Below are 72,089 nucleotides of genomic sequence, written 5' to 3'. Positions count from 1 at the left end.
CTTGAGAATCCTTTGCCCATAGTTAGCTCAGGAGCCTTGCAAGCTTTGGGAAAGAAGAGAGAAAACTGGAATTCCTCCTTAGAGTAAGTTTTACCACTAGAGTTGAACCTTTTGGAGGTAAAAGAATTGGGGTTTTATGAAGATGTTCAACATCTAGAAATTTTTTTTTCTGTTTGCTAAGGGATTTTGTGTTTTTGTTTTTTTTTTTTACTGGAGATCAGAGTGGGCAAACATCATTGGTATCCATCCATGTATATTTCACATGTGTTCATGTGATTATTCTGGCATGTCAGCAAGACACCTGCATATATACTGAAGACAAAGTAGGGAAGCCACACTGAGGTGCACCTTTTTATAACACATGTATTGAAACAAGAGTGACTTTGAACATGTAGTATATTGACAGAGGCCTCTATATGCTCAAAAAAATAATGTCTGCTCATTACTTTTCTTTCAGCATTCAAGGCACCACAGTTGTTCTCAGTCTTGTAGTTTGGAATAAAATGGAGTCCAACATACATTTCAAGGGTGAGTACATTTTGGATTTAAATCACCTAAGTTAATGGACTGAAGGAGGGTTATATCTCAGCATTGAAATCATGTTCATTTTTTTTTTTGGTCATTTATTCTCATAACAATCTGTGTAGCAGAAATGTTCCAAGCTCACTTTTCTGTTCACATTCAAAAGAAAATTTAGCTAATGAATCATAACAGATTCACATGAAATTCATACTATACATGTTCTATGAAAAAAAATATGTTTTCTCTCTGTTCTATTATGTATGAAAAATGATAGATGATTAAATCATCCCAAACCCCCTGATCTTTTTCTAGAAAGCAATTTTAATTGTTTAAATAAAGCAATATACACTGTTGTGATGTGTTGCCATATTATCAATAGCTATATTGTTCTTTCTACCTAAATATGAAAGAAAACTAAATCTGTTGAAGAACTTTGCAAGTAGACCAAAGAAAGTGAGATGTTAAAAGAACATGTAAATTTTTAAACATTCTGTCTGTGTTTAATTAAAAAAAGCTTATAATTTGCCTATATTTATTTATGGCTATGTCATGCATTTCCTTTTCCTTGTTATCAGAGTGAACTGCTTTGTTCTGCAACTTAAAAATGGATATGGTCATCTCAGTAATATAAATGTATTAATATTTTATTACTGGCCTAAATTACAGTTTTTATTCATACATAGAAGAGAGAGATAATTAATTCATCACTAATAAAACCATTAATAGGTTTCATATCTAGCAATAGCCATATAATTATATTTTTAAAGCTACTAAAATGATAAATTTAGACGTAATAGGCTGATATCAATGAAGATAATGAACTGGAATTTCCTCATATTGTGTGCATATACCACTTGAGCTCATAGTCTGTAAGGAGTTACTAAAGAAGGAAAGAAAACCATAACTAAGCATATTGATTTTACTTTACAAAATACTGTTTATATTTTTCTTTAACATTTAGATAGAAGATAAATGCCTTCCAGACTCACAATTAAAAACATTTCAGAGTCAATTTTGAAACAAGTTGATCATCTAGTTATTAACTTACATGTATTTAGAGATAACTTGCAAAGGAAAGCATGAGTTTGTACTACTTCTATAATTTAGAAATCATGACTAAGAGCTCTACCTGCTCAGAGCCATATTAAAAAAAAAAAAGTAAATACAAATGGAGTTCCTTGCAGCCAGGAGGGAGGACTAAACCATAAGATAAAGTTTTAAAAATTATGAAAAGTGTTTGCTCAAATTATCTCCAAATTTGTATATCTTCTGGAGCCCTAAGTTAGACATGAGTGTAGGTTTAGGATTAATAGTTTGAAAATCCTGGCATTATCTTTGTCATTTTTAATGGATAATTGGTTTATTCTTTTTTTTACACAGAGCCAAAGGAGAAATTACTGCCACACATCATTTAGTAGAGAAAACCTAACTGTCAGAGACATGGACACTGAAAGTTGTGTATCAACATTTGCCTTACCCTTATGATTTTAAACATAGCTCTATTCATTAGGCCACAGAAACATACTACAGGGTAACATGACACCAGCAAGCTCTGAAGAAACGTATAATTTAGGACAGTAAAATGTTCCTTTCTGCTTCTTGATGGTTAATTTATGTAGCAGAGGAAAGCTGGCTGTTGGGAATCTTAGAAACACAATTCTCTACCCTCATGGTATATAGATTTTATGTGGTTAGCTTTGATTTGAGAATTTCACCCCAGAAAGGGGAATTTCACCTCAGGATCTACAAACCAAGTGACCAACCTGTAAAGACACAAATAGATGAGGAAAAGTGTAAAAAAGTAATTAAGGCCATTTAGGTGGCATCTTATTCAGTGATCATGTCTTGAAGGAAACTATAAGAGGCATATAGATTTCATTTCTTTCAGATGCTGCATATGATTTCTTATGCTTGAGTTCCATAATCTGTGGTGATTAAGAATATGTTGTACCAGCTTTTCTAACAAGCCAACATTTGTACCAATTAGTTCTACTAGAACAGAATTCTATTTATGGGTGCACTCAAACATGACATGTATACTGCTTTGATTTTCTGTGACTTAAATGTAGCATAAACAGTCTTAAAATCACATCAGAGCAATATGCTGTGAATTAGTTGTGAAGTCCCCTTTTCAGCTGTGTTAGACTTTGCTAGAGATTGCAAGGAGAAATTATACCCTTGAATGAGAGGAGACTTGCCAATACACAGAATCATAGAATGCTTTGGGTTGGAAGGGACCTTTAGAGGTCATCCCCTGCAGTGAGCAGGGACATCTTCAACTAGATCAGGTTGCTCAGAGCCCCGTCCAACCTGACCTTGAATGTTTCTAGAGATGGAACCTCTACTACCATCCTGGGCAACCTGTTCCAGCACTTCACCACCCTCATTGTAAAATATTTCTCCTTATATCCAGTCTAAATCTACTCTCCTTTAGTCTAAAATCATTACCCGTTGTCCTGTCATAACAGGCCTTGCTAAAGAGGTTGCCCCCATCCTTCCTATAGTCTCCCCTTAAGTACTGGAAGGCCACAATAAGGTCTCCCCGTAGCCTTCTCTTCTCCAGGCTGAACAACCCCAACTCTGTCTCATAGGAGAGGTGATCCAGCCCTCAGATCATTTTTGTGGCCCTTCCTCTGGACCCTCTCCAACAGGTCCATGTCCTTGTGTTGAGGGCCCCAGAGCTGAACACAGCGCTGCAGGTGGGGTCTCACCAGAGCGGAGTAGAGGGGCAGAACCACCTCCTGCACAACTTAGAGGGAGGAGATAGAGAAATCGGGAATGAAGTTGAGCCTGGAAAGAAGGGAGGGGTGGGGGGAAGGTGTTTTAGGGTTTGGTTTTATTTCTCATTACCCTACTCTGATTTGATTGGTAATAAATTAAATTAATTTCCCCAAGTCAAGCCTGTTTTGCCCATGAGGGTAATTGGTGAGTGACCTCATCCTTGTCCGTACATTGACCCATGATCTTTTGAATCATATATTTTCTCCCCTGTCCAGCTGAGGAGGGGAAGTAGATCAAGGCTGGCTTGGTGGGCAGCTGGTGTCCAGCCAGGGTCAACCCACCACACCTTTATAGTTGATGGAGAGAATTAAATACTCCTGAAGGTGATAGAAAAGGTCTATATGATAGAAGCAGCCAATATCTGGGTTGTCACACATCTGTCTGGGAACAGGTCCTTGCATGGTGCTGGGGCAAACACTGTAGTACAAATTCTGTGGATACTAAATGCAGAAGACAGATGAAAATGGGAGGATGTGGCATGAATACAGGATGTTGAGTTGGGCTCCCCAAAAAGGAACAAAGGAGATGTCATGGCACCCTAGTAATTTTGAACATTTCAAATTTTTATCAAGTAATTATTTTACATAAAGTGTGTAAAATTTTCAGAGGTCAGAAATTAATAATTTAATTCACTGCTAAATATTAGGGCTGACAGAGGCTTTCTTTGATCTGTTTTTCATTCAGCAAAAGGAGATGGAAATCACATTTATTTATGAGACCTCATTGTCTACTAGCATGTTTTTGGATAGGGTAGCAAGGTCTATTAGACTAAGGCAGACAGACCTAGAACTAAAGATTTAATTACATGTACAGGCACATGAACTGTGTTGTCACCATGATTGTGATTTAGCTGTTTACAAGTAGATATCTAACATTATTTGAGAAGCAGTGATCATCAGAGATATCTGTTCACAGAATTTCACAACTTCTGGGAGATCTGTATCCTTCTAGAATGGCAGCTAGAGGCCAGATAGGACAACCAAGGGGATTTCACTAGAAACTATATTTAAATAACTGAATTAAGTCCAATGTGTCAGCTCTATTTTGGTGAAAACAATATTTTGATAATTTCGTTAGATTTTAAACAATAGCTGTCAGATAGACTCCTGAAGATTTAAAAGAATGTTCCTGCCTGTGTGAGTCCGAAAAGACAGGCAGGAAGCAGGTAGGGAAGGTACAGCTGTATCAGAAGTCTAACTTAAGTAGCATAGGGACAGATCAGGGAGAGCCTATTGACCTGAGATATCTATGGCAGGAATTAATATTTTTTTAAATTTATGTTTTAAATAGTATTTACCCCAATGCCTTGCATATAGAATAATTTGCCTTTCTGGAGCTGGTAGGCCTGTGGTAAGAAAAGTACTCTATAGAGGCCTTAGCTATTATTTTGCTGAGCCATAGGACTGTCTGAAGTTCTGTCATAAAAGTTCTGTATCTGTGCTGGAAAAGAGAAAAAAAAGGAAGATTAATGACATATCTAAAAATCGAAACAAACAAAAAAACTTATCAAGTGATGTATAAATTACTAGATACAATCCATTGAGAAGCACCTGGAAAAAGTAAAGGGTCCTTAAGAGAGATAAAAGTATTTATCTTTCAGATTCATATAATATTAATAAAGCCACTAACTAATTATACTTCAATTTTCAATTGAATTACATGTAGAAATTCAAAATTACATTTTACATATTAAGTTTATGTAGCTGTGTTTAGTACTTGTCTTCTGGACTTTAGGGACATGTTTACTTAAGGGATATACAAGCTGAAATTTGATCTGTCTGGTAACCAGTTTTACAGGAATTAATGCTCACCTTACAGTATAAGAATTGTAAGAAGCAAATTTTCTGATGGCCTAGCTCTATTTGAAGTCAATGAAGTAATGTCAGGAGAGAAGGTGGCAGTGGTTCCAAGTGTATTTTATTATTTTAACAACAACCATTAGATATTTTACTCAAAATATATTATTTTCTATATCCTCGCTTTCCATATCAACATAATATATTACAAAGAATGGCTTATTTTTCCTGGCTAATTTATGTAGGCCACCTTTAGTATGTCAGACTTACAGTTAGTACATTTATTTTTCCACCAGTAATTACATCCTGCCTAATTTCTGTTACTGCCTTTGCAGTTAAAATGCCCAAAATTTTAAAATAACTTAAAACAAAGAACATTTACCCAGTTACACTGATTCTTCTTCATTAAACAGTGATGTTAACAGATGCATCTATTCTTTCAGAAGCTTTTTAGATCAGTTGTGCCCTGACTGCTTTTCCAGCATCACATTGTTTGTGTGTGTATGTCTGTGTGTGCTCGCGTTACGAGATTTAAAAGTGTCATCTCATTAAAGGTTAATAGTATTGAGTGTTGGTTCCAAACACCATTTAGAGATTATAATCCGATCTGTATACTATATAAATAGCTAATTGTTTAATCTGACATTGATCATCTATATGAAGGAAATGGATAAGAAATCTGATCTTTATTTGCATAATAATTTCATTAGAATGCCCCAAACTTATCATCATCTTCTCACACCAGACATTTACTACTGTTAGGTACTTACATGTTGTAGCAAGGGTGTGAATAACAATATTTGTTACTTTCTAATTATGTTTCAGTGCACAAGATATAAAACCAAAAATGTCTAGTAAGGCTTATAAATCATCAGCCAAGTTTCCAGCATTGTTTTCTAAAAATAATGACACTTCTCTGCAGCCCATTCCAGGAATCATATCTTATCTGTATGATCATTATATATCCTCATGCTAAATTTAAGGTAGTTAAGGCAGCTGAGCCAGCAGACACAGCTGTTTGTGTAGTAGTTCCTGGGCTCTGTTTCGTAATCTAGATTGCCTGGGAACTTCGTCCATGACCACTGCAGGACTCGTGGAAATTCTCTGAGGAACATCAAGGTGCCTGCTGCTAATGGGGAAGGATCACCATGGAAGGCTATAACAGCCAAGCTCTAGAAGCTTCTAATAAGCTCTGTGAGCTGTCCTTGACCAAAGGGGTCAGCTTTTGTCCCACATGACCCCTGGTGAGGGATGGTCAGGCACCTTGCAGCAGGTGCAGGGGAGAGATCCATACAAGGGCTGGTCTTGAGTACAGCTCATGAAGGCAGCTAACACGTAGCCTTTCTGTGCAGAAAGGTCTCAGTCAGGAGCTCTGCTGAGGGTACTGTATGCATACTCAGTGATGGAGATGAGGTGCTGTACAGCATCTACTGGAGCAGCTGTCCCTGTAACATCAGAGGCTTTGACCCAGACCAAGTTCCTGGGGAATAATATGACTACACAGCACTAGAGCTGTAGGGAGTGTCTGTAGCCTCTCACTGGGGCAGGGAGGTAGTCATACTAGTGGACTACCTGTGTTGCCAAAAAAAGTAGCGGGAGGAGATCAGCCAACTGTCTCATCTCTGGTGCTACAGAGATTGACTGGATCTTCTCTAACACCCTGCAGCTTCAAGAGCTTGAGTTCAGAATGCTGAGAGGAAGGAAAAAGGTAAATAGCAAGAACACAGCCCTGGACTTTGAGAGAAGATTTTAGCCTGCTCAGAGACCTGCTTGCAAGTGTTCAACGGGAGATGGTCCCAGAGAGAAGATGGGTCTAGGAGTGCTGGTTGAGGTGTTTTGTTTGGGGTTTTGGGGTTGTGTGTGTGTGTGTGTGTGTGTATGTTTAGATTCACCTTCAAGATCAAGAAGGTGATGACTAGGTTATCAAGCAAAGTGGGCAGGAGGCCTGCATGGAAGAAGAAAGACATCCTCACTAAATTGAAACATAAGGAAAAAAAACAATACTCGGAAGCAGCAAGAAGCGCAGAGACACTAAGCATGTGGAGATGAGAAGTCTAAAGCCTACCTGGTATTTAATCTGGCAGGGGTTGTGAAGGGCGGTGGGAAGGGCTTCAACAGGTACATCAGCAGTAAAAGCAACTTTGGAAAATGTGAGCCCCCTGATGAATGGGGTGGAGGAGGTGGTGACAGAAGAATTGAAGAAACTGAAAATCTTGGCCTGCTCCTTCACATTGATCTTCACTGGTAACACTTGCCTTCAGAAGTCCCAGGCCCCCAAGACACATGGGGAACAAAGACAGGCATGCAGGAGGGTTAGACTAGATAATCTTCAGAGACTTTTCCAACCTCAACCATCATGGAAGTCTGATGTCAAGTTACAAAACAGTAGATTCCACAATGGAGACAGTTTCATTATCACAAATATTCTAATTCTCTACAAAATTATGTTCAAGTAAAAGGAAATAGATAATTTTTGGACTGCAAAATTTTGCTCAAGAAGGACTCCAGATAAAGATACTAAAATACAAAATTGGAATTAAACACTCTTGTGACAATTGAATGCTTTTTCATATGTTATGGTAGTCATATATGACTAGCTTCATGATACACATATTTGCTAACAATTTTTAACTGTCACTTCAAGACACATTACAAGATACTTAAATGCACACTGCAACGTGCAGTGGTGTGTAATGAAAATACATCTAATTTTTTAACATCTGTATTTATCTTTCCAAAAGAAGCTCTATTTAAAGGAATTGAGTAAATGAATTAGTCATGGAAAGCCATTTTCTTGCAAATATGACAGAGGAATCTGTTTATCATGGGAAACATTTCCTTCCTTTTTTTTTCTTTTTTGTCATTAGGAAACATGAAAATTTGAAACAGCCCTGCCAAGTAATTTCTTTCATGAAATATAGTATCTTTAAGACATAAAAACTTACATTACAGGGGTTTTCATAAACCTGTTACAAATATTTCAGTAATTTAATGTCAAGACTTTTTCTGAATGGGGCTGATAATACTTTTTAAAAAAATAATAACATTTGTATAATTCAAAGCCTACTGAAGATTTCAACAGGGCATTATCTGGTGTTTTGACAATGACTGTAACTAGATTTACAAAAAAAACGAAACTATTTATCGTATGCTGCAATGATCCTTGTGGAAAAATAAAGGAAAAAAAAATCTTCCTGTATTTTGGAAAAGCAAAAGTACCTTGTGAAATGTGTAGTCTAAACTTATTATCTTTACAGACAAAGTATATATTTAATAAAGCATTTTTGATGGGAATGAGAACTAAAGGGGAAAGTATTATTGCCTTTAACTTCAATTTCCTAAGGCAATGGTATTTAAGTATTGTTAGAAGATCTATTTACAGATATTATTGCTTAAGTTTTGGTTGCTACATGGATTTTGGATTTTTATATTTCCTGATACTGTTAATTCACCATTTTTTTTTTTTGTTTCTGAGGGAATTAAGTTCCCATAATGAAATCACAGAGTCACAGGTTGGAAGGGACCTCAGGGATCATCTAGTCCAACCTTTCTGGGAAGAGCGCAGTCTAGACAAGATGGCCCAGCACCCTGTCCAGACGAGTCTTAAAAGTGTACAACGTGGCTGAGTCAACCACTTCCTCCAGAAGATTACTCCAATGGTGACTGTCCTCGCTGTGAAAAATTTTCCTCTGGTGTCCAATCAGAATCTCCCTTGTCCTCTCCATGGGACTCTGTGTAAAAAGGGAACCTCCATCTTCTTTGTAGCTACCCCTTAAGTACTGGTACATGGTGATGAGATCCCCTCTGAGCCTCCTTTTCTCAGGGCTGAACAAACCCAGTTCTCCCAGCCTATCCTCATATGGCAGGCTTCCCAGTCCTCTGATCATCTTGGTGGCCCTTCTCTGGACCCCTTCCAGCCTGTCCACATTTTTTTTGTATAGAGGGGACCAGAACTGTACACAGTACTCCAGGTGTGGCCTGACAAGTGCTGAGTAGAGCGGGATGATGACTTCTTTCTCTCTGCTGGCAATGCCCTTGTTGATGCAACCCAGCATCCTGTTGGCCTTCTCGGCTGCAGCAGCACACTGTTTGCTCATGTTGAGCTTCCTGTCCACCAGGACCTCCAGGTCCCATTCCACAGAGCTGCTCTCCAGCCAGGTGGATCCCAGTCTGTGCTGCGCCCCCGGAGTATATTTTCCCAGGTGTAAGACCTTACACTTCTCCTTGTTGAACTTAATATTAAGTTCCTGTTAGCCCTCTCTTCCAGCCTATCCAGATCTTCCTGCAGAGTTATCAAAAGCCGTATCAAAATCCTTGGAGAAGTCCAGGTAGATAATGTCCACTGCTCTTCCCATGTCAACCAAGCAGGTCACTTTGTAATAGATGGCCACCAGATCTGTGAAGCATAATCTGCCCTTAGTGAAGCCATTTTGCCTTTTCCCAATCACATGCTTCACTTGACTTGTGATGGCCCCCAGGAGGATTCATTGCATAACTTTCCTGGGGGATTGGAGTAAGACTGATGGGCATGAAATCACCCAGATCCTTCCTCAAGCCCTTCTTGTAGATAGGGTAACATTTGCCTTCCTCCAGTCCTCTGGGACATCCCCTGTTCTCCACGACCTCTTGAAGATTATGGAGAGTGTCCTCAAAGTGACGTCAGCCAGCTCTCTCAGCACTCTTGGGTGGATGGCATTATGGCCCATCGATTTGTAGGGAAACGTATATTAAAAAACAAGTGGAGAAAATGTTCACTGGGTTTACAGAAAAAGATAATGAAATGGCGCACATTTCTTTCCAACTGATTTTATTCTTCTGTAGAATCTGCCCATACATCTAAATTTTCTATTTTGCTACTTGCTTTTCAACCATAACCTTAAGGAAGAAATTTTGAGATTTTTACCCTTAGGGATATAGGAGGGCTTGGAAAGTTTATGGGCACACATTGACATGTAGACTCTGATAATTTAATTTTAAAATGAACTTTATTTAGTGAGATATTTATAAAAATTAATATTGAAATTTAAAAAATTATTTCATTATTATTAATTTCACTTTTTAAGGAAGGCTAGAACATGAAGCACTGGGTATTAAATCTTTATACTATCTGCAGCCCTGATTCAGCTGAAAAACAGGCTTTAGGTTTGACACAAATCTAAGATTGAATCCTGATACATATCTGCCAAGAAGCCTGAAGGCACCTGAATTCCTTTATTTGGCAAGCATCGATATTTCTGCCCTTGCACATTCTGAGAGGCATTAGTCTCTCACTGAAGGATGGCATTGTGTGAGATCATGCTCTCAACACCTTCTGCACTGGCCTTATTTAACTCATTATTAGCAGTCTTCCACCTGGCATTAACGACTATACATATGACATCCCCAGGTACTACAGTTTGCATTTTTTATCTCAGAAATGTGTGTGAAAAGGGTAAAACTCATTTCATTAAGCAGATCCCTTTTGGCTAGTCCTCTAAAGAGGTTCAAGAATATAAATTATTCTTTTTAAAGTAACTTGGAATTTGTACTCACAATATTGCCTCCATATATACCTTTTCAAACAGTAGGGGAAAAGAAGAAGAAAAAACAAACCCAGTCAGAATCCAGACTATGCTAATTTGGGGCATCAGGTTTCATCACTTTTAAATGGGATCTACCACTAAATGAAGACCTTAATGTAGAAAACCATGCTTCCTTTAGTCTGATCAACAGTCATTTTAAGTTTAGTGGTGACCATCAGTGATTCACGAGCTTAACTTGTTCCAAATGTTTAAATTATATAGTGGAGAACTAAAGGCAGAATTACCCGCAGAGGATGACACTTTAGGAGTCTCTCTCTCTCAGTTGTAGCAAAGTGATTCATAGTTTAAATTAAGAACTTCTAGAACCCTGCAGAGTGAAGCTACTTCATTGGCTTCTGTGATACTCAGAAGTAATTCTTCTTTCTCTCAGACTGTGCTGTAAAATCCATGGCAGACATTAGATTTCATAGAGGACCTTGAGAAAAAAACCCTAAGTTTGGACAGCTTTGAGAATAAAACCTGGGGGCGGGGGGAAACAATCATTATTAGAGTCACTTTTGTAAACTATGTAGAAATATTCAGGATAATTTGCATATATTTTCCTCTTGTTGATTGATTAGCATATTTATTCTTACTATTCCTCTGCTGCCTATATTCTACCCACAATTACAATAACGTGTTCATTTACCTTGTTGGCAACACTGTGTACATGAGGACTGATGTACTACATAAATACCCCAACAGTATCGTTGGAGAGCAATGGAAAATATATCTTTCAGTGCCATGCTTTGTTATAGTCTCCAAACGAAAGGAAGTGTGGCAATTATAGCTGTTGCACTGTATAGGAATTGTATAATGTTATTTACAAAATTTGGACTGAGGCAACATCAGAAGTGTACTCGCAGTGAAGAAAAAATTTGCACAATACTGGAAAAACCTGCTTCCTTCCACTCTCCCATCATCCCACCCCCCATCTTTGTTTTTTTCACTTCTCTGTTACTGTGCAGATCATCCCTTCTTAACTTCATTTTGCACAGATGATAATCATATGGCCTTACTGAAATGGGGTGAGGTTCGATGAGACCTTTTTCGATTATTTTTGGTAAGCAAATCATCAGACATTCATTTCAGACAAACTTTCAACCTGAAGTGTTCAAAAACCTTGTACAAAATCTCAGAAAATTATGACTCTAAAAGAGAAATCTAACCATTTTTAAAGCAAATATTCTTTGCATTTGACATCTGATATTGAAATTTTTTTACTGATTTGAAGCCTGAATTTCAACTGTTCTGCATAAAGGTCTTCCTATGAGAGGAAATTTTGATTTTAAGAAAGGTAAATGGAGGTAAAGATGGCATCATGGAACTGCAGAAACTGAGACTTGAGGGGAAAAAAAGAAGGATGTAATTCTAACACATATTTGTCAGCACCACCAGTTCATAGTGGACTTGTATTTTGTTCTTTTCCTTTTCTACATGCTTCTCCTTCACTATCTCCTGACTCAGTATTTTTGTCTACACCATCCATCTCACACGATAACCTTCTGCTACTTTTGGTTTCTGTTTACTTCTGTCTTCTAATGTGACATTAAAATGTTTTTAACATACCTCTGCTTTCTGTTGATACCATATGATCTTTCTCTTTAATTCCACAAAAGGTCTCTCTCTTTCTGTGTTTCCCTTGTGCCTACCTGGGCACAAGCCAGCATAGTGGCTTGACATTAAGTTTCTGCATTTCAGTGTGAGAAATTCAGTTTCTGTTTTTATCTGAAAAGAAAATCAGGTTGAAGGAACAGTGGTTGACAGTTCTGAGTGCTTTTGAATAGGAATAATTGTTGAAAAGAGTAATGATCATTTCTCCCATTGTCAGTGTTGCAGCTATATGAAGTAACTTTCAACAAATAATATGTATTGCAATTTATGTTGCTGATTACGGAGCTATTAGTACTCACTGCTTTCCACTTCTTATGGATCCACAAGGAAATTATTTTCTGACTACATTCTTCCTGGTACATAAGATGTGTTTATGTTTTTTAGCTAAGTTTGCAGTGAAAACTGAAGAAACATTAATTCTCTAGTAATCTGTCCATTGGTTTTGGTTTTTTTTTCTTGGAAATTTGAAGGAAATTGTCTGTTATACTAGATGCTGCCTTCCTTTCAACGAAAAATCACAGTTTGTGATAAACAAAATAATTGGTCTTTTAAGCACTGTATAAAAAGCATATGCAGAGAATGACAGAAGACATGATGGTCAACATTTGGTAGTGTCAGGTTAACAGCTGGACCCTATGATCCTAAGAGTCTTTTCCAATCTAAATGAGTCTATATTTACTACTTGTTATGCATTTAGGCCTAAATTCTGTCAAGCTTTCATCTTTGTAACTTGTAGAAACTGCTTTTGAAATATTAATGTTATTTCTACGTTACTGTTGTTATTGTTACAACCTTGAACTACACCATTGTGCTAAGGAAACAGCCACCACTCCTTTTGCAGTTTGCATCACAGATATTGATTGGGAAATTAGCAAAATAGTTTTCCTATGGGAAAGGTAAGATACTTCTGTACCTGTATGCCTTGTATCTGCATAATAAATCACCTTAAGCCTTTTCTTTTAATGGCTGTATGCAGTTTAAGACATTATAGGATGCAATGCGAGCAAATTCCAATAGGGGATCTCCCTCCACATAGTGGTATTTTGAAAGAGTGCCATCATGTGATATGCTAAACTGTACTATATCTGAGTTGCTCAGAAGAAGCAGAGTAAAGATTTGGAAAAAAGTTGTGAATTACCTTTTTTTTTTTACCCACATTCTGATTTCCAATACATTGCTATCTAAAAACATTCAATGTTAGACTTTTTTTCTTCACAGACCTATTTAACTCTCAGAGAAATATTTAATTTCATGTACTAGCTATTAATAAAAAGTAGACCAGCAAAAATGAAATTATCTGCCTTTAAAGAAATGGTAGCGATAGACTGAACCATTACCATCTTACAATATGAGAAGAATTATGTTCCTGATAAATAGAATATTTTAAAGAGTTTCAAAACAAAGCTGTGAAAGCTGTGGGGTATCATAGAATGTTTTCCTTGTAGCTATTCTTACAAAAGACAGTAAATAATACCTTATTTTTTTACTTATTCGAGGCCTGGATCATCAGTGAGAATGTTTTGCTTCAAGCTCTGACTCTTGGTTTGTAAGCTTACATTATGACCTTGTTATTATGTTAATTAATTTCCATATCCCTGTGTAAAACAAATGTCATTCATTATCTCTTAACAAGTTTTCTTGAAACACACAAAAAATTTGAAAAAATAGTAGTCAAAACCAAAAGCATGGATTTTTTGCCCAAAATATGTCTATAAAAGATTGCTCATTAGGATATAGTGTAGTATATGTTTATGAAAAGACACAAAGAGAAATAATGGAACAAATTACATTACATTCTTAGTATCTCCTTTGAAGAAATGCAGTTGTCCACAGGGGTTAATCTACTAGTATGACAAAAAGACTTGCTTGGTAACAAACTGTGCTTCCCTAAAGTACATTTGGGACACTGGAAAAGCCATAATCAGGAAAAATCTGAGAACAATTTCATCCTTACTAACAATGACTCATGACTATTTGGGATAAAAATATTGCTGAGATTATTTCAGATATGTTGAGACACCAGCTGTCAGCATATGATAATCTCTATACAATAATGTGGGGACTTTAATGAAAAATTAAAAGAATAAACCAACGAAATTTACAAATTATACTTGCTAAAACAGAAGTTGCGAGCTCTTGCAAAGTTTATTCTGGTGGAAATATGCCTTCTCAGCCTTGTCTTAACCCTTAAAATGACCTTAAAACATTTTCTTAGCACTCTTCGTTCAATAATTAAATATAAGGCAGCATCTTCCAAGGTTGCTCTATTGACTTATTCTTATCTGAGAACAGAGATCTGACAATGTTTGGTAAATCATCAAGGGATTGTGGCACGATTATCGCAGCACTTTTGGGAAGGGAAGCCTTATCTTCTAATTCTCTGTGCATAACCATTGATACTGATACAGGAGAGTGAAAGCTGTGTATAACAGGCTACTTCATCTTTCATCCATTTCCTATAATATTTTCACTGGAACAATACCTGGCCTTCCTGATATCAAGAGTGATTGCACAAAATGGAGGGCAGTGGAAAGGTTCTCAGAAACACATAAGTATACATATAACTCATGGAAAGAAGATCAGTCAACAGGAGCAAAAACCAGGACTCCTACTCACTATTGCCTAGGAAATAGGTAAACAAATAGCTAAGCATAAGGCGGAACTGGCTGGGAGTTTGCAGTACAAGGCTGTACCACAATAACTGTCTGTGACTGTGCTTCAACACCTCATAGCAGAGGCAACTTATTCCACATTCCTTAATGTCAAGCTTCCTTTCTTGTTACGGTGTTTGCTGAAAGTAGATTATTTGAAATAAGGTACATTGTTTACAAATGTAAATTAATGGTCTTAAACTTATCATAGAATAGCAACTTGCAGGGACTTATGGGAAGATCCCATTTCTAAAGGATGATAATCATTAGAAGCATTTAAATGTCTTTTTGTGTTTATATATTGGCAAAGAATGTATGTACTTTACCCTAATTCCTTCTACCTGAGGATATTAAAGCTCTTTACAAACCCAAGTCTCACTCCTCACTGTCCTATGTGAGGTAAATAAATATAATTATCGTCATTTTACTGACAGAGAAATTGAGACTTTAGGAAGACTGACTTGAACTAACATAGTGGTGGTGATATAAGAGGCTATATCATACTTAGTAAAGTCCATCTTACTAAAGTTATATCACTGTTATTTGTTGAATATTTAATGCTGAAATTTGAAGCAGGAATGTTGAAGTTTAATAGTTGATATAAAAATGTGTTCTAAGTGTTCAAAATATCCAGAAATGAACTATAGCAAAATCCATCAAGATTTGCAAGAACAGTATTAGTTCATAACGATAACCAGATAATAATGTATTATCAAAAAAAGACAGGAAAGCTGCCCAGGGTGATTTAAACTTCAGATGTGAGTAAACTGGATGTCTTCAGTTTGAAAGAAGCAAATTGAGGCATCTTGAAGAGCCCCTGCTTTTCAGAAAGATGTTGCTTACTTCAGTGCCCTTAAGGGTATGAGACACTTAAACAGTGAAGCACCCTTAATTCATAGATTTTTCTTTTTATTTAATCTTTAAGGTCTTTGGACCTGTTTAATATAGTATTTACACAGTGCCTGCCTCAGTGGAATAGCTACAGTGAAATAAGTAATATGTAATTTAAGAAAATTTGCCATTAATCAGTATGTCCGATCTGTTAAAATCAGATTCTTTCAACATATTTAGTATTTCCTCTTACTGTATTAAGCAAAATAAAGATAAAATAATTATAAACAGATCAATAATAAATATAATGAGAATATTGTACCATATAATTGGCAATATTAATACACAGTAACATTTGTAATTCCCAGTTCTAATAATAATATTTATAATCAGAAGCTTCTGGCAAAAAGAAGGCATAACACTTTATTTTGTAGGGCTTTTTTTAAAATTTGCCTATATAATTCTCTCCTATTCTACTTTGTTTTTTAAAATTCATATGATTTTTATATCAGGTACATGATTCATCAGAGCATGAACATTTTACAATTAATACATGAAATATTAACTTGCAAGTAATGCCATATTAACAGCCCTTTGTATTGTATGAAGACTAAATTAATAGTATTAAAACAAAGACAGATAAAAAACCCAGCATGAGACAGGGCAAACTACCATTTTATTATACCACTGACTTTCAGTCACAAAGCATGTTCCTACTGCTTGTTATTCACTATAGTTTAGTTTATGTTTAAAATAGAAATCCTTCTTTCTACTTAAGTAGAGGGAAGAAATCTTTACCTTTTTTATCTCCCCTCCTCATTTAGAGTTAGAACTCCAGCCTTCTGTTGAGACAGATAACCTTTCCTTCATGAGATAACATTAAAGTAACATTCTTCACACTTGGAAGTTCTGTATGCTTACAGATCTCTGTATTTGTACATTCACCTGTAATCCAGCTGAGAAATGATGCAACACACTTGTTCTCTGGTGAAAGTCATAAACAAATTAGGTAGTGAATATATATATATCAGAGTGACATTAGGTTCAATCATGGTAAAAGCAGGTGATGAGTGAAAATTTTTAGCATCTTTCACATAAGTAGTTAATGCCGGTGCTGTTTTTTTTTATATTTAAAAATTGCATGGTTGTGAGTTGTGGAGGAAGACTTTATTTAATTACAGCTATAATTTATGCCTATGCAAGGGGTTAACGTATTGAGTTTGCATGGCACTTTTGGTAGCAGGGGAGCTACAGGGGTGGCTTCTGTGACATGCCAGAAGCTCCCCCTATGCCTGATAGAGCCAATGCCAGCCGGCTCCAAGACGGGCCCACTGCTGGCCAAGGGCGATCGCGAGCGGTGATGGTAGCACCTCTGCGAAACATATGTAAGAGCAGGGAAAAATGCTGCACCGCAACAGCCAGAGAGAGGAGTGAGAATATGTGAGAGAAACAACTCTATGGACACCAAAGTCAGTGAAGGAGAAGGGGGAGGAGGTGCTTCAGGCACTGGAGCAGATATTCCCCTGAAGCCCATGGTGAACACCATGGTGAGGAAAGCTGTCCCCCTGCAGCCCATGGAGCTTAACGGTGGAGCAGATATCCACCTGTAGGCCATACAGGATCCCATGCTGGAGCAGGCGGATGCCCAAAGGAGGCTGTGAGCCCATGGGAAGTCCATGCTGGAGCAGGTTTGCTGGCAGGGCTTGCGACCCTGTCGGGGACCAACACTGGAGCAGTCAGTTCCTGAAAAACTGCACCCTGTGGAAAGGACCCACACTGGATCAGTTCATGAAGCATGGCAGCCCATGGGAAGGACCCACATTGGAGAAGTTTGTGGAAGGCTGTCTCCTATGGAAGGGTCCCCACACTGGAGTAGGGGAAGAGAGCAGGAAGAAAGGAGTGACAGAGACAAGGTGTGATGAACTGACCACAACCTCCATTCCCCATCCCTCTTTGCCACTTGAGGGGAGGAGTTAGAGAAAATGAAGAGTGAAGTTGAGCCTGGGAAGAAGGGAGAAGTCAGGGGAAGGTGTTTTAAGATTTGGTTTTATTTCTCATTACCCTACTCTGACTTGATTGGTAATAAATTAAATTAATTTCCCCAAGTCAATTCTGTTTTGCCTGTGACAGTAATTGATGAAGGATCTCACTATCTTTACCTTGACCCATGAGCTTTTCATCATATTTTTTTTCTCCCCTGTCCAGTTGAGGAGGGGAAGTAATAGAGTGGCTTGGTGGGCAACTGACATCCAGCCAAGGTCATTCCACTACAGGTGCTTAGGACGTTAGGATATAATTTACTCTTTTTTTTAAAAAAAAAAACTTAAACTACTTGAAGTATTTGTCTTCTTAAAATTGTGTAGCCATTTGTTTTTAAATACACACTGAACTCTGAAATGTTTTGACTTATAACTTCATGTGAAAGACCATATCATCTTAATAGTGAGCGCTTCTGAGTTCTTCACATCCTTTCTCACTTACACCTCAAAGGTTTGGTAAGCAGTGGTAGGATTAGTAGATTCTGAACATTCTATTTTTCTCCACTGTCTACTAAAAGAGATTTATAAAAACTCAGAGATTCACTACTGTTTTTGATGATTCATATTCTCTTAACATTTTTACACTATGTATATAGTGATTATCACGCAATCTCATTGATAAATGACAGAGATATGTCCTTTAACAATTTTGTCTGTGAAAATAAAATATAGAAAGAGATAGAAAGATACAAAGCAATACTTTGAAATGAAGAAGAAATGGCACCTGAGAAATGTCTGTGATGGTAATTTCCCAGTGTTCCTCAATGTCCAGTGCTACTGCTTCCACAAGCCCAATAGGCATTTTCAGGCTTTTCACAGCTCAAAAGGAAAAGTAGTGAAAATCTCTTTGCACAGGGTGCTCGGTGGAATGACAGAGCCATCTTTTAGTACAGGCAGCTAGACTTTTACAGTGGTCCTGACAGTAACTCATAACCCAAATATAATATTTTTTTTGTCTTTCTTATAGCAGACAGAAAAGAGGGAAAATGCTGTCATTAATGCCTACTACCACTTACCTCTGTTCATCTCCATGATTTCAACCCAACTGTACTAGAGTGTGTCCAGAGGTGGGTGACCAAGATGGTGAAAGGCCTTAAGGGCAAGATTTTTTGAGGGGCGGCTGAGGTCACTTGGCTTGTTCAGCTCAGAGAAGAGAAGGTTGAAGGGTGCCCTCATTGCAGCCTACAACCTCCTCAAGGGGGATAGTGGAAGATGAGGGTGCTGATCTCCTCTCTCTGGTGACCAGCGACAGGGCAAGAGGGAATGAAGCTGTGTCGGGAAGTTCAGATTGGGCATTAGGAAAAGGTTCTTCACTGAGACCATGGTTGGTCACAGGAACAGGCTCCTCTGGGAAGTGGTCATGGCACATGGCCTATCACAGTTCAAGGAGCATCTGGATGATGCTTTTAGTCATATGGTTCAGTTTTAGGTAGTCCTCTGAGGAGCAGGGAGTTGGACTCGATGATACTTATGGATGCCTTCCATCTCCAGATATTCTATGATTCTATGTCCTAGGACTACTTATTTATTTCTGTGCTGTCACTCAAGAACAGCCAGAAAAATTCTGAAAGCATTATCAATTATTTACACAGAAATATCAAAAATATCAATTTATAGTAATGAAAAGTAATTTTATTGAACTAATAAAAGGGTGTTTATGTACAAAATTCCTAGTATATTTCTAGACAACATTTTTTAAAAAGGACAAATGCCTCAGTACCAAACAGTAACACTGCTTTATAATCAGAGGAAATGGTGGATGGTTGAGAGGGTTGAGAAACAGCATTTATAAACAGAGAGCCTGCACCCTGGAAATATAGCATTAATTTGACTCAATGAAAAAGCAAAAGAGAATCAAAACGTGAAAAATAATTAGTTTTTCAAAACTTAATGGTCCTGAGATATGCTTGTGTGGGGAGGGTAGCTACAGAGAAAAACTAGAGTAGCACAAAATCTTAATTGTTAGGAGTGGATGTAATCCTTTTGAATTCAAAGAAGCTCTAATAGTTTCTGCAAATAAAGGAGTGGTCCTATAAAATGTGGGTGATAACGAAGGACTGAAAGTGCACGAGAGGGAAAAAGCACTGTTAAAACATTAATCAAATTTTTATCTACAACTTTTCCAGTGAAAACAACAATTCCTAAGGTTAAAATAACTTTCCAATTACATATTTTAGCTGGAGACCACAATTATGTGACAGTTTCTGAAGTGCCTAATGAGTATAGATGAAGCTGAGTAGGCATTGTCCAATGTAAACATGCCTGCAAGCCAGGGTGAAAGTTCATAGTGGAAAGAGGCTGTAAGAATGCCAGATGAAGGAAGCTGAAGTAACCTAGCTCTATGTTAGCCCAGACCAACTCCACAAAATATGACAAATCTTTTCTGTAGTTGAAGTCCCCCGGAGTACGGGATTTTGAAATCCTGAATCAAGAAGTTGAAATTTAAAAAATTTAGGAACAAAACAGTTTAGGTCATGGTCTCCAGGTTCTAACCTGGCCATACCCTGTAACGTGAATGACCCTACAGTGTGGATGCTATAAGCAGGAGGCTCACTAGATTAGCAAATAGCAGTACAAATGGAAAATGGGAAATGGAAGGGATCATGAAGTCACTTGCTTCAGTAAGTCTCCAGCCTCTTTAGTAAGCAATAAGGCAGGCATAGCTTTATCATCTTCAGTGGAAGAAGGATAGAGCAACTAATCTTAGTCTTAGTAATTCTCTAAATTGTCTTCTTTTTAGAACTTATTAAAATTTTAAATTAATTTGAGGTAATTACTATGGAGAAAGTTTTATTTCTCCTTGAAGAAATATTCAAAATGTGTGGACATAATAATGTCTGAAACCTCCAAAGCCAAGCTTAAGGTTCTTTACACAATTTTTCTACAAACATATTTATTCTGCTCCGTGATGTTTTGCTAAAATGCTGCTGTTCAGAAAGCAAGCTCATCAGTGAAGACAAAAGTAATTTTCCAACTGAATACAGGAAAGTTGTATTTGCTCCATCTGCAGGTTATCAAAACGTAGTCACAAGGACTTCAAGACAGAAGAACACCTGTTTAAACTTACAAGATCTACATGCAATTTTATATGCCAACAGACTCATTTAATCAACCCCATTATCAGCACACAGATGAATCATCCATCAAAATATTTTTTACTCTCTCACATTACACTGTGTGCGATCCTGTAGAACCTGAACATAATGTATTGTCCCTGAGACGGCATTCTTTGTGAAATCTTTTCTGTAGCTATAGTAATTTGCAGGGAGCTACAATCTGTTAATTCTTTTGAAAAGCAGCAATATAGTTAAAAAATGGAAAGGATAGTTTATTTCAATTTTAAACTGGTCTTATATAACAAGAAATACCCATTAGCAGTTTCTGGAGAAGGATGCTTTTGGTGCAGGCTAAAATACCTGCTGAGATACCTCTACTAGTTCAGACTGCCTTCACAATACAAATGCAAGACCGGTCTTATTGGAGTTGCATACTATTAAAATAACACAGCAGGGTAGAAAGCTGATGTTAACTTGACATGGACTACCTAAGAGAAGTTCTTAAAGAAATTTTAACAGGTCTCAGACACTGCTCTTAAAAGTATTTTTTAGGGAAGTCCACCTCCACACAAAGCATAAAATGTTCTTATTTGCATTTTGAATATGTTTTTGCACTGGAAAAGGATGGACTAAAAGCATAATCTGGAACCTTTCCTATCTGCAACAAAGATGTAATGTAGAAAACCAGGTGGACAGTAATTCAGTACCTTTTCTACAGTACACTCTTTTTCAACACCTTCTCCTGCAAAAGATAAGATAAAACCCTAGAGCATACGGTTCAGGAGTAGTAAAGACACTGAAATAGGTAATGGACTTAGTCATGTAAGGATTTTCTGCTTAAACCAGATTAATCAGAGAGTTTGGGTGTGGCTACTATTCCCCAAATTGCACAAGGCAGCTGGTAAATCTACATTTGTCTTTTTAGTTATTTTCTGAGATGTTTACATAAACAAGATTTAGAGACATAGAGTTTAGAAGGGACAGTAGAGAAGTAGGAAACAAAAATTTATGAGAACTCTGCTAAGTAACTATCATTGCATTTTGCATTTTTTTGAAATGTAGTCTAGTCCATGCAGATGGCTGTTTACATCTGATAGGATGTTTGTCAGACTTGATGCCCCCTTGTGTAGCTATTCTGGGAAAGTTAATGAGAAGTAAGTAAAACACACTACTACAGATAGATGACCAAAATATTTCTTTTACACTGCTAAAAAGCACATATAAAATAAGAATCATGCCATGCCTGAGTTTGCTGTTTTGCAGATATAGGATTTTTTTTTCTTGTTCACAGTTTTTGTTGTCAAAAGATTATAACCTATGAGTAATTTGAATTCCTAGAGCAAAAGTTGTATTCTTATTCATTTTTCTAGAATCTGTAGGCAACCATGTGCCTCCTTCAAAACGTATACTTTTTTTTCACTTTCTATAAAAGTTCTTGAACAAATAGGTAACACAAGATCAGAGAGTGTAAAGCCTGAACTAGTTATAGGGTGGTTTCTGGTTTTGTTTTCCTAAGAGAGCAGCAGCTTTCCAGGGCAAAGTTCAAGCTATATAGAGTACTGTATTCAATAGTTCTACAATGGTACCATAGTCCTGAGTAAATATTGATAGCATAAAGTAATATGTGTCAAGATAAGAGAAGGCAGGTTTTTATAACTACAGGAGAGTGGAATGCTTCATATCTTAGATTGTTTGAGGAATTATACAGCAAGAAAAGATGAACTCAAGTGACATTTGGCCAACTTCAGTTTCAGCCTTGCTGTGTTGATACATTGTAACATGGACAGTATTTTTTCATGGACTTATGTGGTCTTCTCGAATACAGCAATCATCAAGAAAACATTGTGTTCCAGGCATGTTGCCTGGGATTGCAAACATCTTTCTTCGAAAAATGCTGGGTGCTGATACACTTAAAGTGGAAAAGACCAACATATAAATGTTTTGAGATGTGTGTTGTACTTAGTAACATTCCTTGGTGTCAAGCACCCTTAAAATAAGAAAAAAAGAACAATTTTACTTCACAAAAAATACTGCAAATAATATCTCAGTTAGTGGAAATAGATGGCTGCAATCAGAGCAGTTCCTGAAAGCTGATACAATACTTTAACCTCACTGGGAACCCTCAATTTCTTTGCTGTCTTAGAACCTTTGGAATAAAACTTCTCTCACTTAAAATGATGAGTGTTATAATTTCTACAACACATAACTGATATTAGGTTGATTTTTAATCTTGTAAACAAGTCTTTTTCTCAAATAGACTTCTTCCATTGACACAGCTACTTGTAAAAGCAGAATTCAAGAATCTGTGGTATAAAAGTGCTTGATGGTTTTGAAATTATTTGCTATCTGCATGAGCACAGCAGCAAATCAATTTTTGCTTAGGAAATGAATATCACTGAGCACAGTATACAATCCAGCAGGTCTTCAGTAGGACTCAGAAGTCATATTTACTTGCAAAAAGTTTACCACAGGAATTTCATTCCTCAGTAGCTCTCTGGATTTAATCTAGGTTTAGTACATAGTAAACCTCTAGAGCATTATAGGTAAATAGATTTATGTCAGTACAGAGACTGTTTGGCCATTTTCCAGCACTAACTTGACAGAATGAGGATGACTTCCTAAGATAGTAAAAATATTTCGAATACACATTATTGCATACACACTGTGTTTAGGATCGCTTATATCCACACAACGTTCTTTCTCAGCCACATCATATAGCTGCTGTTCAAACTGTGTGATAAAAACACTTCAAATTCTTCTAATACTGGTTGCATTAGTATTGTTTTGTATAGCATAGCAGAGTTTTAGAGATTGCTTTGCATAGCATAGCAAAATTGGGTATATTATATATTGATGCCTGCCAAAAATACTTTTGTTTCTTACAGCCTTTTTATACTTTTCTTATTTTCATTTTTCCCTTTTCTTTCTTTTGGCTATATTATGAGGTTTGAGGGTGGTGAGGTTTTTGTTTTTTTTTTTTTGTTGGTTTCTTTTTTTAATCAGTTATTCCTTAAGTGAGATCTGTAGCAGTTGTTTGAAGAGTTCTTGCTTTATCCTGTCTTAGGAACATCATTTCCACCATGCATTATCACCATTCTCCTGGAGAAACTGGATGCTAATGGCTTGGGATGGCTCTTCCCTGGGTTAAAAACTGGCTGGATGGCTGAGCCCAGAGAGTAGTGGTGAATGGAAATAAATCTAGTTGGCAGCTGGTCACAAGTCGTGTTCCCCAGGACTCAGTGTTGGGGCCAGCCTTGTTTAATATCTTTATCAACAGTCTGGAGGAGGGGATCGAGTGCACCCTTAGTAAGTTTGCAGAAGACGCCAAGTTGGGTGGGAGTGTTGATCTGCTTCAGGGTAGAAAGGCTCTGCAGAGGGATCTGGACAGGCTGGATCAATGCACCAAAGCAAATTGTATGAAATTCAACCGGGCTAAGTGCTGAGTCCTGCACTTGCATTGTAACAACCCCATGCAACACGACAGGCTTGGAAGTTTATGAGAGGGAGGTCCTGCCTCACTAACCTGGTCTCCTTCTATGATAAGGTGACCTGCTTAGTGGATAACGGGAAGGCAGTGGACGTTGTCTGCTTGGACTTTAGTAAGGCCTTTGACACTGTCTTCTACAGTGTTCTCCTGGAGAAGCTGGTGGCTCATGGTTTGGACAAGTGCACTCTGAGCTGGGTTAAAAACTGGCTGGAGGGCTGAGCCCAGAGAGTGGTAGTGAATGGAGTCAAATCCATTTGGCGGCCAGTCATGAGTGGTGTTCCCCAGGGCTCAGTGTTGAGGCCAGTCCTGTCCAATATCATCATTGATGATCTGGATGAGGGGATTGAGTGCACCCTCAGCAAGTTTGCAGGTGACACCAAGCTGGGTGGAAGTGTCAGCCTGCTCTGTAGGGCAGGAAGGCCCTACAGAGGGACCTGGACAGGCTGGATCATTGGGCCGGAGCCAATGGTATGAGATTCAACAAGGCAAGTGCCTGGTCCTGCACTTGGGTCACAACCACCCCATGCAGTGCTACAGGCTTGGGGAGGAGTGGCTGGAGAGCTGCCTGGAGGAAAAGGATCTGGGGGTGTTGGTTGACAGCCGGCTGAACATGAGCCAGCAGTGTGCTCAGGTGGCCAAGAAGGCCAATGGCATCCTGGCTTGTATCGGGAATAGTGTGGCCAGCAGGAGCAGGGAGGTGATTGTGTCCCTGTACTCGGCACTGGTGAGGCCGCACCTCGAGTACTGTGTTCAGTTTTGGGCCCTCACTACAAGAAGGACATCGAGGTGCTGGAGTGTGTCCAGAGAAGGGCAAAAAAGAAGGTGAAGGGTCTAGAGAACAAGTCTTATGAGAAGTGGCTGAGGGAGCTGGGGTTGTTTAGCCTGGAGAAGAGGAGGCTGAGGGGAGACCTTATCACTCTCTACAACTACCTGAAAGGAGGTTGTAGAGAGTCGGGGGTCAGTCTCTTCTCCCTAGTAACAAGCGATAGGACGAGAGGAAATGGCCTCAAGCTGCACTAGGGGAAGTTTAGGTTGGATATTAGGAAAAACGTCTTCACCAAAAGGGTTGTCAGGCATTGGAACAGGCTGCCCAGGGAGATGGTGGTGTGTCCATCCCTGGAGGTATTTAAAAGAAGGGTAGATGTGCTGCCTGAGGATATGGTTTAGTGGTGGACTTGGCAGTGATAGGTTAGTGGTTGGACTTGATGATCTTAAGAGTCTTTTACAACCTTAACGATCCTATGATTCTGTGATTCTAAGAGTGGATAGAGAGCTGCCTGGCAGAAAAAGGACCTGGGGTTTGTTGGTTGACGGCCGGCTGAATATGAGCCAGCAGTATGCCCAGGTGACCCAGAAGGCCAACGGCATCCTGGCTTGTATCAGAAATGGTGTGGCTAGCAGGAATAGGGAAGTGATCGCCACTCTGTACTTGATGTTGGTGAGGCCACACCTCAAATACTGTGTTCAGTTTTGGACTCCTCAGTACAAGAAGAATATCAAGTTTCTGGAGCATGTCCAGAGAAGGGCAGCAACGCTGGTAAAGGGTCTGAAGAGCAGGTCTTATAAGGAGTGGCTGAGTTAGCTGGGGTTGTTTAGCCTGGAGAAGAGGAGGCTGCGGGGAAAACTTATTGCTCTCTACAACTACCTGAAAGGAGGTCATAGTGAGGTGAGTGTCAGTCTCTTTTTCCAAGTAAGAAGTGATAGGACAAGACAAAATGGCCTCAAGTTGCACCAGGGGAGGTTTAGATTGGATATTAGGAAGAATTTCTTCACTAAAAGGGTTGTCAAGCACAGGAACAGGCTGCCCAGGGAAGTGGTTGGTTCACCACCCCTGGAGATATTTAAAAGATATGTAGATGTGGTGCTTAGGGACATGGTTTAGTGGTGGACATGGCAGTGTTAGGTTTACAGGTGGACTCGATGATCTTAAAGGTCTTTTCCAACCTAAATGATTCTATAATTCTATGATTCTATGACACTTTTAGTAAGTGCTCTTTGCCGAAGCATAGGTTTACTATGGTCTAGGTGACCATAGACCTATGGTATAGGTTTACTAACTGGTACCCAGTACCATTACAGACTTCACCAGGCAAGACATGCAATAGGCTTGCAGATATAGGACAGAGCCAACTCCAGAAGCCTGAGCCATTCGGAGAAGCAGCTGAGGACCTGGTGGGTACCAGATGAGTCTCAGCGTGTAATACATACCCATGTTTCAGCAGCTAAACCCCACTTGTAAAGTCAACAAAGGGAGATGACGTGTCTAGAAGACAATCCACCCAGCAATGAGATGTGTCTAGAATAGATAGGTTGGGATAAATTCTGCCTGGTCTAACAGATCAGTTCATGTGCTTACACACTAGCATCTAGTGCCATATTAAGTATCCTAGGTTATTCTTACCTATTCTCCAGTTCTACCTCCAGAAGACCACATGTTCTCTAGTATCTGTCACGTGTATGTGGATACCTAAGTGTCTCAAATGACACAAGTCACTTAAGTTTAAGCAACGCTGGATACCTAAATTAGGCAACTAATTTTCACCTAAACTGTGGACAAACATAATCCATCCCATTTAAATGGTCATGGGTGTAACCTTATGTAAGCTCATTCAAACTTATGTAAACTCAAGTATGTGTTCTTTGACAAAATAACTATTTAAATAGTTGTATACAACCTGATTTCAAATTATCCCAGTTGTCATATTATAAGCTGGTATGCAATAATTTTTTTCTAAGCAGTAAATGGAGTTCTGTTGACTAAATTCCATATATGTTAGCAAATTGTATCACATTTAGCAGACCATTAGCTTTACGCACAGAAGTATTTTATGCTGTGAATGTGCTATATTCTTTTAGCATCTGACAGGGGAAACATGTATTTCTAAACACATCTTCTGCTGCAAGGCAATGTAGACTCAGCACACACTTGGATGCCTCAGGAAGTTTTTATCTTATGACTTGTCACTATGTAGTTTTCATATACCCTGACCTGAGCATAAAAATGGAATTATGGACTCACCATTTCTTTGCAGTGTAGCAGGACTGTCTCATCACTCTTTCTGTTGCATAGACAAGTAAAAAGAGTAAGTTATGTTCTAAAATATTAAATATACTAAGGAAAAGGATTGTGCAGTAATCACACCACACACCAAGGGCAACAAATTGAGATAGGTCTTTCCTTTTTTATTTACACAGATTATTTGAGTGTGGCCCTCAATTTTTAACCAAAAACCCCAAGATGGTAACTTTAAAATGATCTCCAGACAGCTTATAAGAGCGGCAAGGAGAAAATTATGACCAAGTCTAAGATGACTGCAAAGCCATACAGCTCCATCCCACCAAAAAGAAATAAAGGTTAAAACTTTCTTGTCTACATCCTTTGCAAGATGTACTGCTGGGAGTAGTTCAGAAAACTGTTTCACAGGTAATAATCTCTTCCCTGATATGTAGCCTTACTAGGTTCAGTGCTGGCCTATGCAGAAAGCAGCTTACATAATGTAGGTTTTACTTTTTGAGAAAACATCAGGAGCAAAAGTGAAGAGCACAGTCCCAAAGCTTGTATACACATTATATACAAGCTTGTATATACATAGTGTGTATCAAAAGGTAAGTTCCAAATTTCACAATTTGTGCAAGAAAAAACTTCCAAAATAGCCTTCCTAGTCTCCACAATTTATGTTACTCTATTTTTCTTTAGCTTCTCTTTAGTTTTGAGCATCGTTTATAACTGTTTGTAGGATAACAAATAAGTAAGTATTTCTGGGATTTTTAAATTGTTCCTATGAATGTTATTGACATTATTTGAGGCACCTGACTTTCTAAGATATATGACTGTATTTGCAAGTGGGAGGAGTAGGAGAAAGAATACATTTGACTATAAAACCAACAGCTGAAATGTGGACTAAAAATAAAAGAGTGGGAGATGGAGGCTCCTAGGAAATAAACCTCACAGATTCTTTAGACCTCTTTGTCAGGGATTAAACATCTGTTTGCTTTCTAACTTACAGTGAGCTCATATTCCATCTTAATGTTACCAGTATAATAAATACAGTCAACAAAAAAGTTTGTGTGCATGTTTACTCTGCTGCACAAAAAAATTTTAGTGTCCAACAATAAAACTCAGATGCTGCAGACCTGCATGCAGGTAGGTGCATCTAAGGAGTTTTCACAATTGCAATCTATATATGAAGAGGGGAAAATACATAATGAAGTGACTTCACAGAATTAAAAATAAAGGCAAAAAAATTCCTATAGTAACCAAATCAGAAGTTATCAGGTTAAAAAAAAAAAAAAAGGGAATGAAATATTTCTCACAGTAATTGAAAATCAGCCAAACAGTTAAAAACATAAATAACTAAAAATTAACCCCTCAAAACTAAAACCTCAGCAGAGACCCAGTCTCAGAAGAAAAATAAAGTAGTACAGAAAGGACAAGGAAATTTGAAAAATACAGAATTTCAGAAAGAAACATCAGCTTGTGAAAAGATTAAGTTCTTTCAGATTTATAGCCATTTAAGTGTTCTTATTACTTTGAAGATGTTTGCAATCTTCTAACGAAATAAATTATGCACTTGAAAGCCCAAATGACCCTTGCTCAAGAAGTACCATTGACTAAAGATGTAGATTACTATCAGTCTGCAACAAATACATTTCTTTGTAGAAGGAAACTGTTAAAAACCAGAGGTAACTTTCTTAGCAATACTTTGAGTGGTGGACTTCAGTTCAACACCCAGAAAACCTGAAAACAAATAATTATTCTGACTCTGATTCAATGTAAATTTTACAGGGTTTCTTTATACAGAGGCTAAATCAGTGCTGTTAATTGGAGACTGAAGATGTAACCAGAGCAATGGAATTAACCAACCATGGATGTTGCTATACTCCTTGTACAGCCCTATCCAACTGGACGTTAAGTCTGGGGACATGGAGTATACCAATCAGTGTACTCTTTGATCTGTATTTTAGTCCCTAGGTAATCATTAATGTGAACGAAACAATAGACAATGTGCTTCTGTCAGAAAAGGATGACAAAATGTGGTTTCGTGTAGTGGACTAAGAAAACTGGTCAGGACTGCCAAGATTAAGAGCCAAGTAGGTAAAAGGTAATTCCGGCAGGGGGAGAGCGCGACCACCGACTCACGGACCACCGACCCAAGTAACACCACCTACTCAAAAGAGAACAATGGAAGAGGGCAACTGAGCCTGCGCAGTAATTTACATGTGGAACGAGCAAGTTTGTACCAATCAGTAGAAAGGACAATAATGAATATGTATGAATATGTAATTTTTTGATCTATAAATTGTATGAGAAAGGTGTGTAAGGTATGCACGTTAGGAGGAGCGATCCCCCGCGCATCCAGCACCGTGAATAAATAATGCCTGCTTTTTAATACTAAATTAGTGTTATAGAGTTGTTTCTGATTTTACCGTGTTTTTCAGTAACGAAGAGAAACATGTATCAATGCACTTTGTTATTTATATACATATTATAGATATGTATTTATACACACACACACACACACATAAATCGCTTATGTTTATATATAATTAGGAAGTAATAAAACCAAAGGAAAGCAAGTAGTAAACTATAGAAATCTTCTGGATTGGAACTAAAACTGGTGCAAATTTTTGAGAAAGAAGTGAAAAGAAAGATGGTAGATGTGAAGTAAAACTTAACTCACCCCACCACCTTTCTGACAAAAGAAGCAAAGATTCAGTTCCAAACCATGTAGAAGTTAATGGTAATCTATACGCTTAGGGAGAATAATCTGCAATATCAAAAATATGTTTATTTCTAAAAAGCAAACAAACAACTCCCTCCCCCCCAAAAAAACCCCAACAACAAATAAAAAAATAGGTGGGGGAAAAGGATCCTTTATCTTCAAAGGTAGTGAAAACATGAAGGGCATTTACTTTTGTTATATTACAGTACTGAATAAACAGGAACTTTGCATACTACCACAAAGTGGCACTTCAGCATTCTTGCTAATGAATACCTGTGCTAATTTTAGGAGGGATACACTCCTATTTTTAGCTATAGTGCCAAAGTAACATAGCTCTGGACAATTAGCATTTTCCCTCTTTTTAGTTTTGCACTCTTATGCATTAAGAAATGAGAAAGACTGTAAAATAACATGTTCTGGGGTGGACACTTAATTTTCACTGCTAAGTAAATTTCTTACTGCCAAGTTGAAATATAACGTTTATAATATAAGTGCTGCTACAACCTTGAATATAACTGAACAAATGACACAACTATAATTATGCTCTGTGAGAAACATAATAATGTATTCTGAACTCATAATTTGGTCATTTATTTTCTATAATTGCATTTTTACTTTCTCTTTAAATGAACCTTTATAATTTTATAAACAGCATGGTCTTCTCGCTAAAAATTAGATTGGCTTCTCCTTTGTTAGTACTGAATAGTTAGCTGTATACAACCTCCTTCTCTTCTTTATTATTTCTGCAGTCATTTGAGACTGATACACAAGTAAGTCCAAGGACCAGATTTCCAAAAATAAATTTCAGCTGCTTTAAGATGAAGATCTAAATGTTCCCTATGCTTGACCTAAGCATTTAATATTTTTCTAAGGAAAAAAAATATCAAAGATACAAACCTCTTTGAAAAACATACAGAGAGGCCCAAACCAAGTTGGGTTTGGTTGTCTTCTCTTTTTTTATTTACTTAGCTTCAGCCAACAAAATGGAAAGGCTGTAACAAAGCTAATTGTCACTTCTTTCAGTGAATCATCCTACTGAACTAAAACACTTCCTTTTCCAGGTGATTAATGTGATTTCAGTGTGATTAATCAGCTTAGGAAACACCTATTTCTCTCTGCTAGAACCTAGAAAATGAGTAACTTTATGAGAGTACATGCCTAATATTGGGAGGATTACAGGTTTTAATAATATGCTTCTTCTAGTAGAGAGAACAATTAGTCAAAATTTTAAACTCTCATATTTCTCTCATTTGTTTATTTTCAGTTTTATACTTTTAGCTTCTCAGATGCAATAATGGATTTCAAGTTGTAGTAACAGAAGTAATTAGATCATCTAGTCTGACCTTCTGTATAACTCAGGCCATCAAATCTCTTTCAGTTTCTTCTTTTAATGACTATGACAACCTGTGTTTGTCATTAATTATAAACAAAGAATTTTTGAGAAAAAAAGGCCTTTAAAAAAACTTTCTATTTTTATATAATAGAGTCTTTTCCAAACCTAACAAAGGAGCAAATATTCACAGTATTTTTACTTATCTCAGAAGAAATAAAATATATAAATAAAAACCCAACACAAAAACAGTCATCTAGCTGAGCAGGTCTATTTATATCTAAACAGTATTCACAATCCCCTTTTTCCCAGAATGCCACAATACCAAATCAAGACCAAGCAGTTATGCTGCAGTTGGTCTTCAAAAAGTGCTTAGCTCAGGCTATACATGCTTCTTTTCCTTTCTCAACAGCTTTGACTTTAGGTATTCCCCACTTCATGCACCCCAACTGTATGTTCCTCCCTGTGAAACACACCTTTATGCCAACTCTACTGTTTGCAAAACTCTATTATGTATCTGATTAAAAAATCACTTCAGGATAAACAGACCTGTGAACAATAGTCCTGCAAAAAGGAAACATTTTCTTATTATTCTGTGAAAAATTTAGACGTGTATTACAGACTTAGATGTCTTAAAAGAATGACAGAGCAAAATACATGTGTAGGTCTCATTAATTTTCTTACTACATGAAATCTATAAAAACTTCTTAGAAGTATAGCTTCCTCCATCCATGCAGGTGCTGTTGTATGTATTCCCAACAATTACACCAAAAGACATTGTGCATTACTCAACAGATCTAGAGAATGGTCTGAAAAGGCCTAAATAACAGTTTTCACTTTTCATCATGTTTTTAAAGAAATGTGTCCCGTATTCAGTCAAAGTAATTTTTTAAATTATCAGAACACTAAGAATGCCAGCCTCTTTTAAATACATTCCCAAATCCGTCAGGAATAGACTGAAGATTTTTAAGCTTTTATAGCTGTAATGTAATGAACTGAAATGTATAGATAGTGGTTAATGAATCTGAAATTTATCTTCAAATGTTTTCTCTTCCATTGCTATCTAATTGAATAATTTTAGCGTGGTCTTAGATTTTATCCTCTGACCTCAATAAACTTTCATTCTAAAACATGAGCAATCTACATGACAGAAAAAAAAAGAACAAACCAACCAAACCAACACCCCCAAGCCCCCCCTCCCCCCCAAAAGAAAACACAAGCAAGGCTGACCGAGAGAGAGAGATGGGAAAATGTCTACAAATTTCTGATATAAGAGAATAAAGCATATAGAGCCAGACTATTCTCAGTCACACGCAGTGACAGGACAAGAGTTAATGGGCATAAATGCAAGAAAATACCACTCAAGCATAAGAAAAAAATCTGTTACTGTGATAGTGGTCAAATACTGGAACAGGTTGCCAGAGAGGTAGTGATGTGTCCACCCTTGGAGATATTCAAAACCCAGCTGAACATGGTCCTGCATTGAGCAGGAGGCAGGTCTAGATGATCTCTGGGGCTTCCTGGCAACCTCAGCTGCTCTGCAAAAGAAGAATTGACACATTCATAGCACTGCTACCATTCTCCTAGGTACCAGTGCCACTAGAATTCAAATCTATTATTCTAAAACTACTACTTTAAATCTTTTTTTCCCTCCTCTGGTGTCTGAACAGATTGCTGATTCTCTCCAACTTAAAGAATTCACAAAAATGTAAACAAATTGAATTAATCTACCCTGTACATGGTAGTGGTATTGCCACACACACACAAAAAAAAAAAAAAAAAAAAAAAAAAGCATGAAAAGAAGGAAGAATTGCTGATCACCTCTTGGAAAGGCAGTGGTACAGCTTCCCCTACAAGGTCTTGCAAAATTAAGTCCTACTAGTGATCTTCTTTCAAAGGCGAATTCAAAGAAAGACAAACACTTCTTGAGGCTATCAGATTGCTCAGCAACAGGTGGAACATTACTGTCAATAAAAACAAAGTATATAAGAAGGGTTAAGGCAAAAGGTAATTTTGCATTCAGCATGCTATCTCCAACAGTGGTTATCAGTAAACTGACACTATGAGGGGAGGGAATGCAGTGATGCTTTTCCTAAACAGTTGTCTAGCATCCACAACTCTGCACTTTAAAGATTCATGGACCAGAGATAATATATTTGTATTTAATACCTCTTTTCTTTCTAGTATTTCTTCCTTTTTATTCAAATCCTTTTTTACCCAGATCCTTTTTATCAAAAGTTACAGTTTTGAGGAATTCTATACAGTGGTATTCATAGAAACACTTCTGGAAATCACAAAATAGATTTTAATAAGAGTCCATGCATCTGACTAATAGTTTGCTTAAGAAAGTACCTATAGTCCTGAAATCAATGTGGAAATCCACAAAGTTTAAGTTCCTGAATTCACATGACTGTATGAACTGGACAACTAAATACTGCAATGTGTATTAAGGACTGATTTTGGACAGCATTCTTGAAAAATCTGAATAATTCACACTTTTAAAAAAAACTTATTCATCGCACCTTGCTCTTTTCCCTTCCCAGTATGTGAAAGGAATTTCCTCTACTGTTAGTATTGCAAAAAAAACCCCAAAACAAACCAAAACAAAAAAAAAAAAAAAACAGAATAAAGCAGAATAATCTAAATTAAAAATCTTCATGTGAGGCAAAACAAACCCAAATTATGTTCTCAAGAGAAGCAGGGGATGCTTCCTGAGGCACAAAGTGGCCATCATATATTAGATATCAAGGTAATGACAAACTACAATTATGAAATTTAATACAATGCTAGTAGATAGTACCTCATCTATTATGAATAGTATTTGGATATAAGAAAATGCTTTGAAAAATAACACCATGGAATGGTGGAATGGAAGCAAATCGTGCCTTCCTTTTTGTGAAACTGAGGAAAGTTGTGCTTAGGGATCAAAATTAATGTGTTTCCTCTTGTAGTTTTCTTCTGTTTTTTACATTATTATCAACATGTTGAAGGAATATAGAACCAGTTCATTTAAAGTGTCTAAATTATTCTTTATTATATATACTATTTTCTAAATGTATTGGCTAAGTATTTTAATGTTTCATGGATTTTGAATTTTCTTCATGTCAAATGTTTAAAATGATCTATCCTTACAGAACCAAAGGGGAAACTGTCTTAAAATAGAAATAAGTTTAATCATTCTACTAAAACTAATTTACAGCTAATTTATTAAAACTACAGCACAGTCTTTTTATCATGTCAGTAAATCTGACTGCCTTGTCTCTGAACATTCAAAAACCTAAAACTTTTCTTCTAGGATGTTTGTTTTGCCTGGCTTAGAACAAGTCTAAGAGAAATGGCAGAGAAAAAATAAGTTTCTAAAAAAAAATAGTTTATCTGTTCACCAACTAAGCAAAGACATCTTTTCAAATTTTGGAAGACTTCACTGAGGTTGAATTGACTTGTAGAAAAATGGATTACATTTTAATTGATTTATTTGTCCTTACTTTTAATAAAAACAAAATGTGTATGTGTGGAATAATTTTATACCATTAGACTTGACATCGGCCTTCTGCAACAAATGTGCCTTAAAATGAGTTCATGCAGCAACCCAGCTACTGAACTACGTAATTTTACCAATTCTTTGCTCTAATATCAGGCATGTGAAAACAATTTCAAATTTTATTATCTTCACATTAGGTGTTTTATACTCTCTCAGATAGGAGGAAGGCAGAATGCAAGGATGGTATGAAGAAGATTGAACTGGAAAATTAAGTAACATTTTGGCTACCTTATTTAAAAAGACACATCACATGACAAAAATACTTTAAAATAAACTTTTTCAGAGATAGTTGACTTGTTCATGTTGAACTTTGTTCATGTTGAATTGAAAATAAAGTGAAGTGAGTTTCATAGTGTTGTAGCATGCTTTGGGTTGGAAGGGACTTTTAGAGGTCATCTAGTCCAACGGTGAACAGGGACATCAATTAGATCATGTTGCTCAGAGCCCCGTCCAACCTGACCTTGAATATTTCCAGGGATGGGACCTCCACAACCTCTCTGGGCAACCTGTTCCAGTGCTTCACCACCCTTACTGTAAAATATTTCTTCCTTATATCCAGTCTAAATCTACCTTCCTTTAGTTTAAAAGCATTACCCATTGTCCTGTCAACAGGCCTTGTTAAAGAGGCTGTCTAATGCAATCTAACCTATAATTCATGGAAAAAGACAAAAACTTGCAAAAGAAGCCATCCCAAGACTAAAGAAAATGGGATCAATTATCTTGTAAAAGTGGGGATGAGGAGCTAAGGAAAACAGTTTTTATCACATTCCTAATATATTAATGACTTAATTATGAGGAATATCTATGATGAAAACTAACCATGTTTAACTTTTGAAGAAAAAAGTATTAACAGATTATTATTATTATTATTATCAGTTAAAGTATTAACAGTTAGCAATATTGTATACAACAAGTAGTTCAAGGTTTGCTTTTCTTGTCCTTTCTTCACACTCTCTAAGAAAAGTAAGTTTTAAATAAAATAAATTGTAATTTCTAAAAGGGTTACATGTTCCTTGAGGACACAGGAAGTGCTGCATTTATCAGAGCTGCATTCACAGTAGTCTAACATACTGCAGTGTAAACTCATCCTTGGTGCACTTTTGCTTTTAGCTTTGGGAGGCCTCACAACACTGATTCAGCAACCCTCTGTTAGCATATTACAGAAACTTGCTTCTTTGAACTAGGTAATTAAGACTCTAAAAAATATTTGGTTCTAACTGTCTTATATGGCTTAGTGAGAGCTCAAGTTGCCAATAGAATTTTGTGGCCAAAAGTAACGATAATTGGACCAATACTTAAGAAGGTGATTATTATTTTATTGTAGTTTTCTTAGGAACTGTTCTTCAGAAGGCTAGTTCTTTTCTTTCAATAACAGGTGTTAATAGTATCAATGATGGAGGTGTGTACAGATCTTCTGTGTGTGAAGAACAGACAGAAAATCTTTTTTAAAAAAAAAACTATACAAAAATTGTCTGGAACATCTCGATTCTCCTCTAATGGTGGATATGAATGTTTCAAAACTCAAGAAGAAATGCAGGAAACTTTTAACTTTTTTAAAAGTCCGTTTTCTAAGACTAGTTTTGTTTATACTTTGATTCTGGTTTATATTTTAGTCCAATTTTATTTCAATTACATATTAGGTCTGAATTAGGTAAAAAGAGTTTGAAAATATTAATAGGAGCTGTCATTTTCCTGATGCAGACAATAAGAAATATTATCTTCCTTTACACTTTTATGTGTGTTATTTTTCTTTATATCTATATACTTCCAGGAAGCATGATCCTTTAACAGTTCTGATTCAGAGAATTTCAGATAATTTCTTCTTCCCTCATTGTAATCCACTGCTTATACTGCCCATTAAAAATAAAAAATGATTGCTTAAATGACAGTATTTTATTGGTTATGGTAATATTTAGAGAGAGAAAAAACTGCGTTGAATGTTTTTATTTAAGTCTATCATGACTTTACTGAATCTCAATAGAAATTTAAATGATATGATAAAGAAAACAAGGTGATAGCATTTTCAGCCCTGAGCAATAAGAACAAGTGAAACAAATCATCCATCCACTATGGGGCAGCCATTTGTGAAATACGTAAATTATTATTTTAAAGAAAAAACTATATCATAATCCCAGTAGAAGAGGGAATGAAATATCAAGAACCTTTGACAAAAAGCAAAAGGATGAGAAAATGTAGGATCTTCAACACATTCAGGAAAGAGAAAGGGAAGAAAGAAACAAAAAAAAGAATCACAGGAAAGAGAAAGGAAAGCGGGAAGTTCTTATGTTCTCCCTGAATTATTTTTGCCGTTATACTAGAAGTGGTTCCACATATTATAAAAATGGAAATGCACATTTTTAGAAACATTTTCAGTAGCTAAATGTCATGTTTAATATATAATACTACTACTATTATCGTCCTTCATGGCAGTCAACCAGGAAAAAAGCACCTTTGTTTGCAAATGTATCCCTTTTGATTACATTTATTAAAAACTTGACAAAAGAGAGCACTCAATAAATCAAATGTTAAATAACTATGGTTATTCAGTACAGTATAACTCTCCTCAGAACAGTTTTATATCCTGATTATGTCAATAATTCTCTTTTTTTTCCCCCTTTATTTTCTCTGCATTCAGCCCTTAGAGGGATTCCAGCGAAATGTTTCACTCTTCTGTATTTTTCATATTTCTCTATATAAGTTGTGTATTTGTGGCACTTTTCTGGAAGGTATCTGTCACCTCACTGTTGAATCAAATCACCCTCAAAGCACTTACTTAAATATTCCAACTGAATAATCTCCAGCTCACTAGCAGAATTACTAACAATGCTTTATAGAATATTTCCTTTGGCATACTACAAACACATTCAAATATGCTGAAAGTTTAATATATTAAAGATGGAAAAGGTTTTCCTTAAATACAAACAGCTGCAAAGCGGAGGAAAAAGAGTGGCATATGCTCAGGTGAAAAAAAGGCTACAGCAAATTAGTTTGGAACGATAATAAACATGAATGTCCACAAATAGCAATGGATTTTTCTGTCCTGCCAGCATCTGTTGGGAATATATTACTGAAATTGCTGCTTTTAGCAGTGAGACCTGCAAGACAGAACAAGAGAGAAATGAGGCTACATTGTGCTGGGAGGAATCAGGTAAATGCACTGCCTGAGACACAGTTGTTAGAGCAGTCCTGTAGTTTTCAATCAAAACTGCAATTGTTGTAGAAAGAGATCTGCATGTTAAGTTTCCCTTTCTTTTTGAAGCACCATAAATCCTTCAGTATCCTGACTGGGTTAGGTAAGGTTTATTTCATTTTTCCCTCTTTTTTTTTTAACATATTCCTGCATAAATGGCTCCAGTGCAGCTGCATCTCTGTCTACTTAAATGTCTGTAAATAATCCACTGCTCTCAAAACAAAAACAAACCCCAGAAAACCTACAAGTCTTACTTTTATATTGAAAACAAAGCAATTAAAAAAAAAGTTCTAAGTTTCTCTAAATGAATATACCTGGAAAATACAAGCCAAACAAAGCTGACACATTTTTCCCTCAATTTCATCCAGATTTGAAGAAAAATTAAAAAGTGCTTCTGCTATGAGATAGAGTGTGCAAAATTTCAAGAACTCTTCCTTCTTTTAAGAAAAATTGTTTGGAGAATTACCAATGCAGCTAATAATAGCTTCAGTATCATATACAAATGAGTGAAGTATCTGTTTTTACACCCTTTAGTGCTATGCAAACATGCTGCACTAGAAAAATTACAAAAAGGGAAAACTATGGGTTTTTTTCCTAATCTAATATAAAAAAGTTTATTTTCTTTTATTTGTGTTCACCATCTTGCTTCTGTGGCTTTATAGTTACATAGCAAAAAATCTCTGTGTAGGAAGGTAAATGAAACCTTTTAATAACAGTAATTTGAATAAATTACATGTCTGCTCTTTATTGTAGTACAGATACAATTAAATGTATGATAGTAATTATTCTGGATGTGTATTTCATTAGTTTAGCGAATAACTACTCTAAATTTTAAATAGTAATTGAAATACATTAAAATTTATCTTGATAAAACAGCATGAAAAACACCAGAATATTACTAAAAACTTTCTTTAAATAGTATAATAAAGCAATCACTACTTCTGGTCTAACAATTGGGGTTTTTTTTTTATCCTTTAAGTGTGTATAATCTTTCTTTTGAAGTTAAACTTCATATCATTAGATGTAATGATTGAAATGTAATGGTTGACTGGAGAAAATGACTGTCCTTTACAAAGAAATTTCTGCAGAACAGATACTCTTCCTATGCACAGTAAAGAGCACAGTCAAGGGACTTTAAAGATCCTTTTTTAGATTGATATTAATTTCATATTTTAGTGGGTTAAAAAAATTAACTAGTACTTTGAATAATTATTTTTTTATAAAATGATGTAACAAAGTAACAATAAGATTCTAAAATAATCTAAAAGGATTTTTAATCTAAAGCATTAAAAAATTAAAGATGCATGTTAATAAGAAATCAAAATATTTCATATTATTGCGTTTCTAATATAGTAGATTTTAGTATGTAATATTCTGCTATTGGATGCAAGTAATTTTATTACCTGAATATTAAGGGCTGATATTGTACAGAATGTAAATATGAGCTAGTTTCTCTTGGCTATATATTTTAGAATAAGCTTTGTTTAAGGTCAGAAGTTGCATAGTAAAGCCACAGTAAAGAGGTACTATCTATTCCATTTTTCTTCTAATATTTTTCCTGATGTCCACAGAATATTATTGCATGTTGTTTTAATTGCCATATGCAATATGGACATTTTTATGAATATATATGAAAAATATATATTATCAGTGTGGAGTGAACTATTGTGTGAAACACTTAAAGATGACTGCTGAAAAGGTCTGTACACCCAACAGCTTATTAAAATTGCAAACTTAGTTTTCCATTACCATTTTCTATTTTGGCACCTTAAAAAGAGTGGAAGTTGATTTCAACAGAACATCCTGTGGGGAAATTAGTTCATTTTGCTAAAGTATCTTAATAATTACAGTGACATCAAGGTTAATTGCTTAATCTGTATTGCCATAGTGCAGTCCTGTAGAAATCCCAACACAATCTGTTCTATAATTAGTGCCAGAATATCCATATATAGAACAAGCTGCAACCTAAATAAATAAAAAAAGAACTAATATGATTAATAACTAAGATATACCAAAGTGTGTGTGTGTTTGTGTGAGTACAAATATATATGAGGAGAGTGAACAGTTTTCAGAAAACAGAGCTCTTACATGTGTGTTAAACCCTTGAGGAGATACAAACAGCTGAGGTAGAAAATAACTTCAAGCAAGATGTTTTTTTTCTGCCTATTCTTTTTCCAGCTCCAGACTGTGGTTGCTAGCCAACACCATCAGATTTGCATCAGGTCCCATTTTCATAATTCAGTACATCACAATAATAAAAATATGCTTAGGTCTTGAATAAGGTGAATAGATTTTTGTCTGCAAAATGTAGCAATTAAGTTATAGAAAACATTCTTTTTCATTTGAGTACAATCAAATTGAATGCATCCACACTTTGGTTTTACTCTTCAGGGCAATTACTATTGAGGTCCTTCATGTTTCTTCAAAATGTCAACAACTTGATTAGCTCAGATGAAAATGCAAAACTTACAAAAATATCTAAGTTGTGCATGATCAACCTAGAGGCGTTTAAGTATTTGGTTTTTAAATATAGTACTTAAGACTGAAATTGACTTTTGATTGCCATAGAAAATGTCATTAGTTGGCATATAGTAGTCACATAAGACATATGTGAAAATATTGTATTGTACAATATTCTACAATATCTGTACAATAAAAATATCATATTGTACAGTATTGTACAATATACACCTTCCTCACACTATGTTGAATGTCTGAATTCTTAATGATGCTGAACATAAAATGGCATTCACAAAGTGGTAGTTTAGATTTCTGTTCTCAATATTTCTTACATGCGCAAAGTGGGTTTTACTTGACAGAAATAACAATGTTCCAGCAAAACAATAAAAATGCACTAATTCATAGCAAGTAACACCCTGGCTGTTATTTTCCTTCTCACGAATGCTGAACAAGTTCACCAAGATTAACCATGTAAATTAGAGACTTCCTCAGAAGTGATATCAGAATTACCTAGGAAAGGAACACATCATACCAAATCTCTCACCTCTTTGACAATATTATATTAAAAAAAAACAACCCAAAACAAACACGAACATCTGTGTTTAAGATTTTTTAAAATATTACTTTTTCACTATATCATCAGCCTTGTCTTCATTACTCTGTTATTCATTTTTTTTAAATTATTGTCATTAATTTTGTTTCTATCATTTCACAGAACTGTCCAGTCCAGCATCCAGAGTTTTGGTCATGAGATTATTCTTTCTTTTTCTTTATACTGAGTTTTTCTGGCTAATTGGCTGATGGGTTGGGCTCAAAGTGTTATAGCAAATGGGGTTACGTCAGGCTGGTGGCTAGTCACTAGCGGGGTTCCTCAGGGATCCATTTTAGGGCCGGTACTTTTTAATCTCTTCATAAATGACTTGGATGCAGGGCTGGAAGGAATATTAATTAAGTTTGCTGATGACACAACATTGGGAGGAGCTGTTGACACTCTTGAGGGCAGAGAGGTCCTGCAGAAGGATCTAGACAAATAAGAGAGTGACACAATCACCAACCGTATGAAGTTTAACAAGGGCAAGTGACAGATTTTGCACCTGGGACACGGCAACCCTGGTTGTACATACAGACTGGGGAATGAGAGGCTGGAAAGAAGCTCCACAAAGAGGGATCTGGGGGTTCTGGTCAACAGCAAGTTGAACATGAGCCAACAGTGTGCCCTGGCAGCCAAGAGGGCCAACCGAGTCCTGGGGTGCATCAAGCACTGTACTGCAGCCAGTCAAGGGAGGTGATTGTCCCTCTCTACTCTGCGCTTCTGAGACCTCGCCTCAAGTACTGTGTGCACTTTTGGGCACCACAGTACATTAAGGATATAAAGCTACTAAAGAGTGTCCAGAGAAGGGCCACAAAGTTGATGAAGGGTTTAGAGGAGAAATTGTATAAGGAGCAGCTAAAATCACTTACCAGGCTGAATTACTTATTCAGCCTGTAGAAGAGGAGACTGAGAGGAGACCTCATCGCTGTCTGCAGCTTCCTCACAAGGGGAGGAGGAGAGGCAGGCGTTGATCTCTTCTCTCTGGTGACCAATGCTAGGACCCATAGAATCATAGAATGTCTGGAGTTGGAAGGGACCCAAAAGGATCATCAAGTCCAACTCCTGTCCCTGCACAGGACAGCCCCAATTTACACCATATCTCTGAGGGCCTTGTCCAAGTGTTTCTTGAATATCATCAGGCTTGGTGCTGTGACTGCCTCCCTGGGGAGCTTGTTCCAGTGCTCCAACACCCTCTGGGTGAAGAACCTTTTCCTAACATCCAATATAAACCTCCCCTGGCATGTCTTCCTGCCATTCCATCTGGTTTGAATAGGACCTCCTTCTGAATGCCCTAAATGCACAGTAACTGTTTTCTCCATGCTGCTACCACAAACTGATAAACTTACTGTGCTTTGCTTGTTCCATGTCAGAAACAAGGTGGTCAGAGTTTATAAAGTAATTGTGTAGATTCTTCACATGTGAATATTGCTTATTACTGAGCTTACAGATTTGTATTACATTGGCATACTTTGTTAACACATGATCCCCTACAGTTTTATTGACTGTTCAAATTCTGTAGATATGCCACACCGAGGGACATCCTGATAACTCAGGATGGCATGATAGTTTCCTTCCTGCTCTCTGTTCCTTTTTGGAATCTGTGGGTTCATTTGCACATTACTGCTTTGTTTTAGTCATTAGTTCTTGCTGAATGCTTATTACATCTGAGGCAGAAGCTGTGCGTTACTCTGTGTTAGCTAACATGGTTTTCAAATAACAAGTATCTGGAGACAGAAACCAGCAGCTGGATCCATAATAGTCACTTGTATAATTGATCTTATTTTCAGAAGGGTTATAAAGAGAATTTTTAAGACATTCACTAAGTATGCAGCAACATACAAAAGAAATTCTGGTTTTAATGACCTTTAAAGGAAAAGAAAAATGTACAGATTACATCTATCCTATTTTTACAAAAATTGGCATAAGTAAATCACAGCCTGCAGTAATCTTAAATCTGCACCTCTGAAAAATATGGCAATAGAACAAAACACATTCTCTCATCCTTTACTGTATGTTTTCTCGAGCAGAACTGAAACACAGAGCTTCTATCCTTGGAAACTTACACTTCTTACACATCTTAAGATACAAATTCCATATGCAATATTAAGACCATTACTCAGATGTGGGTATAACTGTGACAAAGCCTGGTGATGGTTTGATTACTTTAGATACTATGACTTTTACTTTGAAGGAGTTGAGGAGGCAAATTAACCCTAATTTTACAAAGGGGAGAAATCTGTCCTTATTGCTCTCAAGCGTATATTCTCCAGTGCGATCATTAAATAAGGAAATGTCTCCAATGACACATACCTTAAATTACATCATATTTAAGTTTTCAAATAACATATTCATCTGCTTTACCAGCCTCTACCCATCTATTTATCTCTTTGAATAATTTTGAAGACTTTACATCATATAGATGCCACAGATAGATGCAGCTAGATATGGAAATGCTTTATGTTAGTACTTTTCAACTTGGTAACTTTTAAAATAGCCATTTTTAAAAGCAGCCACTAAGACTACCATGCACTCAAAAATAAAATTATCAAACCTTTAATTTTCCTATATTTTACTTCATTATTTCATCTTATTCAATGTTTAATCATCTCCAGGGAAACAGGAATCAACTCTCTCACATCTTGCAGTAATTTTCATTTAAACAGTTCCTCAGCTAAACATCACTTTAATGTTGAATGTTCATACTACACGGTGGGAATTTAGGCTATTTACAAAGTATTTACCATAGCAGTTGAGAGACTGTTGTTGAGAAATTTTATAGAAATCTCTCTCACCTCAACAAAAATTCTGTTCTTTCAATTCCCTTTAAAAAGGTAGTTGCTAACCTGGAAAGTTTATTTTGGCAGTCAAACTGCAATTAGTAACCTGCAGCATTATCAAAGAAGAAAGCTGAAACTTAGCACAGCAGCGTGTCTACACTTGCATATAATTGCAGCGTTGTTTTTCTTTTCCATGTGAGTCAAAAGAGTAACAACTTGTATAAGACTGTGAGTCTTAGTAATGTCTTAAGCTTTTTAAAAAGCATATTTTAACATGCTTGTCAAATAATTGAATAATATTATTTGGTTCTCTGTTTTCCTCTCCTTGTCAACATAGGCACTGCTTAGAAAAGTTTTGTGGCTCATAAGATGAAATCAGGTAGCCACTAACAGGAAAACTATTTCTTAAATTTGTTGATCACTTGCTGCAATCTACTAAACTTTATCCATTATTTTAAAAAGTGCATGGAGCCATTTGGTTTGTGCTCTCCTGCAAACCTCTTCGGTTCTCTTTCAAAAATATATACAGCAGAAGCAGAGGTGAGATTTGGTTAAATGAGAATCAGACAGTTCCTTTTTAAAACTCTGCTAACAACCTGACTTTTAGTTCAGTATTTCTAACTTTTGATAAAAAGTGCCTATCATATGCGGGTAAGTTATTTTGAACTGTGCAGTGTTGTATGATTTCAGATTTCAGTAAGAAACAGAAGAGAGAATATTGTTACTTATTTATTTTAAAAATACCAAATATTAGATAATAAAAAATTGATCACTCTATGTTTATACATAATACAAATCCACATTCATATTTAACAAGTACTAAGCAAATATTTTTTTCCAGGACTTTAATGTACAGCATTAAAGAATGTGTTTACAGTGTGCCTCCTGTCATTTTCACTGTGGAATATGTCTGCTGTTCAGCCTTAAAAGGTCACATAGTCTTGGCTTCCCTGACTTAATCAATATGGACTACATGTCTCTGCATCAGAATAAATAGCCATTGCTGCCTCTTTTTTTTCCAGATGAAGTACTGTGTTATTCCTGATCCCCTCTTGCATATGGGTCAGGTCTCTTCTCACATTCATAGTCAGTGCATTGGGTGACCAGAATGACTGTAATGACAAAGAGAACACTGGAGCAATGTTAATGCAGTTGTATATGACTGATTGGACAACCTCAGCAAAAATTGATCTTCCCGTCACCCCTTTGAGTCCACTAATGTCATGTTGTTTTTTCAAAGAGACTTAAGCCTAGTTGATAGACTTGGTCTCAGGTATTCCGTTCCAGTCTCCAAGGGAGTAAAGGGTGGGCTGGTAAGCAAGGTCACTGGATATTGAACTGAAATTAATTAAATGATGAATGGTCTTTCAAGATAATAATTATACAGTTATTTTGGCACATTTCTGAAGTCCAGTATGGGGGAGGCACTGATTCATTGTTTAAGATATTTACAATAAAACTACTATCAAGAAAGAACTTGTCACATGTACAAACTTGCTGTTATACAATTAATTCCTATTTGCAAATGGAAGCATGCTAAGTAGAGTTCCAAAATAATTCGAGTTTCAAACACATGAAATCAATTATCTGTATTTGACCAGAGTTTTTTTCATGGTAAGTTGTGAAACACAAAATAGAATATGGCTACTGACACCTTATTCACATTTAAACAAATAAATATTAGTTGCAGACAATATAGGGAAAGAAACTTACAGCAGTTCATCATCTTGTAAATATTTATGCTTTCTGAAATGTTTTGGAATATATAGGGCTGCCAAGAAAACATCACCCACAGGACAATGTAAAATAAATAATTTAGACTGAAATTAAGACTTGTTCAAAGCACCCTAAAACTGACAGGTTCAATGAAAAACATCAGTGTTTTTTTCATCACTGTGGTGGGTTGATCCTGTCTGTATGTCAGGTGTCCACCAAGCAGCTCTATCTCTCCCCTCCTCAGCTGGACAGGGTAGAGAAAATGTAACAAAAGGCATTTGGGTCAAGATAAGGACAGGGAGAGATCACTGCCCAATTACCATCATGGGCAAAACAGACTTGGCTTGGAGAAATTAATTTAATTTATTACATTAGAGTAGCATAATGAGAAATTAAGCCAAAATTTCAAACACCTTCTCCCCACTACTCTCTTCTTGCTGGGTCTAACTTTACCTCAAAATTCTTTGCCTCTCCCCTCCTAAGTGGCACAGGGACAGGGAATGGGGTTGTGGTCAGTTCATCACATGTTGTTTCTGCCACTCCTTCCTCCTCAGAAGGAGGATTCCTCACACTCTTCCCTTGCTCCACCATAGGTTCCCTCCCACAGGTGACAGTTCTCCACAACTACTCCAACACGAGCTCTTCACATGGGCTGCCATGCTTCATGAACTGATTCACTGTGTGTCCCTTTCTTGGGATGCAGTCCTTCAGGAACAGACTGCTCCAGCATAGGCCCCCCATGGAGTCACAAGTCCTGCCAGCAAACCTGTTCCAGAATGGACTTCCCATGGGCTCACAGTCCCCTTCGGGCATCCACCTGCTCTGGTGTAGTGTCCTCCAAGGGCTGCAGGTGGATATCTGCTCCACAGTTAACCTCCATGGGCTGCAGGGGGACAGCCTGCCTCACCATGGTCTTCACCATGGGCTTCAGGGGAATCTCTGCTCCAGCATTTGGAGTACCTCCTCCCCCTCCTTCTTCATGACCTTGGTGCCCCCAGACTTGTTCCTCACATATTCTCACTCCTCTCCTTTGCTGCTGTTGCACAGCGGTTTTTTTTCTCCTTTTTAAATATGTTATCGCAGAGGTGCTGCCACCATCGCTGATTTGCTCATCCTTGACCAGCAGTGGGCCCATCTTGGAGCCAGCTAGCGTTGGCTCTATCGGTCATGGGGGAAGATTCTAGCATCTTCTCACAGAAGACACCTCTGTAGCCCCCCTGCTACCAGAACCTTGCCACACAAACCCAATACAATTACTTTCAGAATTCTCAAAGACTTTTTTCTTTAAGAAGTAAGACAGATGCAAAAGTGTTATTCTAAAACACATGCAACTGAATAGAATTATCAGAATCCTAATTTCTTAAGATATTAATGAAAACAGGCAGGAAGGTAGAAGAAAGAAGTATAAAATCTTTAAAAAAATAGAAAATAAAATGTTCAAGTTAAATAGGAATTTACTTTTATTAAAAAAAAAAAAAAAGACTGCAGGAGGTTCTCAATCATACCACTACACTAGAGGAACCAAAAGAAACTATACGGTACTAAATTATTTGAAAAATGTAAGAAGAAAACAGACTTCATAATATCTTTTTTTATAGATATATGTGTTTAAATTTAAAACCCTAACCAAAACAGAAATGGCCTTGCTTCACCTAATTTTAACCTATATCACTTTAAGACTTACATACTCTTAATTGAAGCAGGAAGAAATACTGTTGTAAAACAATTACCTCCACATACTCTGTTAATATTGTTCTCTCAATTTTAGTGTTACCCTTACACTTTTAAAGATGCCATATCTCTCAGCCTTGCTGGATGAGCTCAGTTTTTTAGATCAGAGAAAAAGAGTTTTTGAGGTGTTATAGAATTTACTAAAAGCTGTGTAGAAACATCAGTTACCTAAGAGCAACTATCAGCACTGCAACAGCCCTGGTGGCTTTTTTTATTTGTCATTTGTAATGTTGGAGCAGAATAAAAAGTCACTAAGAATATTTTGAGCTCTTGCACACAGATATATGCTATGTAGATAAATATTGCTATACAGTAATGTTTATAACCCAATCTTTTCTAGGATTTTGGTAGTTTAGGGCTGGCTCTGTTTGTTTGGGGAAAAGGGGGTTATTTTTTTGATTGGTTGATTTTGGTTTTGAGAAAAAAAGGTCATAGAAGAAAGTTGGTTTGCTTTGTTTTTCTTTGACCTTCATGTCCTTCCCCTGTAATACAGGAAACCAGGCTAAAAGGGGGCAGCCTTTATGAGAAGTAATTTCATCCTATACATTCATAAAGACTATACTAATAGTTTTAGAAAACCAAAAGCTTAAAAAAAAAAATCTTGTTCACATTATTCAGTTACAAGGACATTCTACAATATTGACAGGTTTAACTGCCAAGAATATGTCACCTACAGTATGATGTGAAAGAAAATATTGATTTTAAATGTAAACACACAGTAGTGTGGTGGCATTAACAAGTTACACTTTTCACTCCCTTTTGTTCCTGTAATGCTGGCAAGTGTAGAGAATATTATTTAACCTACACATAACTTGATGTAACCTTTCTTTGCTGAAGAACTGGCACTACCAAGACTGTCTGAGGTGTTATAACAAGATATTCACTGGACTAATGTAAATGTATTATTGAACTGAATTTCCTGAGCCTACTATGCATCACTAGTTTTCTGCAAGTCAATTGAAACCAGACTTTTGGTCATAAAGAACTTTAACCTGGTGTCATAAGGACTTGTTTTTGATAGGTTTGTTGTAAAGATATATTTTCTGGTTCAAATCCCTAGGTCTGCTTATCACTTCTTCCCTCTCTCACTAGCAGGTAATTGCAGTAGAACTGTGCTTTTCAGTTGTTTCTCAATTAATTTGAATGATGCCACAGGGATTTTTGAATTTTTAATTTAATATCTGACCTTATCAATAGCATTACCACTTGTTTTTGCAGATTCTTTTCTCTCTTACAGCTTCTCACCAAGAGTATTTCAACATCATGAAAACTGGAAATTGTCATCTTCAATCCCAGTTGATACCTGCAGGAAGTCTGTAGTGAAAAACTGCAAAGCACCCTTAGCATGAGGGAAAACTCTAAACCTTAATTCTACTCTATGATGTTTACACTTCAAAATATGATACATTGGTTTAACTCCTCTTTTTATTATTTCCTCTATTCATTCTTTGTATTTCCTTCATTTGAATCAATTATCCTGATTTTTTGGTCCAATTTCATACTAGTGTGATGGTTTCATCTGGGATAGAGTTAATTTTCTCCATATTAGCTAGTATGGGTCTATGTTTTGCATTTTGCATGTCTTCCCAAGTAACCATTACGCATGATGGAGCCCTGCTTTCCTGGAGACGGTTGAACACCTGCCTGCCCATGGGAAGGAGTGTATGAATTCCTTGTTTTGCTTTGCTTGTGCACATGGCTTTTGCTTCACCTGTTAAACTGTCTTTATCTCAATGCATCAGTTTTCTCAATTTTACCCTTCTGATTCTCTCCCCCATCCTGCTGAGGGAGAGTGAACGGGTGGCTGTGTGATGCTTTATACCTGGCTTGGGTTAAACCATGACAATCAATTTTTGAAGAAATGATCTATAAGCTGAATTAAGATGACAAAGTTCTGCCATCTCCTTCAGTGTCACTACAGATGTAAATTTTATATTTGAAATCTCCATGTGAACTTCTTAGCCAAAGAGCTAAGGACTATTTGAGAAAGTATGAAAAAGTCTGAAAAAACATATACAGTAATCCTTTTCTTAATATTTTCATATATGTCCTTCAACAGTTAAAAAACCTAGGCTTTTGTTGGGGGGTTGACCAGATAACCTTCTTCAAGCTATGTTCTATATCATTTAGAAAATGACAGAACTTTTAATTAAATTTTTATGTCGATCACTGTATAGTCCTAGTACATTATTTTTCTTGAAAAAAAATATCAGGAGCCATGGAAATATTTTTCCATATTTAGCATTAATTTTAGCTGATAAATTGCTGTGATGACCAGCTAGCTTCTTAGAAAAAATGAAGAATTATGGTTTCCAACAAGATTTGTGATAGAAGTAAAAACTTATTTACGAGGTTGTCATGAAATTATTTCCAGTAACAGGAAAGGTCTATCTGCTACGAGGAAAGGCAGAGATCAGTGATGACAGGACACAGAGTAAGGTTTATTTTTAAGGTACTGATCTTCAACAAATTACTCATTTTCAGAAGTAATACTGTTGTATATACAAAATAAGTGTACATTAAGTTCTCATGTGGAATTTTGGAAGCTAAGTAGTTATTAATATTGCAACTGGGTCAAAGCAGGATTTTAGGGGAGAAAGATGCACTTCCTTCTTTTAAAATAGTATTATAGAAGATTATAAGACCAATGCAAAACACGTTGATGACACTGCAACTTGAATCTTATTTTGGAGACACATCAAAATAGTTTCTAAGTAACGGGATGATTTGGATGATTTATAATGTAATACATTACAGTCATTTACAATGAGATTATTAAAAGTGTATTGAAACCATAAAATATATTTTTTTAATGCAAAAATATAGTATCGGAAACTTCTTCATTTGAGAAAACTTGAAATTAGTCTTTAAAATATTTGGAATTGTGAGAAGGTATGCGACAACCACAAAGGATGGAGAAACAGGTATGTCAAAATGACAAAGTGCTTTAAATCTACTATAGTCTGTTTTTGTAACAGTGTAATATCAGAAGAGCAATTAAAAAATCTGATCACTTTTAAAAGTGTTATCACAAATTTAAAATGTTACTATATGATAGCAGCAGTGTGAACACTGCAATTGTAACCACAGTGACATCGTAACCTCTTATGGTTTGACATAGCAAGGACACTTGGATCCCTATCAGTTCCTCACATATAGACTACGTTACTGTCTTTTCTGGAAGAAGAACTTGGCAGATTCAACATGAAACAACAGCTAGAATTCTCCCCAGAGCAGATCCTTAAATCTCCTAGGCTGTGCTGTTCTCAGGGAAAGAGGCCTACAGAAAAGAACATTATTTCCTCAGGGCAAGAAGTACTGCTACAGTCTCACCAAAAAAGAAGATGCAGGAAAACTGAATTTCTTTTTTTTTTTTTTTTTATTCCCATATTCATGTACTTTAGAAAATTCTGTTCTTGCTTTCACTTTTTTAAGTTGAAAGCTCACTTATCAGTGGAACTGCAGGCAATGAGCAATATCAACTACTCGCTACATCTGCTAGCTTTTAGTCTCTACCAAACTTTGGTAAACCACATATTAACAATTTTTCATCCATAATTTCCTTTTCTTTCCATGAATCTTCCCCAACTGTCCTAGAGCTCTTAGTGTGATACTCTGATTCTAGAAAGGGTAGATATAGCATGGCCCTGGTACTACCTCATAAATTATGAGTTAATATAGTGTTTTCCATCTATCTTCTTTCTTTGTTAAACTTAGGCATTTTAAAAATCACTTTTGGAGGAAGAAAAGACCGTCTAAATAATTTACATAGATATTCTCCATCTGGGAAATTTCACACAGGTCTCATGGGATGTTTTTTACTTCATTTATGTCTATATTTTAACACTAATTAGATCCTAAAATATAAACAGGATCTCACTGACACGTTTAGGTGTACCTAAATATTTTACTTCCCAATACACATTAAAGGTATATAGGCAGTTAATGATGTAGGTACAAAATTAGTTAGATTTCAAAGCATTTTGCCTAACTCCTGTAATGAAATTTCTTCTTGAAATGCTTAGTGTTTAAGATTCATAGATGTGTACAAACTTTGAGGAATCTACATTTTTCTGTGCTTTTGTTATCTCTGTGTTATACTACTTTTTTAAGAAAGGGAAGATAAATATGTTTCAATTGTGAGAAGCATAGATATTTTTGTGAGCATGCCTTAAAAATTATACAATAGACAGAAAGAGCCATAACTCTTTCAGCAAACTTCTGTTATGACAGTACAACTAAAGATACATTCGTATCTTGCCTAATTAATCAAAAAAGACTACTGTGTGCTGCTGAAATATTTTTCTAATATTCTTAAAAGTAGATAACTAACTAACATTGAGTGAAGACAACAGTCTTGGAAACAAGTCAGTAGTAATAATAACTAGCTACAAAGCTTTCAGAAGCTGTCTATGCTCTACTACAAATTTTTCTAGTGTGTATGAACATGTCCTAGCTCTGTATGAGGTTCACACCAGGTTGTGTGAACTTGCAGTGCTCACAGACCTCCATTTGGTGTGCTTAACTGATGGAGAAGCAAAGGTGTATCTCTGGGTACACTTGTCATACTGTTTAGTGAGATAGTTGAAATACCACAATTACACATTTCATTTCACACTAAGGGAGCATATTCCTCCCTATAAAGAGATTAACTTTTACCTCAAATTGACTGAACACATTTAGGCATTTGTCCTGGTTTCAGCTGAGATAATTTTCTTCATAGTAGCCAGTATGGGGCTATGTTTTGCATTTGTGCTGAAAACAGTGGTGATAACACAGGGTTGTTTTTGGTATTGCTGAGCAGTGTTTACACACAGTCAAGGCCTTTGCTGCTTCTCACCCCACAAAAAGCTGGGAGGGGACACAAATGTGACAACAGTCCCCAGCTGACCAAAGGGTTATCCCACACCATACGACATCATGCTCAGTATATAAAGCTGGGGGAAGAAGAAGGAAGGGGGGAGCACTCAGAGTGATGGTGTTCATCTTCCCAAGCAACCGTTATGTGTGATGGGTCCCTGCTTTCCTGGAGATGGCTGAACACCTGCCTGCTGATGGGAAGAAGTGAATGAATTCCTTGTTTTGCTTTGCTTGTGCAAGCAGCTTTTGCTTTACTTATTAAACTCTCTTTATCTCAACCCACAAGTTTTCTCATGTTTTACTCTTCTGATTCTCTCCCCCAACCCACCAGCGGTGAATAAGTGAGTGGCTGTGTGGTGCTAAGCTGCTGACTGTGGCTAAACCACGATAGCATTTTACCTACCTAAGTCACAGTTCAGGCCTTTGTTGATAATCAATACCTAAAATTTTTTTAAAAAGTGATTAATGACAAATATTGGTCAAGTCAACCCCTCATTTGAGTCAGCCCCTCATTGGAGTCTGTGGAAGATAACTTCTTCATAGAGCTGGTAAGTGAACCTACAAGGGGAGGTGCCTCGCTTGACCTCCTGTTCACAGACACAGAAGGACTGGTGGGAGATGTGGTGGTTGGAGGCTGTCTTGGGCTTAGCGACCACGATATGATTGAGTTCTCGATTCCTGGTGAAGTAAGAAGATGGGTCAGCAGAACCACTATCATGGACTTCCGGAGGGCAGACTTTGGCCTGTTCAGGGCACTGGTTGGGAGAGTCCCTTGGGAGGAAGTCCTGAAGGACAAAGGAGTCCAGGAAGGCTGGGCTTTCTTCAAGAAGGAAGTCTTGCAGGCACAGAAGCAGGCTGTCCTCAAGAGCCACAAGGTGAACCAGTGGGGAAGATGACTTGCCTGGCTAAAGAGGGAGCTTCTGCTGATACTCAGGAAAAAAAGGAGTGTCTCCCACTTTTGGAAGAAGGTGCAGCTAACAAAAGAAGATTTCAGAGACCTCGTTAGGTCTTGCAGGGAGAAAATTAAGCAAGCAAAAGCCCAGCTAGAATTCAACCTGGCCACTGCTGTAAAGATAAAAAAAGATGTTTTTACAAATATATCAACAACAACAAGAGAATCTAAGAGAATCTCCATCCTCTATTGGACGCGGAGAGGAACACTGCAGCTGAGGATGAGGAAAAGGCTGAGGTACTAAATGCCTTCTTTGCCTTGGTCTTTAACAGTAAGACCAGTTATCCCTAGGGTATTCAGCCCCTGGAGCTGGAAGGCAGGGACAGATCGCAGAATAAATCCCCCATAATCCAGGAGGAAGCAGTTTATGACCTACTGTTCCACCTGGACACTCACAAGTGTATGGGGCCAGATGGGATCCACCCAAGAGTGCTGAGGGAGCTGGCAGAGGAGTTCTCCAAGCCACTCTCCATCATTTATCAGCAGTCCTGGTTCACAGATGACTGGAGGCTTGCTGATGAATGGAGGCTTGCCGATGACTGGAGGCTTGCTGATGTGACGCCCATCTACAAGAAGGGCCGGAAGGAGGATCCAGGGAAGTACAAGCCAGTCAGTCTGACCTCAGTACTGGGGAAGGTTATGGAGCAGTTCAACCTGAGTGCGCTCACCAGGCATGTGCAGGACAACCAGGGGATCATGCTCAGTCAGCATGGGTTCATGAAAGGCAGGTCCTGCCTGACCAACCTGATCTCCTACTATGACCAGGTGACCCACCTAGTGGATGAGGGAAAGGCTGTGGATGTTGTCTTCCTGGACTTTATCAAAGCCTTTGATACTGTCTCCCACAGTATCCCCCTAGAGAAGGTGGCTGCTCATGGCTTGGACGGGTGTATTCTTCACTGGGTAAAAAACTGGCTGGATGGCCAAGTCCAGAGAGCTGTGGTGAACAGAGATAAATCCAGTTGGCAGCTGGTCACGAGCGGGGTTCCCCAGGGCTCAGTGTTGGGCCCAGTCTTGTTTAATATCTTTATCAATGATCTGGAGGAGGGGATCGAGAACACCATTAGTAAGTCTGCAGACAATACCAAGTTGGGTGGGAGTGTTGATCTGCTTCAGGGTAGAAAGGCTCTGCAGAGGGATCTGGACAGGCTGGATCAATGGGCCGAGGCCAGCTGTAAGGGATTTTAACAAGGCCAAGTGCCTTCTCTTCTATTCTGTTCAATGTTAAGCTATGCCATGCTATGCTAAACTGTGCTATACTATGCTATGTTACTCTGTTAGTACATACTTTCTTACTCTGTTGGGGATACTAGTTTTGGGACAGAAATGATGATAGTTATGCTACATGGCATGATGCCAGCTGAAAGCTGGGCTAGCTGTTAGTGTCTGGATGTTAACATTGGCGTTAATGTTTGTTCTTTAGCTGGCTTAACCTCCGCACTGCTCTGAAACTATGAAAATCCATAAAGGAGTTGAAACACATACCCTGACACTGTGTACTACGCTGAAAGGAGGAATATAAATAAAAAGTCATATTGACATCTATTCTATGTACACACTATTTATTATCTATGAACTGAAGACAGTGTCGACATTTGAGGCAGCTACAGACTCCAAATTTCTGTGCTGAAATTTCTGACCTATTTGTGAGCAATGTTTTCATATTCTCTTCAAACATAATAAAAACGAGTTGTCATAAGTTTTTGTTGCTTGCAGTATATATTTTATCAGATGACTATCCTTTTTCAATTAATTTGAAACATGCATGAATATGCAAGTTTTTTGAAGTACAATTGTATTTCTGTATTATAAGACCTTAGCAAGCAACACACAAATTCACTCAATTATATTTAAAAGTAACTATTCTAAAAGGCTTTTCTGGATTCCACTTCTCAGTATGCACCTGAGGTCAAAATTTGGCTAACTATTGTAGTCACTTGAATGTTCATATAGATGGTATCCTTTTTGTAATGAAACCAAACTGAAATGTCAGCTGTGACAGTTATGTAAACTGTATTCAGATAGATTATTTCTACATAGAAACCTGAGTGAAAACAAATGTGGAAATGTAACAGAATTAGATAAGATTTTTTAAAAATTTCTTCAAGAAATTAGAGTCAAATGAGATGTAGTAGAAAAGCACTGGGCTCTGCCTTTATAAAAATCAATGAAATGGGAAAAAATGAGTCAAACAATATGGTTTTTCTGTTATGTTCCGCAGAAGTGATCACAGATTATCAGAAGAAATTGTCTGTTTTCTTCACAACAAATTGACACAACCCTAATGTGACTTAATGGTAAAACAGTGATAAACTGATAGATTCTCAGTTGTTTAGGACACAGGGTGTACTTTGAAGAAATTTTAAGTAAAATTAAATACCAAATAGGGTGTCTTAAATGCTTCAAATAGACTTGAGATTCATATGTCCTCCGAAAGTAGCAGCCTAATTGCATGACAAATGAAAGAGGAGAAACATCCATTGGAACATTTGTATTTCAATAAGTATGTCCATATAACCTTGAAGATGACATAACAGATTAAACATAAAATAGAGGGGAAAAAAAAGTCCATTTTGCCATCAAACTTTGGTCCCTCGAACACTTCCATGTGCCTTTTTGCTATGCTCCAGAACATATAATGAGTATCTTCAGTATCACATCATAAAAATATATTTTTGGTGAGCTGATGCATAATCCATGTTTCAGATGATTGGAACTGAATACAACACACAAAGTTATGTTGACTCCATAAAACCACAGAAGTCCCTAAAGGGTCCAGTGGAGAACTATATACTTCTCGATATGGATGTAGTGATGCTCTGCCACTTGGCCTCAGGACCAGAAAACAATTCCTGACTTAATCTTTTTCAGAATGTAGACGGAACCTTAAAGTAATATTCTGTCTTCACAGTGTTTATGCTAATTCAGAAGTGATCAGGATCTCTTGGCCAAATTAGTTCTGAAACAATTTTTTTCCAAAGCTGAAGGAAAAATAGAGGACAAGGATCATATATTGTTAATAATTTTATATCTTAGTACTTTTGACTGGAGAAAACCTTTTCAAAAGTAGAAAATAAAATAAAAGGGACCTATTCCAATGATTTCTTTTTCCTTGTGGGGTGTTATATTTATTTTCTGGTGGGATACCAGCAGTAGAATAACCTCATTTATGTACATCCTTCTTTTTATTTTAGCTTGGAATGATAGCACAAAGATGTTTTCTGTTGTTGTCCATAACCTGACTGCTCTGTAGCACTACTTTCTATTGAGTACCTTTGTGGGCATTCTAAAATTAAATATTTCTTTTGGCTCAATACTCTGCACCTGCCATCTTATCTTGCTTACCCTGTGTCTAGTGTCATTCACATCTTGTAATAATTTTGTTTTATCAAAGCTTTTATTCAACCTTCAGTTTAAATAGAGCTCTCTAACATTATAAAAATAAACATTTCATAATAAATTTCAGCCACTTTTCTCAGTCTATATGGAGTTACCCATACTTTAGAGTTTTTTAGTCTTTAAGTTATGTTGTAGTTTATCTGAATTTGTACTTATCTATATCTACTTATAGTGCAATGATTTTCAGCTAAAACCTCAGGCTAACACTTTATATTTTTGTATATTAAAAAGGGTCTTGAAACAGTATGATCTGAAATGCTTCATTCCAAAATCCTGCTCTGATAGTTTGTCATGGTTCAGTCCCAGTCAGCACCTAAACACCATGCAGCCGCTTGCTCACTCCCCCCACCCCTGTGGGATGGGGGAGAGAATAGGAAGAGCAAGAAGACTTGTGGGTTGAGGTAAGAACAGTTTAATAATTAAAATAAAATAATAATAGTAATAATGGTAATTATAATAATAATGATTAGGATAATAATAATGATAATATAATTAAAAGAAAAATGAGAGGCAAATGAAACCTGGGGAAAGAGGAAAAAAATCCCAACCACAAGTGATACAACCACTCACCACCAGCCAACTGACACCACCAGCAACAAAGCTGTGACCAATGCCTCCCCCAGCCAACTCCCCCCCGGTTAATATACTGGGCATGACGTCATATGATACGGAATTTTCCTTTGGCCAGTTTGGATCAGCTCTCTTAGCTGTTTTCCCTCCCCTCACAGCTTCTTGTGCACCTGGCAGAGCATGGGAAGCTGGAAAAGTCCATGACCAGTACAAGCACTACCCAGCAACAACCAATACATCAGTGTGTTATCAACATTTTTTTCCTACTAAGTCCAAAATGAAACACTATGCCAGCTACAGTGAAGAGAATTAACTCTATACCAGCTAAAACCATGACAAGATTGCATAAAAGAGCATGAAACAAAGCCTGTCTGAGGTGGTCTATAGGAATTTATTGTCACCTGAATAGTAAGGACTTCAGTGGGAGATTACATTTAGCTCTGCTACTCACACAGATTTTGTGATTAGAGCCAGCAGAACATTTCATTTCACAGAAATATCAACTATGTTGGTCACAAACATTCTTCACAAAATTTCATACTTAATCATGATATTCAAATCACACATAATTATAAAAAATGAGAGCAACAAATGGAATGGGTTTACTGCATCTGCAAGGGCATTGGTTGTACAAATTCAACTAGTCATGCTTTAGAGAAAGATTTTTGATGCTGACATCCCCTGCCAGGAGAGCACAAGCTCTACATTAGGAGAAGATGACAGCACTGAATAAACGGAACATCAAGGGACTAGGAATACACAGCAAATAGGCACAGCTAGGAGGTCATTTGGAAAGAGAACCAGCTGGATGCAGTTGGTGTGAGGGCACAGTGACAAATCTATCATCTGTCCACCAGCAGAGAAAAGACACAGGAGATTGGCCTGACTTCAAAGAGTACATGTACTAATAAACAGTTTGAAAAGGGATAGCTGAACTCAAAACTGCTCCTCTGTCTTCTTTTCATTTCTCTGCCATTCCTCCCCATCCCCTGTTCCTGAACTCATCCTTTCCTCCTTTCTTACTTCTTTGTTTTCCCCCTTCCAATTTTAGATATTACCTTATGGTGCTTCAGAGTAAACAATGCACAGCTATTAATCAATAAATTGTATAAATACATGCTAATATCAGCTTCTAAAATCTGCTGTAATTACTTTGTTTCCAAATGGCTGATGAGAATTTTAGTGATATCTTCCCCTCCTGAAGTTTCAATACTAACTTACTGGGGACTGTACTGATAGGGAAAGAAAAAAGAAAACAAAGATGATAATCATTGTAAGCTGAGGAAGACTGATGTATAAAGAAAATTTTAAAGATTTTTTGGTATTTCTCAGGTATTCTTTTTTTTCTTCATATGAATAAATACAAAAAGGGTCAGTCTTCTTGCTGTAGCTTAACTTTAATAAAAAAAGCAATGAGCATGTGTACCTATATTTGGAGGGACTCTGTTCATTATGTACATTATTATTTCTATTTATCCCCTACTCTAGATTTCCTTAGACCTTCCTTAGAAATTTAATTATTAAATTCTAGCTTATTCCATGATGGTCAGGAGTTGAGGACCTGACCCATATTAATGAATTCTCAGTGAACACCACTGACACTGTCTCTGACATAACTTACCATGTCCCTGTGATAAAGACTGTTTCACTGGTAGTGCTAAGAGTATGTGATTCTGTAGAGGACACTTTTATGTATTTTTCACAATCCATTTATGTTATTAAATAATGAACAGTCTGGCTCCTTTCATCCAAAACTGGATCTCTGCTGTTTTTCTGGCGAGCCAAAAGGACAGTTTCTGAAGGGAAAATCTATCTCTATTATGCATATTTTTGCTGCATATTTATCTTGAGTTTTTATTCAATATATACTTGGATATAAAACTGACTGGTCGGCAACTCATGAAGCTTATGTTCTTTTTGTTTTCAGAAAAAGGTACAGTGGAGGCTTCTACAATCTCTGTTACCCAAATTAGCAAAATGCTTTGTTAAAAATCACCAAAGGGATTTAGGAGCACGTATGTCTGTAGGTTTAAAAGCCCTAACTAACAAAATATAAGACACCAAGTAATTCCATAGAAGTTACATGACTAACTGCTTTTTGGATTATGCTCTGATCTAGAAAGAATGCTTGTAGGGTCAAAGAAAAGCTCATCTTCCCTTGTCCTACTAATCAGAATGTCATATTACTGGTTATTACTGCCCAAGGAAAACATTTTAGTAATGTAAATGTTCATTCACTAGAGTAAAAAAAAATTACTGTCAGGTTTTACATCATTTAACCATTTTTGATAACAGTAGAATTTAACTATAGCAATGAAAAAAAAGATACATGTATCTTCAGTCATTCATAATTGCCTTGACAATTTTCTTCCTTAAAGAAAATATAATTTTTTGTTCCTTAAAATCTTGTATAGTGTTTCTCACACACAGCTCTTCATCAGATGTTTGCTGTGGGGGTTGTGAGTATCTTAGGTGATACACTTTATTATTAATGACATTTGCTTCCCACTTATGGGAATTGTCTTTATTTATGTTACCAGGCATCTATTAGCATGACAAGACTGGAGGACAGCAAGTTAAACAGGTCATATAATCAACATCTGCAAATATAACTCATTTATCATGCCCATGTCAAATTTGTCAAAAACTCAACCTTTCTGGAAGCAGGAAGGAACCACAGGAGAGGTTAACGGATTTAGAATACTGTTGAAGTCTTAACAAATAAGCATGTGCAACAATGAACTTATTTAATATTTGCCATACTTTGTTGTCTCTGCTTGTACAAAGTAATTGAATAATCTATTTGCTATTTACTACAGCCACATGACATCCTATGGTGCAACCATTTTCAGGATGAATAAATGTTCTTGATAAATGCTGAATGGAAAAATGCACTGGTGTGGAACCAATGAATTGAAAAGCTTATTTAGGACCTGATCCTTTGAAACACAGAATGAGACCTGTAAGTAGCTATCCTTTCAATTTATATTTCTTTGAGAATTAAGGGTCTCTGTTTATCACTGAAGATACTCAGCGTCTTGCAGGATCAGATATTAATAAACAACAATTCTGGCAAATGAGAATGTCTGGTATTAAAGTGTCATTATAACTAGCTTTCTTCATCCTTTCTAAATTGTTTTTCTGCAGAACTCAGTTTGAAAACATAGGAAAAATAACTTAGGGTGTTCTGAAGGAAATCCTTAGATGTCAAAACTATACTGTTCATTTTCACTGTCACTGTAGTTAGATATTCAACATGCTACTGCGAATTGTTGCTTTTTCACTGACTGGTTTATTGTCTTAATTTTAATTAATGATGGAAATGAAAAGTAACTATAATACAACATAATACAAAAACAGGATATTAGATGCATCAATCATGCATATTTTATTTCACCAGTATAACCAATTTTCTAATTTACAAATTTATATTTGCATGCAGAGGATCAAATTAAAGAGGAATAGTCATGAACGGAAACTTCATTTTTGAAAGCTCATCTCATCAATATCTTAAGACTAGGAAACAGATGCACAGTATTAGCAGTCAAGGTATTATCGAAAACGATGTATTGAAAACTAATGCATGTTACATTAGTTTTATAAGATCTCTGGGATTTTATGTATGGTACTATTGATTTAATTAGTATATAAGAACAGTTTATTAAACTGTTTATTAAAATAAAAAACAACAAAAGTGCAATGGAAAGGAAAGCAATGAGAGGCGCAACATTCGGGGGGGGGGGGGGAGGAAGGGGGGAGGGGGATGAACCACCGAAACAAACCGCACGCAATGCAGCTGCTCACCGCCCGCCGACCCAACGCTGCACCTTCCCAAGCCGCAACTGCCCCCCATAATATACTGGTCACGGTGTCACATGGTATGGAATGAACATCCCATTGGCCAGTCGGGGTCAGCTGCCTGGGCTGTGGCCCCGCCCCTCCCGGCCTCCCACCGACGTGGCAGAGCGCGGGAATCTGGGAAGGCCCCTGACCACCACAGGCACCACAGTGAAGAGAAGGCATAAGGAAGTATATAAATATTTGGGTGATCAATGTAACACACCAGTCTGAGGCTGATGCTCTGAGATTCACTTCACTGCTATGCATAGGGGTGTCTGAGCTGAGAAAACACCAAGAAGAGACAAATGAGAAATGCTGCAACAGTCATGACAAACTGATACATAAAAATAATGAAATATCCTTGTGTTTCCTCTCAGATACACTTCCCAATGATTGTAAATCTGACTTAGCTAACAAATCTTCACTGTAAAGAAAGACAGAGCAAACAAGAAGTAAAAAGTATATCACTGCAGATAACAAATTAAGCTTCTTGGTGACAAAACAGGCCTGGTAATAAAAGTAAATGTACTAACTCTAATTTCCTGAGCAATTTCACCTATATTTCTGAGGGGATTTTTTTTCTAACAGCATCTTTTCCATTGAGAAACAATGGAACTTCATAAAAGTTTTTACTGCTGCTGATGTTACTGACAGTTAAACTGAGGTGTAGTAAAGAAAAAATTTTTCCACAAAATAGTTGTGACGAATGCATTTTTTATCTTTTTTAATCTTGGTTAACATGAATGTGTTATTCTTTACATGGGCTAAAACTCATGTCTGATTAGAATGATGTTGCACACAAAAGCAAGTTATTCCAAACTCCAATTCATTTCCACCGTAACAGATAATAATTGGTAGCAGCAATAACGACAGTAATAGGTATGGGTGATAAGACTTTTAGATTACTGTAACAGTTTAAAAAGACTGAGAGATGCAATGTCATTAAACTTTGGAGCTGTCTGCAATAGTTTTGTTATTTAAAAAAGGGAAATGAAATGACCATTACAATAAGCATGGAAAATGGCTAAGCAGGTGGCAAGCTGAGACTATTGCCTGATCAATCCATTTTACAACCACCTTGTGTGCCACCGCAGCTGTTTGTCTAATTTCACTACCTGGCCTGTCAAGTTGTCATGAGCTCTTTAGAGCAGGGGCTACCATTTCCAGTTACTAATATTTTTTACAGTGCAGAGGAGCCTAGATCATTGATTACTAAACACATCATAAGATGAAATGTGTTGAAAATACAGCAGGGAATTTAAACATTACCCCTGTTCCAAATGAATGAAAATAGTTCATATAATAACTTCTATCTATCAATAATAATAAAGATCTGCAAATATTGTGCTTTTTAATCCCATAAATGTTTTTATACTAAACTGAAGATACATATTCTAAACTTTTCCAAGAAAGAAGTTAAAGTATTAAGGACCTTCTTAATAGCAGTACACAATAATTAGACAAATTTCTTATTTGCAGTGCCCTCTAGCTCTTTGTAGCACAGCTAGGCTAAGGAAGAATTCTAACATTCATCGGCTTTTAGTTTTTAAGCCTATTGTTTTTGTCATCTTTCCTGACATCACTAAGTAATCTGCAACTGTAAGCAAGATGTCAAACCTGGTATGACAATTCCAAACAAATGTGCTGTAAGCAAAAGAAATTGGTTTTCTAACAACAAGTTCCATGTGAATTCCTTCTGAAGAACCTCATTCCCCAGTCAAACTTCTTTCAAGGTAGTGAGCTGCTTATGGGAGGTGGGGAAAAAAAGACCAAAACCCAACAGTGAAAAAGGACGATTGAATAGATTAGATGGAATGCAGCAGGGAGATCACATGTTTATATTCACATCACTTCAAGGTACCTAATTCTGAAATACAGAATAGTGAATTTACAAAAGTGTTTGTAAATATGAGACATATTAGAATTTTCATTAAGGATAACAGAAATGGTCAATTATAAAACAAATGAGAAGAACAAGAAAACAAATATTTAGTTTCCTGATTTAACCTACAATTTCAGATCTGCTGCTCCTTTACCTGACCCTGTTAATTATTTAGTTAGACTTACTCTAATCCATCCACTCATGCATGTACTTGTGCTCATACACATAAAGATATTAAATATGTCTTTTTTACTATTTCATATTTATGTTTTACGTAAGAAGTGTCTTTGTCCCCTTTTACCCTTTTCCTGTGAATTTGCTTCCATAGGTTGGTCTTAATACTCTGGACATTCTGTCTGGATGCTTCAGCAGCATTATGGAAAGCACTCCAAATCTCCCCTAGATCAGATACCCATATGGTGAGAACAGCAGGTTTGTTCTTCTGCAGTGATCAGATGAAGGGATGCTCAGCAAGTACCTGTACAACACTGATCAGAGGATTTTCTTCCACTTGTGTTGCCTTTTTACATGCTTTTTCCCCTCCCAGGTTCTTTCCCTTTGCCATCTTCATCCCCAAACATACAAAACTCCTGTGTTTACTCTTCTTCATTAGCTCTGTTTCTTTTCTGACTTTTTAAACTTCTTCAGCATTTGTGATATAATTTGGTAATTTCTACCTTGGTCAGCAATTCTGTTGAGCTATTACCTGCTCTTTCTTTCTGCTATCCATAACACTTCTGATTTCTGATACTCTCATATTCAACTACTTGTGCCATTACCTTGTTAGTGTAGCTGCAGGTCAGGGTTGACTATCTGGCCATATATCTGTCGCGGTTCAGCCTCAACTGGTAACTAAACACCACGCAGCCGCTCGCTCACTTCCTCCCAACCACTGTGGGATGGGGGAGAGAATTGGAAGTAAAGTAAAGAGAATTGGGAGTAAAAGATCTTGTGGGTTGAGATAAGCACAGTTTAATAATTACAATAAAATAATTATTATAATAATGATTATGGTAATAATGACAATAATGTTAATATAATAAAATGGAAAAGGAAGGGAAAGAAAAAAAAAAAGGAAAAAAACACGGAAACATGAACGATACAGCCGCTCACCACCCGCCGACCGACGCTGCCCATCCCTGAGCCACGATTGCTGCCCCCCTCCCCCGGCCAGCTCCTCCCAGGTAACATACTGGGCATGACGTTACATGATATGGAATATCTCTTTGTCCAGTTTGAATCCGCTCTCTTAGCTGTGCCCCCTCCCCTCCCAGCCTCTTGTGCACCCGGCAGAGCATGGGAAGCTGGAAATGTCCTTGACTAGTACAAGCACTACCCAGCAACAACCAAAACATCTGTGTGTTATCTCAACATTTTTTTCATGCTAAGTTCAGAGCACAGCACTATACCAGCTAGACTGAAGAAAACTAACTCTATCCCAGCTAAAACCATGACAATATCCTAACAGCAACCTATTTATTCTTCTACTGACTCTTATAGAGGGAGCAAGCAATACAGTGTTAAGAAAAAGTGCCTTTTGTGCCACACTTGTTGAAGAGTGGACCACAGTTCCATTGGATAGATAAGAAGATAAAAATTGTTAGAGGCTGGATTTCACAGTTTATTTGAGTTGACAGCAGTGCAGAGCCTTCAATACAATGAAAGAAGGCTGTAATTTCTGGTTGTATTTATACCAATCAGGGAATTACTAACTATATTTAACTGATATAAGCAACTCAGCTCCTTCAGTCTGGGGAGCGATAGAAATACTGACAGCAAGGAATTACAGATAATTACCTCTTCTTGCCAGAGAGGAAGTGAAACTGTTACTGACTTAGGAAATCACATGAAGAAAAGTAAAGTTAAATTTGAAAAAAACTTAAGCAATACTACTTTTTGTATGCTAAGGCAGATAATGCTTTTTTGTAATCACTTGTATCAAGCTGAGAACATATACCGAAGAGAGGGTAGGGGTGGTGCATAAGACTGAGCAGGAATGTGAGGAAGTATCCTGGTATAGTAAAAAGATAATGGAAACTTCACTGACTTTAAACCTTCTCTATACTGTTTACATACATCTCTTTCATTTGTGATTAGACTTGTTTCCTGGCATGCCTAGACAACATTTCAGTTGCTTGAATAAGTTGTGTGCCATGGAGATGATGCCTGCCAATTCAGAAAAAGTTTGTTTCAAGATTATTTTCATGTTTCTGCCTTATATATCTACAGAATAAGTGTTAAAAATACATAATATTAAAAAAATAATTTAAAATAAGAAAAATGTAGTAGTATGGACCACACAAAAAGAAAAATTCTACTTTTATTTTCCTCATTAACATCAAGCCTGAAAAAGTAATCCTCTAATATTTTTATAATTTACTTACAAGTTCTTATACACTTTACAAGCCAACAGTACTTTGTCTCAGGTGCAATGACAGAAGTTGTCATTTACAATGATTGCTAGCATCCTGTCACTTCATTTCAATGCTGTCAAATTCAATTATCTATAGCAAAGACACTAGGTGCAACTGTCATTGACCAGATGCAACTGAATTGAGCAATATGAGGACCTGATGCTATACCTCACAGTCTTGAAGCCAGTTTGCAGATTCCAAGACATTCATGCTCAATGGAAAAATATTACTGTAAATAGTAATAAACTGAAAGTATGACAATTATGAAGTCCACATAGGAACTGTATGATCCTGAATGCTTATTAAATTGATGCCAAGCTACTGTCTAATTTCACAGACACTAGAGTTCATAACTTCTTAATTTTCAGAGATATTTCATCACAGTTTGATTAGCTTTTATCCTTGAAACATTTTAGAGAAATGTCCAAATTAGTGCTAGATTAAATACCTCCACCAAGGTAAATGAAATAATGCCATGAAGGTAACAAATCCATTATTTATTAATGTCTTTTACTAAATAAAATATTGTATGATGTTCAAAATGAGAAATAATGACATACTGAATTAAGGAGTCCTTTCTAGAACAACTGTCTAATTAAGATGACACCAATTTAAAACTTGGATTAAATATTTGGGTTTAAGATTCTGTTTTTGACAGCCCACTTGATCAGATTCCAAGTTTCTTGCCTACATCTCTGCTTTAAAATATTCCAGGGTGAGCTAGAAGCAGGGGAAAAGTAACAGCAAACCATACCAATTACCTATTTTAATTTTAAGTGAAGTTATATATTGTAGTGTTTGTAACACCTAAATTTTAACTCTGATCCTTAAAGAAGATAATGTTTATTTGGCTTTTAACACCTATCCATAAGAAATGCTTGGGAAGCATTAAATGATGAGAAGAAGGCGGCACACTGAAGGTGAAGAGGTCATATCTGAGGACACTGGTGTGACCTCTCTCAATGTGTCTAAGGTGTATCTTGGAGAAGTATTTTCCTGCTATAGTATTTGCACATCTGAATCCCTTCCAAAAGTGTAACAGTTAAAACCTTTTTTTCTTTCAAATACTTAAATAGTATTTTATAACATTATAAAATTCCTTTAGTTTAGAAGGTACCTCTCTGATCCCATTTTTATCACTTAGTGGTTAGTTGAATACTCATATGAGGTACAGTTAAAATGTCTTTCTCTGCCTGAGGGACACATACACAGATCAAGGGCATTCTCACTCCTTTCTTTTGAAACTGTTCCATTTTTCATGCAGCAATCAAAGATTGTTGGACCAAAAACAGAAAGAAAGCAAGGGGGAGAATATGCATGTGTGTGACTTTCTAGCTTACTGATTAGAGCTGTCACTCAGAAGAAAAGACATTTGTGGTTTAGTTTCTACTTCAGTAGCTCTGTAGGTTTCTCACTATTAGTTTTTCAAAAGTAATGGTACACAAGTTTTAAACTTTATATTGTCTTTCTGAACAGAACATATTCAAGCAGAAGAAATATTTCAAAGCAAGTTTTTAAATCATAACTTTGAGTTCTAACTATTTAGTTCTTGAATTAATAAAAGTGATGACACTGACTTGGAACTTATTTTGATTATATGTTTCAGACAACATAGGACATACATAGGACATTCAGACAACATAGAAGGATGCTAAGTCTGCAGTTCCTGAGGAAGCTGGGAATGAATTATGCAGTGGTCTAATAAACTCTATCAATGTTGCATCGAAGCAGTGTTTGACATGCCCAGAAAAGATATCAGTAACACTATAGTGTAAAAAGAGGACTTTTCCAGGATTCAGTGACATTGAATTAGGGATTTGAAGATGGCAGTTTTGGACATCAGTGGCCAAAATCAGAATAAATAGGAATGTAAATGTCTCTCTTCTTTTATACCCTTAGCCTTTGACATCTTTAAAAATAAATAATTAAAAAAAAAAAAACCCAAAACATTTCAGCTTTGTTGTGACAGCCATTAAAATGGTGAAGAGTCATGCTCTGTTCATTTATTATTACACAGCAAAATCAGTGGGAGTTACTCATGAACAGTTGTAAATGTATCTTGTGAAAATTGATAAAAAAATAAATCCCATCAGTCTGCTCAGCTGGCATGCTTTCTGAGGTGACGTCAATAGCAGAACACAAGAACAGAATAGACTGCTATGAGTCACTTGGTTACGTGCAGAAGACAAAATAGGTCAATAAAAAATAAGAAAAAATATTATCTAGTAAATTAATTGTAGGAAGCACATTTTCCCAGGTATTATCAGAGAAAGTCCTTATGCCAGTAAGCTTGATATCACTAAAGCAAACCAAACTGGAAATGCACAATAAGAAGCTGGAAAACGGAAAGATAGGAAGGTGAAGTTATTTGCCTATGAATAGGAGATCAGTAGGAAAACTGATCTCTGCTCCAGCCTTGCGTCTGTTAATTTTGTAAATTAGAGGCCTGATTCAGAAAACAGCTACCAGATAAAGAGAAGACAATGAGAGCCACAGAGATGTGGACCCAAGTAAACTCTAATGAGCTCAATCAGCTGCCCTTGGCTCAAGGGTGTGTTCAGCCTTTGTTCTAGCTGACATCTAGTTAGGGAGGGTCAAGAACCCTCTTAGATGGTGCTACAGTGACACCAATATAAAAAGCTAGGCCATGAGCCTAGTTCCCAGGCTGTATCTAACAAAACACTTAACAGATGCAGTAGTTCATACAGCAGGGTATAAAAAGGTGGTCTCCTCTCAGTTCATAATCAGTATAAATATCCTCAGGTGTAGTGGTGGTGGCACACCACACCACACAGCATGTTCCTGAGCAGGTGTTGGAGCAGCTATCCCTGTCAGAGCAGAGGTTTCAATCTGACTAGAGCTTCAGATGGAGGATGCAGCCCTGTGAGTCCCAGGCTGCAAGGAGTGTCTGGGGCCTCTCTCTGAGGCTGGAGACAAGGTCCCAGTTCCAAGTGGAGGAGTTATTGAAGGAACTGGACAGTCTGCATGGAACCAGAGGGGCTGAGAGAGAGACTGATGGGATCTTCTTAGAGACCCTACAGCTTCAGAGCCCTGAACTTCAACTGCAGTGGAGGCACAGACAGATTCTGTCCCAGGAGGCTGGTAAGTGGAAACATATATTCACTGAAAGGAAAATGTTTTGTGAAAACAAAGATTAAAAAATGCAGTAGTCTAGTGTTGACCTTGACAAAGATAAAAATAAATAAATATGGTAAAACACAAATAAAATTGAGTTATTTACTTTCATTTCAGAAATGGTAAAAATGTGGGAAAATGAATTTTCCTGTAAGCTCTTGTTCACAATTTCTATAAAAGACTTTCTATAAAAGGCCATATTTTGGAAACAGAATGCTGTCAGTACATTAGGATACTATTTTTAGGTTTTTTAAGAAAAAAGTTGATGGAAATGGACATCTGTGAAATATATTAGAGGATAAAATGGTATGAAACATAGAAAAATGGCCACTACAGTATCTGAAAAGTATAAATTAATCAGCAGATACCTTAAGGTAAAGGGGAAAAAAAAATCTTCCTAGTAAAGAGCTAGAGCTCCAGTTGTTGTTAATTGTCAATGGTTCTTTTGACTTCACTTGAGGGTCTGGTCCAATGCATTTCCTTTCAATTAATATAAACTAATTTGGTATCAAAACACTACAGTAAGCAAACCATTTAATGTTAAAGGAAGTAAAACATTTTTCTGTGTATCAAGAGGCAGAAAGTACTGGAGAACTTCTGGAGAGCCAAATCTTTATTTCTAATAAATGTTGGGAATTGCATACAATTATTTTAAAAATTAATAAATAACAAAATCTGACTCACACGTTCCTAGAGATACTAACCACCTTGTATCTCAACTAGGTAGGTCTTCATACTAGATACAGAAGAGCACACTGAACTAACCGTAAGGAAAGAATTAAAAATGACCCTTTAACTCACTGCTGAAATATGGGAACATGAATTTTAGACTCAATAATGCTTACTGTTCCTTCACTGAAAATACAGCATAGTTTCTCTGAATTACTTTATAACAAAGTTCCACCTGAATTTGCCTTTATGTCTTCTGTGTCAGAGACTATTTCCACTTTTGCCTCAGAATTGAGGAAGAAATAAATGAATGCTGATATACAATAGCTTTTCAGAGTTCAAACACAGCTGTTCTTACAGAGGGAGTGAATACTTATTACTGTCCACTGCTTCCACTGGAAATGATCAGCTATTTCCTTTGGAGAGTCACTTTAATTTATTTGGGAACATGTTTCTCAAAACTTTTGTTGAATTTTGGAGGACTCTTAGAATTTAAAAGCATGATATCCAAGAAAGAAGACTTCTTTTAAAAAAATGTGTTGGGAGAAGAAAACTGGCTCATGGCCTCTTTAAAGTTTACAAACAAATAAACCCAGATATTTTCTCTCTTTAGCTTCAATCTTGAACGTATATTTTGTATGTCATGCTTTCAAGACTCCACACCATAGAGCTTTTATGTATAGGATATCTACAGGGCAGCATATATATTTCAAGTGCTGTATGTTTCAGCAATTAATTTTCTTAGTGGTATTGTTTCTTACAAAGCTGTTAATATTTTAAAATTACTATTTGAGAAGAATAAAAAGACTCAACTAAGTGGTCAGACAGTAGTAGTAGGCATGGTACAGAACTTATGGGGGATCATCAACCTCCTGGAGCAGCAGCTCCAGAGTGGGGAACTGCTAAAATGGGAGAGAAGGAGAGGTACTATCCAATAGTTTTATCCAATAGCACTAGTCACCTTTCTTTAGATAAATTAATTTAACCCAACTCTCTATCTTGCAAGGTCTATACTGAAGGGGCAGAGAGAAGGTGTTTCACTGTCATGTCTTTAAGATAGATATAAAGTACAGTCAGAAACTTGGACAGAACCTTGGGTCTGTGACTGTTGATTCTAAATATCATTCATACTGGTTAATGGAGACCTTTCATTGCACTCCCAGCAGCCGTGGAGGACTTTATCAAGACCTTAGAATATTTCTAGAACTTGTGACCTAATTAGTCTTTCAAACACACTTTCTGCATGATAGTTGTCTAGGACATAAGGGGTCTGACACATCATGGTGAAATGCTTTAAATGTTGGGCAGCAGGATAACCCAGCTAAAAGAATTGGGTGTATTCTTTCATTTTCTTTGTCTTATTTCCCTTAAATAATTGTAAGAAAAATATTTCACTGTTAGGACCATTATTTCAGTAAGAATAAAAAAGAAAAAAATGTTGCGTTAAAATAAAGTGCTGGGCTTTGTGGATTTTTTCTCTTTCCATGCTCCCACCTAAGTTTTCCTTCAGCAACTGAACTGGAAAATTGATTCTCGTCATGTCCTTGCTTCTGCAGTTTAAATCTTCACTCCAGCCACTTTGTTTTACCTGTTACATATTCTGTGAATATTGAAGTTGAGGTGTCTGTTTAAATGTAAACACAACTGGTGGAAAACACAGGTAAAACAGGCCTTCAGTGTAGACACTAGACTTGAGAAATCTTACTATAGTGTTGCTGCTAAAGGCAATATAAAGACATTTTCTGTGGGAGTTTATGTTACATCTTAGCATTTCTTAAGAAAAGAATCATAAGTGCACCATACTAAGTGACTGGTAGAATTTAGGAAATCCAAATGTCTACCAGGATCTGCTACTGTCAGAACTGGAATGAGTTTTTTCAAAAATAGAATATTGTGATGTAATGGAGGTAGTGTCTTGAAGAAGCCTTCACAGCATTCAAGAGAAACAATTTATTAAATATTATTTGCCATGACAATTCTGCATGAAACTGCAGCATCTGTACTGTGCTCTTGTGTGCAGGATGGTTGAGATGGAGTTAATTTTCTTCTTAGCAGTGCATATGATACTGTGGTTTAGGCTCATTATGAAATCAGTATTGGTAACAAACCAGTGTTCTGGCTACTGCTGCACAGTTCTTGCACAGCATCAAGGCTTTTTCTGTTTTTCAGTCTGACCCCAGCCTGCTTGGCAAGATCTTGGAAGGGGACATAGGCCAAACAGCTGACCCAAACTTATGGAAAGGGTAGTCTGTACCATATGATATCATGCTTTGTAATAAATCTGTGAGTTTGGTCTTTCAGAAGTAGCTGTTGATCAGTGACTGGCTGGGTATCAATACGCTTGTAGGAAGTAGTGAGTCATTATTGGTGTATCACTTGTTGGTTTGGGGTTGGTTATTATTTTATCTTTTTCTTAATTTAATAAACAATCTTTTACTTTACCCACCAGTTTTCATGCTTTTCTGATTCTCTCCCACATCCTGCTGCTTGGGAAGTGAACAAGTGGATGTGTAGGTGCTGGCAAGGGTCAACCCACCACAGCTCACAACAGAGATGCAATACAAGGAGATGAAGATGAGAAAATAATAGGCCATGTTTATGACATGCATTGGATGTGAGAGTATTTAAGCAATGTAACATTTGTACTGCAACACTGGCATATGCAAACTGCTCAGAGACAAAAAAAGGCAAAATAAGAGACAATTCATGTATAGTTTACCTTTCAGAAAATAATGGGAGGTGTACTGCTTTTGGATGTCTTACAGTTAAATTTCTTCACAGTAGCTAGTATGGGACTATGCAGTGGATTTGTGATGAAAACTGTTGATAACACAGGAGTGTTTTCCTCACTGCTGAGCAGTGCTTACAGCGTCAAGGCCTTTGCTGCTTCTCACTCCACTCCACTAGTGAGTGGGCTGGAGGGGCACAAGAAGTTGGGAGGGGACACGGCTGGGACAGCTGACACCAACT

The sequence above is a fragment of the Phalacrocorax aristotelis genome, chromosome 1 (genome assembly GCF_949628215.1).
Source record: "Phalacrocorax aristotelis chromosome 1, bGulAri2.1, whole genome shotgun sequence".
NCBI classification, from domain to species: Eukaryota; Metazoa; Chordata; class Aves; order Suliformes; family Phalacrocoracidae; genus Phalacrocorax; species Phalacrocorax aristotelis.
Note: the sequence above shows the minus strand (reverse complement) of the source record.